At 42.7% G+C, this 53,542-nt stretch overlaps 1 protein-coding gene and 1 long non-coding RNA gene across 2 annotated transcripts; both read left to right on the top strand.

The window, feature by feature from the left end:
- Positions 1-11,378: 11,378 nt before the first annotated feature.
- On the top strand, positions 11,379-53,394 carry LOC127926394 (multidrug and toxin extrusion protein 1-like; the record flags this gene model as incomplete). The annotated part of the gene is made up of 6 exons (XM_052511778.1): positions 11,379-11,729; positions 11,980-12,081; positions 19,553-19,621; positions 20,307-20,455; positions 53,065-53,107; positions 53,315-53,394. Coding segments are annotated over exons 1-6 (638 nt in total), but the record flags the coding sequence as incomplete, so codon positions are not given.
- On the top strand, positions 15,756-16,352 carry LOC127926393 (uncharacterized). Its single transcript, XR_008124040.1, has 3 exons — positions 15,756-15,879; positions 16,012-16,231; positions 16,276-16,352. It is a non-coding gene; the product is annotated as an uncharacterized LOC127926393 (long non-coding RNA).
- Positions 53,395-53,542: the final 148 nt, after the last annotated feature.

The following is a 53,542-nucleotide window of genomic DNA, read 5'->3' as shown; positions in this document are numbered from 1 at the left end:
CCTACATATCTACCTTTACATAAAGCATTCCACCCTACATATCTACCTTTACATAAAGCATTCCACCCTACATATCTACCTTTACATAAAGCATTCCACCCTACATATCTACCTTTACATAAAGCATTCCACCCTACATATCTACCTTTACATAAAGCATTCCACCCCTATACATATCTACCTTTACATAAAGCATTCCACCCCTATACATATCTACCTTTACATAAAGCATTCCACCCTACATATCTACCTTTACATAAAGCATTCCACACCTATGCATATCTACCTTTACATAAAGCATTCCACCCTACATATCTACCTTTACATAAAGCATTCCACCCTACATATCTACCTTTACATAAAGCATTCCCCTACATATCTACCTTTACATAAAGCATTACCCTACATATCTACCTTTACATAAAGCATTCCACCCTACATATCTACCTTTACATAAAGCATTCCACCCTACATATCTACCTTTACATAAAGCATTCCACCCTATACATATCTACCTTTACATAAAGCATTCCACCCTACATATCTATATCATTCCACCCCTATACATACATAAAATGCATTCCACCCCCCTACATATCTACCTTTACATAAAGCACCCTAAAGCCTTTACATTTCCACCCTACATATCTACCTTTACATAAAGCATTCCACCCCTATACATATCTACCTTTACATAATGCATTCCACCCTACATATCATTCCACCCCTATTACTTTACATAAAGCATTCCACCCTATACATATCTACCTTTACATAAAGCATTCCACCCTACATATCTACCTTTACATAAAGCATTCCCCTACCCTGCCTTTGCATAAAGCATTCATCATATCTGCCTTTACATAAAGCATTCCACCCTACATATCTACCTTTACATAAAGCATTCCACCCCTATACATATCTACCTTACATAAAGCATTCCACCCCTATACAGATCTACCTTTACATAAAGCATTCCACCCCTATACATAATCTACCTTTACAAAGCATTCCACCCTATACATATCTACCTTCACCCACCATTTACATAATGCATTCCACCCCTATACAGATCTACCTTTACATAAAGCATTCCACACATATCCTACATAATGCATTCCACCTTTATCTGCCTTTGCATAAAGCATTCCACCCTACATATCTACCTTTACATAATGCATTCCACCCCTATACATATCTACCTTTACATAAAGCATTCCACTCTACATATCTACAGCTTTACATAAAGCATTCCACCCCTATACATATCTACCTTTACATAATGCATTCCACCCCTATACATATCTACCTTTACATAAAGCATTCCACCCTACATATCTACCTTTACATAAAGCATTCCACCCTACATATCTACCTTTACATAAAGCATTCCACCCCTCTATACATATCTACCTTTACATAAAGTTCCACCCTATATATCTACATTCCACCCTATACATATCTACCTTTACATAATGCATTCCACCCTATACATATCTACCTTTACATAAAGCATTCCACCCTACATATCTACCTTTACATAAAGCATTCCACCCCTACATATCTACCTTTACATAAAGCATTCCACCCTATACATATCTACCTTTACATAAAGCATTCCACCTACATATCTACCTTTACATAAAGCATTCCACCCTACATATCTACCTTTACATAAAGCATTCCACCCCTATACATATCTACCTTTACATAAAGCATTCCACCCTACATATCTACCTTTACATAATAAAGCATTCCACCCTACATATCTACCTTTACATAAAGCATTCCACCCCTATACATATCCACCTTTACATAAAGCATTCCACCCTATATATCTACCTTTACATAAAGCATTCTACCTTTACATAAAGCATTCCAGCCCTATACATATCTACCTTTACATAAAGCATTCCACCCCTATACATATCTACCTTTACATAAAGCATTCCACCCTACATATCTACCTTTACATAAAGCATTCCACCCTACATATCTACCTTTACATAAAGCATTCCACATATCTACCTTTACATAAGGCATATCTACCTTTACATAAAGCATTCCGCCCCTATCTACTAAAGCATTCCATATCTTTACATAAAGCATTCCACCCCTATCTACCATAAAGCATTCTACATATCTTTTACATAAAGCATTCCACCCCTATACATATCTACCTTTACATAATGCATTCCACCCTACATATCTACCTTTACATAAAGCATTCCACCCCTATATATATCTACCTTTACATAAAGCATTCCACCCCTATACATATCTACCTTTACATAAAGCATTCCACCCTACATATCTATCTACCTTTCACAAAAATGGATCGCTCCGACAGACAGTGAGTCACGTGGCCAACGACTTACTATATAAAGCAGGCAGACAGGCATCAAGGCATTCAGTTAATGTTCGATTGAATGATAGAATGGGTAAAACCAGTGACCAAAGCATTCAGTTAATGTTCGATTGAATGATAGAATGGGTAAAACCAGTGACCAAAGCATTCAGTTAATGTTCGATTGAATGATAGAATGGGTAAAACCAGTGACCAAAGCGACTTTGAGTATGGTATGATCGTCGGTGGGAGGCGCGTTGTTTTATTATCTCAGAAACAGCTTTTCACAAAGGACAGTGTCTAGGGTTTAGAATCTTGCAAGCTAACAGGCAAATAACTGTGCAGGACAACAGTGGTGAGAAGCAAGGCCTCTCGGAACGCACAACTCGTCGGTCATTGTCACAGATGTGCTATTGCAGTAGACAACCACTCCTATCATCTAAAAACAAGAATAAGTGGCTCCAGTTGGCACGAGAACACCAACACTGGACAATTGAGGAGTGGAGAAATGTTGCACGTTCTGACGAATCCTGGTTCCTGTTGCATCGTGCTGATGGCAGAGTTAGGATTTGTCAAAAGAAGCACGAGCCCCATCTTGCATGGTGTCAATGGTACAGGGTGGTGGCAGTGGTGTAATGGTGAGGGGAATGTTTTCCTGGCAAAAGTTCCATCCCTTGACAGCAATTAAGCACTGTTTCCATGTCTTGAAGAATTAATGCTGTTCTGGAGGTAAAGAGGGGTCTGACCCGGCACTAGGTGGATGTACCTGAGTGTATAAGTGTATAAGTGTATACAGTGTATAAATAAACAGTAAACATTTGGACACACCGACTCATTCAAGGGTTTTTCTTTATTTTTACTATTTTCTACATTGTAGAATAGTAGTGAAGACATCAAAACTATGAAATAACACACATGGAATCATGGTAGTAACCAAAACAAATTAAACAAATTAAAATACATTTTATATTCTTCAAAGTAGCCATCGTTTGTCTTGATGACAGGTTTGCACACTATTGGCATTCTCTCAACCAGCTTCACCTGGAATGCTTTTCCAACAGTCTTGAAGGAGTTCCCACATATGCTGAGCACTTGCTGACTGCTTTTCCTTCACTCTGCGGTCCAACTCATCCCATGACATCTCAATTGGGTTGAGGTTGGGTGATTGTGTAGGCCAGGTCATTTGATACAGCACTCCATCACTCTCCATCTTGGTCAAATAGCCCTTACACAGTCTGGAGATGTGTTTTGGGTCATTGTCCTGTTGAAAAACAAATGATAGTCCCACTAAGCGCAAACCAGATGGGATGGCGTATCGCTGCAGAATGCTGTGGCAGCCATGCTGGTTACATGTGCCTTGAAATCTAAATAAATCACCAACAGTGTCACCAGCAAAGCACTCCCACACCATCACACCTCCTCCTCCATGCTTCACGGTAAGACCCACACACCATCACACCTCCTCCTCCATGCTTCACGGTAAGACCCACACACCATCACACCTTCTCCTCCATACTTCACGGTAAGACCCACACACCATCACACCTCCTCCTCCATGCTTCACGGTAAGACCCACACACCATCACACCTCCTCCTCCATGCTTCACGGTAAGACCCACACACCATCACACCTCCTCCTCCATGCTTCACGGTAAGACCCACACACCATCACACCTCCTCCTCCATGCTTCACGGTGGGAAGTACACAAATCAAATCACATTTTATTGGTCACACACATGGTTATCAGATGTTATTGTGAGTGTAACAAAATGCTTGTGCTTCTAGTTCTGACAGTGCAGCAGTATCTAACATGGGTGGACATGGAGTAAAGGAAGGGAATGAGCACCCTTGTGGGGCCCCAGTGTTGAGGATCAGCAGGAGTGGAGATGTTGTTTCCTACCTTCACCACCTGGGGGTGGCCCATCAGGAAGCCCAGGTTAAGTTGCACAGGACGGGGTCAAGACCCAGCGACTCAAACTTAATGATGAGTTTGGTGGGTACTATGGTGTTGAATGCTGAGCTGTTGTCAATGAACAGCATTCTTACATAGGTATTCCTCTTGTCCAGATGGGATAGGGCAGTGTGCAGTGTGATGGCGATTTCATCGTCTGTGGACCCATTGGGGAAGTACGCAAATTGAAATTGGTCTAGGGTGACAGGTAAGGTGGAGGTGATATGATCCTTGACTAGTCTCTCAAAGCATTTCATGATGACAGAAGTGAGTGCTAAGGGGTGATAGTCATTTATTTTGGTTTCATTTGCCTTCTTGGCTACAGGAACAATGGTGGCCATCTTGAAGCATGTGGGGACAGCAGACTGGGATAGGGAGAGATTGAATATGTCCGTAAACACACCACCCAGCTGGTCTGCGCATGCTCTGAGAACGCGGCCAGACATGCCTTCTGGGCCGGCAGCCTTGTGAGGGTTAAATGTCTTACTCACATCGGCCAAAGAGAAGGAGAGGGGGGGGGGCAAAGTCCTTGGTAGCAGGCCGCGGCGGTGGCACTGTGTTATGAAAAAGTCCATTTACAATTTCACTTGTGTTTTATTCCTGGTCCCCCAAGCATAGCCTCCATGCTTTATTCCTGGTCCCCCAAGCATAGCCTCCGTGCTTTATTCCTGGTCCCCCAAACATATCCTCCGTGCTTTATTCCTGGTCCCCCAAGCATAGCCTCCGCCCTTTGTTCCTGGTCCCCCAAGCATAGCCTCCATGCTTTATTCCTGGTCCCCCAAGCATAGCCTCCGTCCTTTATTCCTGGTCCCTCAAGCATAGCCTCCGCCCTTTATTCCTGGTCCCCCAAGCATAGCCTCTGTCCTTTATTCCTGGTCCCCCAAGCATAGCCTCCGTCCTTTATTCCTGGTCCCCCAAGCATAGCCTCTGCCCTTTATTCCTGGTCCCCAAAGCATAGCCTCTGTCCTTTATTCCTGGTCCCCCAAGCATAGCCTCTGTCCTTTATTCCTGGTCCCCCAAGCATAGCCTCCGTCCTTTATTCCTGGTCCCCCAAGCATAGCCTCTGCCCTTTATTCCTGGTCCCCAAAGCATAGCCTCTGTCCTTTATTCCTGGTCCCCCAAGCATAGCCTCCATGCTTTATTCCTGGTCCCCCAAGCATAGCCTCCGCCCTTTATTCCTGGTCCCCCAAGCATAGCCTCCATGCTTTATTGCTGGTCCCCCAAGCATAGCCTCCGTGCTTTACTCCTGGTCCCCCAAGCATAGCCTCTGCCCTTTATTCCTGGTCCCCCAAGCATAGCCTCCGCCCTTTATTCCTGGTCCCCCAAGCATAGCCTCTGTCCTTTATTCCTGGTCCCCCAAGCATAGCCTCCGTCCTTTATTCCTGGTCGCCCAAGCATAGCCTCTGCCCTTTATTCCTGGTCCCCAAAGCATAGCCTCTGTCCTTTATTCCTGGTCCCCCAAGCATAGCCTCCATGCTTTATTCCTGGTACCCCAAGCATAGCCTCCGCCCTTTATTCCTGGTCCCCCAAGCATAGCCTCCATGCTTTATTCCTGGTCCCCCAAGCATAGCCTCCATGCTTTATTCCTGGTCCCCCAAGCATAGCCTCCGTGCTTTATTCCTGGTCAACCAAGCATAGCCTCTGCCCTTTATTCCTGGTCCCCAAAGCATAGCCTCTATGCTTTATTCCTGGTCCCCCAAGCATAGCCTCTGCCCTTTATTCCTGGTCCCCCAAGCATAGCCTTCGTTCTTCACCTGACTCCCAAGCATAGCCTCCGTTCTTCACCTGACTCCCAAGCATAGCCTCCGTGCTTCACCTGACTCCCAAGCATAGCCTCCATTCTTCACCTGACATCCCAAGCATAGCCTCCGTGCTTCACCTGACTCCCAAGCATAGCCTCCGTGCTTCACCTGACTCCCAAGCATAGCCTCCGTTCTTCACCTGATTCCCAAGCATAGCCTCCGTTCTTCACCTGACTCCCAAGCATAGCGTCCGTTCTTCACCTGACTCCTAAGCATAGCCACTGTTCTTCACCTGACTCCCAAGCATAGCCTCCGTGCTTCACCTGACTCCCAAGCATAGCCTCCGTGCTTCACCTGACTCCCAAGCATAGCCTCCGTGCTTCACCTGACTCCCAAGCATAGCCTCCGTGCTTCACCTGACTCCCAAGCATAGCCTCCGTTCTTCACCTGACTCCCAAGCATAGCCTCCGTTCTTCACCTGACTCCCAAGCATAGCCTCCGTGCTTCACCTGACTCCCAAGCATAGCCTCCGTGCTTCACCTGACTCCCAAGCATAGCCTCCGTTCTTCACCTGACTCCCAAGCATAGCCTCCGTTCTTCACCTGACTCCCAAGCATAGCCTCCGTGCTTCACCTGACTCCCAAGCATAGCCTCCGTTCTTCACCTGACTCCCAAGCATAGCCTCCGTTCTTCACCTGACTCCCAAGCATAGCCTCCGTGCTTCACCTGACTCCCAAGCATAGCCTTCGTGCTTCACCTGACTCCCAAGCATAGCCTCCGTTCTTCACCTGACTCCCAAGCATAGCCTCCGTGCTTCACCTGACTCCCAAGCATAGCCTCCGTGCTTCACCTGACTCCCAAGCATAGCCTCCGTTCTTCACCTGACTCCCAAGCATAGCCTCCGTTCTTCACCTGACTCCCAAGCATAGCCTCTGTGCTTCACCTGACTCCCAAGCATAGCCTCCGTTCTTCACCTGACTCCCAAGCATAGCCTCCGTGCTTCACCTGACTCCCAAGCATAGCCTCCGTGCTTCACCTGACTCCCAGTGCTCCTCTGGTTTGTATCTATGTATTTTATTGAACCGTTATTTAACTAGGCAAGTCAGTAGAGAAAACAAATATTATTTACAATGACGGCCTACAGCGGCCAAACCCGGACGACGCTGGGCCAAACCCGGACGACGCTGGGCCAAACCCGGACGACGCTGGGCCAAACCCGGACTACGCTGGGCCATACCCGGACGACGCTGGGCCAAACCCGGACGACGCTGGGCCAAACCCGGACGACGCTGGGCCAAACCCGGACGACGCTGGGCCAAACCCGGGACGCCGCTGGGCCAAACCCGGACGACGCTGGGCCAAACCCGGACGACGCTGGGCCAAACCCCGACGACGCTGGGCCAAACCCGGACGACGCTGGGCCAAACCCTGACGACGCTGGGCCAAACCCGGACGACGCTGGGCCAAACCCGGACGACGCTGGGCCATACCCGGACGACGCTGGGCCAAACCCGGACGACGCTGGGCCAAACCCGGACGACGCTGGGCCAAACCCGGACGTCGCTGGGCCAATTGTGCACCGCCCTATGGGACTCCCAATCACGGCCGGTTGTGATACAGCCTGGAATCGAACCCGTGTCTGTAGTGACGTGAGGAGCATACTCGGAAGCGCACTCAACAAAGAGCTGCAGTTAGGTTCAGAATGGGTGGCAAGGAATAAGTTAATCTTAAAAATTAAAAAAAACTAAAAGCATTGTATTTGGGACAAATCCTTTACTAAACCCTAAACCTTAACGAAATCTTGTAATGAATAATGTATAAATTGAGCAAGTTGAGATGACTAAACTGCTTGGAGTAACCCTGGATTGTAAACTGTCATGGTCAAAACATATTGATATAACAGTAGCTAATAGGGGGAGAAGTCTGTCTATAATAAAGCGCTACTCTGCCTTCTTAACACTATCAACAAGGCAGGTCCTACAGTCTCTAGTTTATACCTTCTTAACAACACTATCAACAAGGCAGGTCCAACAGGCTCTAGTGTCTACCTTCTTAAACAACACGATCAACAAGGCAGGTCCAACAAGCTCTAGTGTCTACCTTCTTTTAACAACAATATCAACAAGGCAGGTCCTACAGGCTCTAGTTTCTACCTTCTTAACAACACTATCAACAAGACAGGTCGTACAGTTCCTAGTTTCTACCTTCTTAACAACACTATCGACAAGACAGGTCGTACAGGCCCTAGTTTCTACCTTCTTAACAACACTATCAACAAGGCAGGTCCTACAGGCTCTAGTTTCTACCTTCTTAACAACACTATCAACAAGGCAGGTCCTATAGGCTCTAGTTTCTACCTTCTTAACAACACTATCAACAAGGCTGGTCCTACAGGCCCTAGTTTCTTCTACCTTCTTAACAACACTATCAACAAGGCAGGTCCTACAGGCCCTAGTTTCTACCTTCTTAACAACACTATCAACAAGGCAGGTCCTACAGGCCCTAGTTTCTACCTTCTTAACAACACTATCAACAAGGCAGGTCCTATAGGCTCTAGTTTCTACCTTCTTAACAGCACTATCAACAAGGCAGGTCCTATAGGCTCTAGTTTCTACCTTCTTAACAGCACTATCAACAAGGCAGGTCCTACAGGTCCTAGTTTCTACCTTCTTAATAACAACACTATCAACAAGGCTGGTCCTACAGGTCCTAGTTTCTACCTTCTTAACAACACTATCAACAAGGCAGGTCCTACAGGCCCTAGTTTCTAACTTCTTAACAACACTATCAACAAGGCAGGTCCCACAGGCTCTAGTTTATACCTTCTTAACAACACTATCAACAAGGCAGGTCCTACAGGCTCTAGTTTCTACCTTCTTAACAACACTATCAACAAGGCAGGTCCTACAGGTCATAGTTTCTACCTTCTTAACAACACTATCAACAAGGCAGGTCCTATAGGCTCTAGTTTCTACCTTCTTAACAACACGATCAACAAGACAGGTCCTAGTTTCTACCTTCTTAACAACACTATCAACAAGGCTGGTCCTACAGGCCCTAGTTTCTTCTACCTTCTTAACAACACTATCAACAAGGCAGGTCCTACAGGTCCTAGTTTCTACCTTCTTAATAACACTATCAACAAGGCAGGTCCTACAGGTCCTAGTTTCTACCTTCTTAACAACACTATCAACAAGGCAGGTCCTACAGGTCCTAGTTTCTACCTTCTTAACAACACTATCAACAAGGCAGGTCCTACAGGTCCTAGTTTCTACCTTCTTAATAACACTATCAACAAGGCAGGTCCTACAGGTCCTAGTTTCTACCTTCTTAATAACACTATCAACAAGGCAGGTCCTACAGGTCCTAGTTTCTACCTTCTTAATAACACTATCAACAAGGCAGGTCCTACAGGTCCTAGTTTCTACCTTCTTAATAACACTATCAACAAGGCAGGTCCTACAGGCCCTAGTTTCTACCTTCTTAACAACACTATCAACAAGGCAGGTCCTACAGGTCCTAGTTTCTACCTTCTTAATAACACTATCAACAAAGCAGGTCCTACAGGCGCTAGTTTTGTCGCACCTGGACTTCTGTTCAGGTGTTTGATCAGGTGCCACAAAGAGGGACCTCGGAAAATTACAATTGGCTCAGAACAGGGCCCTTAAATGTATGCGGAAAGCGAACAATAGTAATATGCAGTGGTGTAAAGTACTTAAGTAAAAATACTTTAAAGTACTACTTAAGTCGTTTTTAAGTGTATCTGCACTTTACTTTGGTATTTATATTTTTTCCTTTTCCTTCACTACATTTCTAAAGAAAATAATGTACTTCCTACTCCATACATTTCCCGAAAAGTACTCTTTACATTTTGACAGGTTAAAGGTCACACAAGAGAACATCTCTGGTCATCACTACTGCCTCTGATCTGGTGGACTCACTAAACAGAGACATCCCTGGTCATCCCTACTGCCTCTGATCTGGAGGACTCACTAAACAGAGAACATCCCTGGTCATCCCTACTGCCTCTGATCTGGAGGACTCACTAAACAGAGAACATCCCTGGTCATCCATACTGCCTCTGATCTGGTGGACTCACTAAACAGAGAATATCCCTGGTCATCCCTACTGCCTCTGATCTGGTGGATTCTCTAAACAGAGAACATCCCTGGTCATCCCTACTGCCTCTGATCTGGAGGACTCACTAAACAGAGAACATCACTGGTCATCCCTATTGCCTCTGATCTGGAGGACTCACTAAACAGAGAACATCCCTGGTCATCCCTACTGCCTCTGATCTGGAGGACTCAATAAACAGAGAACATCCCTGGTCATCCCTACTGCCTCTGATCTGGTGGATTCTCTAAACAGAGAACATCCCTGGTCATCCCTACTGCCTCTGATCTGGAGGACTCACTAAACAGAGAACATCACTGGTCATCCCTATTGCCTCTGATCTGGAGGACTCACTAAACAGAGAACATCCCTGGTCATCCCTACTGCCTCTGATCTGGTGGACTCACTAAACAGAGAACATCCCTGGTCATCCCTACTGCCTCTGATCTGGTGGATTCTCTAAACAGAGAACATCCCTGGTCATCCCTACTGCCTCTGATCTGGAGGACTCACTAAACAGAGAACATCCCTGGTCATCCCTACTGCCTCTGATCTGGTGGACTCACTAAACAGAGAACATCCCTGGTCATCCCTACTGCCTCTGATCTGGTGGATTCTCTAAACAGAGAACATCCCTGGTCATCCCTATTGCCTCTGATCTGGTGGACTCACTAAACACAAATGCTTCATATGCAAATTATGTCTGAGTGTTGGAGTGTGCCCCTGGCTATCTGTAAATAAAATAAAAACAAGGTTTGGTTCGTTTGCATAATATAAGGAAGTTAACATTATTTATATTTTTACTTTGATGCTTAAATATATTTAAAACCAAATACTTTTACTCAAGTAGTATTTTACTGGGTGACTTTCACTTTTACTTGAGTCATTTTGTATTAAGGTATCTTTACTTTTATTCAAGACTGACAATTGAGTACTTTTTCCACCACTGGTATTATGCATGTAAATCTGACAAGGCTCAAAGTGGATGAGAGATTGACTTCAGTACTACTCGTTTTTGCAAGAAGTGTTGACATGCTGAATGCACCGAGGCGTCTGTTTAAACTATTAACACACCGCTCAGACACCCATACATTCCCCACAAGCCATCCCACCAAAAGGTATCTTCAACAAGGATGTAGGCTCCTTACGCAATATCCTCGTGACGGGGTTAACCGTGACGAGAATACGCCCCAAACTCCAACACATGCGGCGGTCTCGAGCCCCTGCTGTAGCCGACTGAGCGCTCTACATTTTTCGTTAGTTACTCTACACTCAGACACGCCAAAGGAGCGTTCTGTATCAACAAGAGTTTCTGAAGTTGGTTGGGCAAACCTTACAGCCGCATATATCTCCTTTGCGCGCTCTCTCTTCCCCATTATGGATAATTCTAAATCAAATGCTGTCGCGGTTAACGTAGTGAACGGACATTCTAAAAGTGATGAAGCTTCGGTAACCGAATCCACCGTAGAGTCACCTGTGTTTTGCTGCGGCTGTCTGAGGCGGATCAGAGGCTGGATCCCCGTGCATTATAAAGAAGAGATTGGCCAAATTCTGAAACTAACGGGACCGGTGGTGAGACTGCAGGCTAAGAACGTTGTCTCTAATAATTACCGGGTGTTGCTGAAATGTCATTCCTTTAGTTCATACCAAAGTAACTGTTGCAGTGATTGGTCCGTTGTTATGGTGGTGATAATGTATTCTTTTTTCTGAATCTTGAGTTGTTCCATATATTTTCTTATAATATATACGAGTGTTGCTGAACTGCTATTCTTCTGCTCACATGAGGCATGATGATGGTGATAATTTCCTCTGTTCTCTCCAGGTTATATCCCAGCTGATGATCTTTCTGATCAGTTTTGTCAGCACCGTGTTCTGTGGTCACCTGGGGAAGACTGAGCTGGCTGGGGTGGCACTGGCTATAGCGGTGATACAATCTATCTATCTATCTATCTATCTATCTATCTATCTATCTATCTATCTATCTATCTATCTACCGTGGTAAGAACAAGGATGTGAACCCTTTGGAATTACCTGGATTTCTGCATAAATTGGTCAATCTGATCTTCCTCTAAGTTATAACAATAGACAAACACAGTCTGGTTAAACTAATAACACACATACAATTATACATTTTCATGTCTTTATTGAACAAACCATTTAAACAACTACCTAATACACACATAAAAAGGGGTGAATGAGAATATGTACATATAAATATATGGATGAGCGATGGCCGAGCGGCAGAGGCAAGGTGCAATAGATGGTATAAATCAAACAATCAATCCAATTTATTTATATAGCCCTTCTTACATCAGCTGATATCTCAAAGTGCTATACAGAAACCCAGCCTAAAACCACAAACAGCAAGCAATGCAGGCGTAGAAGCACGGCGGCAAGGAAAGACTCCCTAGAAAGGCCAAAACCTAGGAAGAAACCTAGAGAGGAACCAGGCTATGAGGGGTGGCCAGTCCTCTTCTGGACTGGGCGGGTGGAGATTATAACAGAACATGGCCAAGATGTTCAAATGTTCATAGATGACCAGCAGGGTCAAATAATAAAAATCACGAGGTGCAACAGGTCAGCACCTCAGCAGTAAATGTCAGTTAGCTTTTCATAGCCGATCATTCAGAGTATCTCTACCGCTCCTGCGGTCTCTCGAGAGTTGAAAACGGCAGGTCTGGGACAGGTAGCACTTCCGGTGAACAGGTCAGGGTTCATAGCCACAGGAGGAATAGTTGAAACTGGAGCAGCAGCATGAACAGGTGGACTAGGGACAGCAAGGAGTCATCAGGCATGGTCCTAGGGCTCATGTCCTCCGAGAGAAAGAAAGAAAGAGAGAGAAAGAGAGAGAGAACTGGAGAGAGCATAATTAAATTCACACAGGACACCGGATAAGACAGGAGAAGTAATCCAGATATAACAGATTGACCCTAGCCCCCCAGCACAAACTACTGCAGCATAAATACTGGAGGCTGAGACAGGATGGGTCGGGAAACACCATGGCCTCATCCAACGATACCCCCGGACATGGCTAAACAGGCAGGATATAACCCCACCCACTTTGCCAAAGCACAGCCCCCACACCACTAGAGGGATATCTTCAATCACCAACTTACCATCCTGAGACGAGGCTGAGTATAGTCCACAAAGATCTCCACCACGGCACAACCCAAGGGGTGGGGGGTTACGTCAGTTACTCAACTCACTCAAGCGACGCACCCCTCCTAGGGACGGCATGGAAGAGCACCAGTAAGCCAGTGACTCAGCCCCTGTAATAGGGTTAGAGGCAGAGAATCCCAGTGGAGAGAGGGGAACTGGCCAGGCAGAGGTTCGTTGCTCCAGTGCCTTTCCGTTCACCTTCACACTCCTGGGTCAGACTACACTCAATCATATGACCCACTGAAGAGATGAGTTTTCAGTAAAGATTTAAAGGTTGAGACAGTCTGCGTCTCTCACATGGGTAGGTAGACCATTCCATAAATTGGAGCACTATATGAGAAAGCCCTGCCTCCAGCTGTTTGCTTAGAAATTCTATGGACAATAAGGGGGCGTGCGTCTTGTGACCTTAGCGTACATGTAGGTATGTACGGCAGGACCAAATTGGAAAGGTAGGTAGGAGCAAGTCCATGTAATGCTTTGTAGTTTATCAGTAAAACCTTGAAATCAAGCCCTATCAGCAGGCCAGTGTGGAGAGACTAGCACTGGAGTAATATGATCACATTTTTTGGTTCTAGTCAAGATTCTAGCAGCCGTGTTAAGCACTAACTGAATTTTATTTAGTGCTTTATCCAGGTAGCTGGAAAGTTGAGCATTGCAGTAGCCTAATCTAGAAGTAAAAAAATGCATGGATTAATTTTTCTGCATCATTTATGGACAGATAGTTTCTGATTTTTGCAATGTTACGAAGATGGAAAAAAGTTGTCCTTTTAAGTCTTGATATCATTTACATTACATTTAAGTCATTTAGCAGACGCTCTTATCCAGAGCGACTTACAAATTGGTGCATACACCTTATGACAACCAGTGGAACAGCCACTTGCATCTAAATCTTGTTGGGGGGGGGTGAGAAGGATTACTTACCCTTACTTACCCTATCCTAGGTATTCCTTGAAGAGGTGGGGTTTCAGGTGTCTCCGGAAGGTGGTGATTGACTCCGCTGTCCTGGCGTCGTGAGGAGTTTGTTCCACCATTGGGGGCCAGAGCAGCGAACAGTTTTGACTGGGCTGAGCGGGAACTGTACTTCCTCAGTGGTAGGGAGGCGAGCAGGCCAGAGGTGGATGAACGCAGTGCCCTTGTTTGGGTGTAGGGCCTGATCAGAGCCTGGAGGTACTGAGGTGCCGTTCCCCTCACAGCTCCGTAGGCGAGCACCATGGTCTTGTAGCGGATGCGAGCTTCAACTGGAAGCCAGTGGAGAGAGCGGAGGAGCGGGGTGACGTTTGTTTGTCAAAAGAGAGATCAGGGTCCAGAGTAACGCCAAGTCCTTCACAGTTTTATTTGAGACGACTGAACAACCATTAAGATTAATTGTCAGATTCAACAGAAGATCTCTTTGTTTCTTGGGACCTAGAACAAGCATCTCTGTTTTGTCTGAGTTTAAAAGTAGAACATTTGCAGCCATCCACTTCCTTATGTCTGAAACACAGGCTTCCAGGGAGGGCAATTTTGGGGCTTCACCTTGTTTCATTGAAATGTACAGCTGTGTGTCGTCCGCATAGCAGTGAAAGTTGGTCTGGTGGCCTTGACCTAAAGCTGTTTCTCAGTCTCTCGGCTTTGATGGACCTGTACTGACCTCGCCTTCTGGATGGTAGCGGTGTGAACAGGCAGTGGTAGCGGTGTGAACAGGTAGTGGTAGCGGTGTGAACAGGCAGTGGTAGCGGTGTGAACAGGTAGTGGTAGCGGTGTGAACAGGCAGTGGTAGCGGTGTGAACAGGTAGTGGTAGCGGTGTGAACAGGTAGTGGTAGCGGTGTGAACAGGTAGTGGTAGCGGTGTGAACAGGCAGTGGTAGCGGTGTGAACAGGCAGTGGTAGCGGTGTAAACAGGCAGTGGTAGCGGTGTGAACAGGCAGTGGTAGCGGTGTGAACAGGCAGTGGTAGCGGTGTGAACAGGCAGTGGTAGCGGTGTGAACAGGTAGTGGTAGCGGTGTGAACAGGCAGTGGTAGCGGTGTGAACAGGCAGTGGTAGCGGTGTGAACAGGCAGTGGTAGCGGTGTGAACAGGCAGTGGTAGCGGTGTAAACAGGCAGTGGTAGCGGTGTGAACAGGCAGTGGTAGCGGTGTAAACAGGCAGTGGTAGCGGTGTGAACAGGCAGTGGTAGCAGTGTGAACAGGCAGTGGTAGCGGTGTGAACAGGCAGTGGTAGCGGTGTGAACAGGCAGTGGTAGCGGTGTGAACAGGTAGTGGTAGCGGTGTGAACAGGCAGTGGTAGCGGTGTGAACAGGCAGTGGTAGCGGTGTGAACAGGCAGTGGTAGCGGTGTGAACAGGCAGTGGTAGCGGTGTAAACAGGCAGTGGTAGCGGTGTGAACAGGCAGTGGTAGCGGTGTAAACAGGCAGTGGTAGCGGTGTGAACAGGCAGTGGTAGCGGTGTGAACAGGCAGTGGTAGCGGTGTGAACAGGCAGTGGTAGCGGTGTGAACAGGCAGTGGTAGCGGTGTGAACAGGCAGTGGTAGCGGTGTGAACAGGCAGTGGTAGCGGTGTGAACAGGCAGTGGTAGCGGTGTGAACAGGTAGTGGTAGCGGTGTGAACAGGCAGTGGTAGCGGTGTGAACAGGCAGTGGTAGCGGTGTAAACAGGTAGTGGTAGCGGTGTGAACAGGCAGTGGTAGCGGTGTGAACAGGCAGTGGTAGCGGTGTGAACAGGTAGTGGTAGCGGTGTGAACAGGCAGTGGTAGCGGTGTGAACAGGCAGTGGTAGCGGTGTGAACAGGCAGTGGTAGCGGTGTGAACAGGCAGTGGTAGCGGTGTGAACAGGCAGTGGTAGCGGTGTGAACAGGCAGTGGTAGCGGTGTGAACAGGTAGTGGTAGCGGTGTGAACAGGCAGTGGTAGCGGTGTGAACAGGCAGTGGTAGCGGTGTGAACAGGTAGTGGTAGCGGTGTGAACAGGCAGTGGTAGCGGTGTGAACAGGCAGTGGTAGCGGTGTGAACAGGCAGTGGTAGCGGTGTGAACAGGCAGTGGTAGCGGTGTGAACAGGTAGCGGTGTGAACAGGCAGTGGTAGCGGTGTGAAGTGTGAACAGGCAGTGGTAGCGGTGTGAACAGGCAGTGGTAGCGGTGTGAACAGGCAGTGGTAGCGGTGTGAACAGGTAGTGGTAGCGGTGTGAACAGACAGTGGTAGCGGTGAGAACAGGCAGTGGTAGCGGTGTGAACAGGTAGTGGTAGCGGTGTGAACAGGTAGTGGTAGCGGTGTGAACAGGCAGTGGTAGCGGTGTGAACAGGTAGTGGTAGCGGTGTGAACAGGCAGTGGTAGCGGTGTGAACAGGCAGTGGTAGCGGTGTGAACAGGCAGTGGTAGCGGTGTGAACAGGCAGTGGTAGCGGTGTGAACAGGCAGTGGTAGCGGTGTGAACAGGCAGTGGTAGCGGTGTGAACAGGCAGTGGTAGCGGTGTGAACAGGCAGTGGTAGCGGTGTGAACAGGCAGTGGTAGCGGTGTAAACAGGCAGTGGTAGCGGTGTGAACAGGCAGTGGTAGCGGTGTGAACAGGCAGTGGTAGCGGTGTGAACAGGCAGTGGTAGCGGTGTGAACAGGCAGTGGTAGCGGTGTAAACAGGCAGTGGTAGCGGTGTGAACAGGCAGTGGTAGCGGTGTGAACAGGCAGTGGTAGCGGTGTAAACAGACAGTGGTAGCGGTGAGAACAGGCAGTGGTAGCGGTGTGAACAGGCAGTGGTAGCGGTGTGAACAGGCAGTGGTAGCGGTGTGAACAGGCAGTGGTAGCGGTGTGAACAGGCAGTGGTAGCGGTGTGAACAGGCAGTGGTAGCGGTGTGAACAGGCAGTGGTAGTGGTGTGAACAGGCAGTGGTAGCGGTGTAAACAGGCAGTGGTAGCGGTGTGAACAGGCAGTGGTAGCGGTGTGAACAGGTAGTGGTAGCGGTGTGAACAGGTAGTGGTAGCGGTGTGAACAGGCAGTGGTAGCGGTGTAAACAGGCAGTGGTAGCGGTGTGAACAGGCAGTGGTAGCGGTGTGAACAGGTAGTGGTAGCGGTGTGGTAGTCGATGATATCAAGCTATCCAGGCCCTGATGCAGCAAAGACTGATGAACATCAAGGCTTTTAGGAATACTTTTGTAACCCTTTCCAGCTTTATGCAAGTCAACAATTCTTCATCTTAGGTCTTCTGAGATCTCATTTGTTCGAGGCATAGTTCACATCAGGCAATGTTTCATGTGAATAGTAAACTCACATTTTGTGAGTCTATTTTATATTGCAGTGCAGCTCTAACCAACATCTCCAATCTCATCTCATTGAATCCAGGATAGGTGACTCTTGACTCCAAATAGCCCAGGGGGTTTCACATACTATTTTCCAACCCACACTGTGAATGTTTAAATTATGTATTCAATATAGACAAGAAAAATGCAATAATTTGTGTGTCATTAGTTTAAGCACATTGTGTCTGTCTGTTGTTGTGACTTAGAGGAAGATCAGATAACCAGGTAATTCCAAAGGGTTCACATACTTTTTCTTACAACTCTATCCATCCATCTATCTTATCCATCCATCCATATTAACAAAAGTTGGGGTCACTTAGAAATGTCCTTGTTTTTGAAATAAACTTTTTTTTTGTCCATTAAAATAACATCAACTTGATCAGAAATACAGTGTAGACGTGGTTAATGTTGTAAATTACTATTGTGGCTGGAAACAGCTTTATGGAATATCTACATAGTCGAACAATAGTCAGCAACCATCACCCCTGTAACGGTTTTCTTGAGTTGACGGAGAGGCGGACCAAAATGCAGCGTGGTTTCTATTCATGGTTCTTTAATAAAGACTCTACACATGAACAAACTAACAAAACAATAAACGTGAAAAACCAAAACAGTCCTATCTGGTGCAAACAGAGACAGGAACAATCACCCACAAACACACAGTGAAACCCAGGCTACCTAAGTATGATTCTCAATCAGAGACAACTAATGACACCTGCCTCTGATTGAGAACCATACGAGGCCGAAACATAGAAATACCCAAATCATAGAAAAACAAACATAGACTGCCCACCCCAATTCACGCCCTGACCATACTAAATAATGACAAAACAAAGGATATAAAGGTCAGAACGTGACAACCCCTGTTTTCCAATGGCACATTGTGTTAGCTAATCCAAGTTTATAATTTTAAAAGGCTAATTGATTATTAGAAAACCCTTTTGCAATTATGTTAGAACAGCTGAAAACTGTTGTTTTGAAGAAGCAATAAAACTGGCCTTTTTTAGACAAGTTGAGAATCTGGAGCATCAGCATTTGATTGCAAAAGGGGTTTCTGTCTACACTGTATTCCTGATCAATTTGATGTTTTTTAATGGAACAAAAATGTGCTTTTCTTTCAAAACAAGGACATTTCCAAGTGACCACAAACATTTGAAAGGTAGTGTGTATGTATGGCAGGGTTGTCGCTGGCTATAGCTGTGAGGAAAGACAACCTTCACAATATAGTTCAACAGAATACAGGAATACAGAATACATAACCAAGCGGAGCAGGGATTATCTCTTGGGTTGCTCTTTGACAATAGTTGGTAATTAATAATAGGTCGATAGTAGTTAATATCTCACAAACAATAACATAGAAAAGGATGTCTCTTCAACCCAGATCTTAGTTAATATGCTTTATGTAAACGGGATGTATTTTAAATAACTTTCCTTAATTTATAAAATGAAAGTTAGGCTGTAGTTTTTCCAGTTATCTTCAGTGTAATTTTGTTAGTGTTCTCTGTATAGACTGAACATATCCACCAACCTGGTTCATATCCACCAAGTCTATACCTGGTTCATATCCACCAAGTCTACACCTGGTTCATATCCACCAAGTCTACACCTGGTTCATATCCACCAAGTCTACACCTGGTTCATATCCACCAAGTCTACACCTGGTTCATATCCACCAAGTCTACACCTGGTTCATATCCACCAAGTCTATACCTGGTTCATATCCACCAAGTCTACACCTGGTTCATATCCACCAAGTCTACACCTGGTTCATATCCACCAAGTCTATACCTGGTTCATATCCACCAAGTCTACACCTGGTTCATATCCACCAAGTCTATACCTGGTTCATATCCACCAAGTCTATACCTGGTTCATATCCACCAAGTCTACACCTGGTTCATATCCACCAAGTCTATACCTGGTTCATATCCACCAAGTCTATACCTGGTTCATATGTACCTGCCTGTTCTGATTGTCTCCAGGTGATCAATGTCACCGGCCTCTCCATTGGCTCTGGCCTGGCATCAGCCTGTGACACTCTCATATCTCAGGTACGTTTCCTGGACAGGTGTGCTCACCTGAATTGGTTTACTGTTGATGTCCTGTCTTTCTGTGGTCGTTGGTGGATTGGGATGGTCACCCTTATCAACGTGTGAATATATCAATCAAGGCCATCCAGTATTTGTCTTTATGGAAAAGTTTGGGAGCGTTAATCTTCTCGCTCTCTCTGTCTGTCCCCCTCTGTTTCTCTCTCTCTCTCTCTCTCTCTCTCTCTCTCTCTCTCTCTCTCTCTCTCTCTCTCTCTCTCTCTCTCTCTCTCTCTCTCTCTCGCTCCTCTCTGTCCCCCCCCCTCTGTTTCTCTCTCTCTCTCTCTCTCTCTCTCTCTCTCTCTCTCTCTCTCTGTCCCCCTCTCTCTCTCTCTCTCTCTCTCTCTCTCTCTCTCTCTCTCTCTCTCTCTCTCTCTCTCTCTCTCTCTCTCTCTCTCTCTCTCCTCTCTCTCTCTCTGTCCCCCTCTGTCTCTCTCTCTCTCTCTCTCTCTCTCTCTCTCTCTCTCTCTCTCTCTCTCTCTCTCTCTCTCTCTCTGTCTCTCTCTCTCTCTCTCTCTCTGTCTCTCTCTCTCTCTCTCTCTCTCTCTCTCTCTCTCTCTCTCTCTCTCTCTCTCTCTCTCTCTCTCTCTCGCTCTCTCTCTGTCCCCCCCCTCTTTCTCTCTCTCTCTCTCTCTCTCTGTGTGTGTAGACATTTGGCAGTGGTAATATGAATCGTGTTGGCATGATTCTACAAAGGGGAGTTCTGATTCTGCTCCTGGCCTGCTTCCCCTGCTGGGCTCTCCTCATCAACACTGAACCCATCCTATTGGCTGTTAAACAGAGCCCGGAGGTCGCCAGGTCAGACACAAACACACTCCCTCACCACACATACAAAATGTCACTGTGCTGTTCTAACTGAACCATCTGACTACATAATGTAACTGAACCATCTGACTACATAATGTGACAACCATCTGACTACATAACGTCACTGTACTAACTGAACCATCTGACTACATAACGTCACTGTACTAACTGAACCATCTGACTACATAATGTGACAACCATCTGACGACATAACGTCACTGTACTAACTGAACCATCTGACTACATAATGTCACTGTACTAACTGAACCATCTGACTACATAATGTCACTATGTTGTACTAACTGAACCATCTGACTACATAATGTCACTGTGCTGTACCAACTGAACCATCTGACTACATAACGTCACTGTGCTGTACTAACTGAACAATCTGACTACATTACGTCACTGTACGAACTGAACCATCTGGCTACATAATGACACTGTACTGTACTGACTGAACCATCTTACTACATTACGTCACTGTACTAACTGAACCATCTGACTACATTACGTCACTGTACTAACTGAACCATCTGACTACATAACGTCGCTGTACTAACTGAACCATCTGACTACATTACATCACTGTGCTTTACTAACTGAACCATCTGACTACATGATGTCACTGTGCTTTACTAACTGAACCATCTGACTACATGATGCCACTGTGCTGTACGAACTGAACCATCTGACTACATAATGTCACTGTGCTGTACTAACTGAACCATCTGACGACATAATGTCACTGTACTAACTGAACCATCTGACTACATGATGTTACTGTACTAACTGAACCATCTGACTACATAATGTCACTGTGCTGTACTAACTGAACCATCTGACTACATAATGTCACTGTGCTGTACTAACTGAACCATCTGACTATATAATGTCACTGTACAAACTGAACCATCTGACTACATAACGTCACTGTGCTGTACTAACTGAACCATCTGACTACATGATGTCACTATGCTGTACTAACTGAACCATCTGACTCCATAATGTCACTGTACAAACTGAACCATCTGACTACATGATGTCACTGTGCTGTACTAACTGAACCATCTGACTACATAACGTCACTGTGCTGTACTAACTGAACCATCTGACAACATAACGTCACTGTACTAACTGAACCATCTGACTACATAATGTCACTGTGCTGTACTAACTGAACCATCTGACTACATAATGTCACTGTACTAACTGAACCATCTGACTACATTATGTTACTGTACTAACTGAACCATCTGACTACATTATGTTACTGTACTAACAGAACCATCTGACTACATAATGTCACTGTGCTGTACTAACTGAACCATCTGACTACATAATGTCACTGTGCTGTACTAACTGAACCATCTGACTACATAATGTCACTGTGCTGTACTAACTGAACCATCTGACTACATTACGTCACTGTACAAACTGAACCATCTGACTACATAACGTCACTGTGCTTTACGAACTGAACCATCTGACTACATAATGTCACTGTGTTGTACTAACTGAACCATCTGACTACATGATGTCACTGTGCTGTACCAACTGAACCATCGGACTACATAACGTCACTGTACTAACTGAACCATCTGACTACATAATGTGACAACCTTCTGACGACATAACGTCACTGTACTAACTGAACCATCTGACTACATAATGTCACTGTACTAACTGAACCATCTGACTACAAAATGTCACTGTGCTGTACTAACTGAACCATCTGAATACATAATTTCACTGTGCTGTACTAACTGAACATTCTGACTACATTATGTCACTGAACCATCTGACTACATAACATCACTGTACTAACTGAACCATCTGACTACAAAATGTCACTGTGCTGTACTAACTGAACCATCTGACTACATAATGTCACTGTGCTGTACCAACCGAACCATCTGACTACATAACGTCACTGTGCTGTACTAACTGAACAATCTGACTACATTACGTCACTGTACGAACTGAACCATCTGGCTACATAATGACACTGTACTGTACTGACTGAACCATCTGACTACATTATGTCACTGTACTAACTGAACCATCTGACTACATTACGTCACTGTACTAACTGAACCATCTGACTACATAACGTCGCTGTACTAACTGAACCATCTGACTACATTACATCACTGTGCTTTACTAACTGAACCATCTGACTACTTGATGTCACTGTGCTTTACTAACTGAACCATCTGACTACATGATGTCACTGTGCTGTACTAACTGAACCATCTGACTACATAACGTCACTGTGCTGTACTAACTGGACCATCTGACTACATAATGTCACTGTGCTGTACTAACTGAACCATCTGACTACATAATGTCACTGTACTAACTGAACCATCTGACTACATAATGTCACTGTGCTGTACTAACTGAACCATCTGACTACATGATGTCACTGTGCTGTACTAACTGAACCATCTGACTCCATAATGTCACTGAACCATCTGACTACATAACGTCACTGTGCTGTACTAACTGAACCATCTGACTACATAACGTCACTGTGCTGTACTAACTGAACCATCTGACAACATAACATCACTGTACTAGCTGAACCATCTGACTACATAATGTGACAACCATCTGACTACATAACGTCACTGTACTAACTGAACCATCTGACTACATAACGTCACTGTACTAACTGAACCATCTGACTACATAATGTGACAACCATCTGACGACATAACGTCACTGTACTAACTGAACCATCTGACTACATAATGTCACTGTACTAACTGAACCATCTGACTACATAATGTCACTGTGCTGTACTAACTGAACCATCTGACTACATTATGTCACTGAACCATCTGACTACATAACGTCACTGTACTAACTGAACCATCTGACTACAAAATGTCACTGTGCTGTACAAACTGAACCATCTGACTACATAATGTCACTATGTTGTACTAACTGAACCATCTGACTACATAATGTCACTGTGCTGTACCAACTGAACCATCTGACTACATAACGTCACTGTGCTGTACTAACTGAACAATCTGACTACATTACGTCACTGTACGAACTGAACCATCTGGCTACATAATGACACTGTACTGTACTGACTGAACCATCTGACTACATTACGTCACTGTACTAACTGAACCATCTGACTACATTACGTCACTGTACTAACTGAACCATCTGACTACATAACGTCGCTGTACTAACTGAACCATCTGACTACATTACATCACTGTGCTTTACTAACTGAACCATCTGACTACATGATGTCACTGTGCTTTACTAACTGAACCATCTGACTACATGATGTCACTGTGCTGTACGAACTGAACCATCTGACTACATAATGTCACTGTGCTGTACTAACTGAACCATCTGACTACATAATGTCACTGTACAAACTGAACCATCTGACTACATAATGTGACAACCTTCTGACGACATAACGTCACTGTACTAACTGAACCATCTGACTACATAATGTCACTGTACTAACTGAACCATCTGACTACAAAATGTCACTGTGCTGTACTAACTGAACCATCTGACTACATAATTTCACTGTGCTGTACTAACTGAACCATCTGACTACATTATGTCACTGAACCATCTGACTACATAACGTCACTGTACTAACTGAACCATCTGACTACAAAATGTCACTGTGCTGTACTAACTGAACCATCTGACTACATAATTTCACTGTGCTGTACTAACTGAACATTCTGACGACATTATGTCACTGAACCATCTGACTACATAACATCACTGTACTAACTGAACCATCTGACTACAAAATGTCACTGTGCTGTACCAACCGAACCATCTGACTACATAACGTCACTGTGCTGTACTAACTGAACAATCTGACTACATTACGTCACTGTACGAACTGAACCATCTGGCTACATAATGACACTGTACTGTACTGACTGAACCATCTGACTACATTATGTCACTGTACTAACTGAACCATCTGACTACATTACGTCACTGTACTAACTGAACCATCTGACTACATAACGTCGCTGTACTAACTGAACCATCTGACTACATTACATCACTGTGCTTTACTAACTGAACCATCTGACTACATGATGTCACTGTGCTTTACTAACTGAACCATCTGACTACATGATGTCACTGTGCTGTACTAACTGAACCATCTGACTACATAATGTCACTGTGCTGTACTAACTGAACCATCTGACTACATGATGTCACTGTGCTGTACTAACTGAACCATCTGACTACATGATGTCACTGTGCTGTACTAACTGAACCATCTGACTCCATAATGTCACTGAACCATCTGACTACATAACGTCACTGTGCTGTACTAACTGAACCATCTGACTACATAACGTCACTGTGCTGTACTAACTGAACCATCTGACAACATAACATCACTGTACTAACTGAACCATCTGACTACATAATGTAACTGAACCATCTGACTACATAATGTGACAACCATCTGACTACATAACGTCACTGTACTAACTGAACCATCTGACTACATAACGTCACTGTACTAACTGAACCATCTGACTACATAATGTGACAACCATCTGACGACATAACGTCACTGTAACTGAAACTGAACCATCTGACTACATAATGTCACTGTGACTAACTGAACCATCTGACTACATAACGTCACTGTACTAACTGAACCATCTGACTACATAATGTCACTGTACTAACTGAACCATCTGACTACATAATGTCACTCTGTCACTGTCTGCTGTACTAACTGAACCATCTGACTACATTGTCACTGTGCCATCTGATACTAACTGAACCATCTGACTACATAACGTCACTGTACTGTACAACTGAACTGACTACATAATGTCACTGTGCTGTACTAACTGAACCATCTGACTACATAATGTCACTGTGCTGTACTAACTGAACCATCTGACTACATAATGTCACTGTGTTGTACTAACTGAACCATCTGACTACATAATGTCACTGTGCTGTACTAACTGAACCATCTGACTACATAACGTCACTGTGCTGTACTAACTGAACCATCTGACTACATAATCACTGTGCTGTACTAACTGAACCATCTGACTACATAATGTCACTGTGCTGTACTAACTGAACCATCTGACTACATAATGTCACTGTGCTGTACTAACTGAACCATCTGACTACATAATGTCACTGTGCTGTACTAACTGAACCATCTGACTACATAACGTCACTGTGCTGTACTGAACCATCTGACTACATAACGTCACTGTACTAACTGAACCATCTGACTACATAATGTCACTGTACTAACTGAACCATCTGACCATACATAACGTCATCTGTACTAACTGAACCATCTGACTACATTGTCACTGTGCAAACTGAACCATTTACTAATGTCACTGAACCATCTGACCATCTGACTACATAATGTCACTGTGCTGTACTAACTGAACCATCTGACTACATGATGTCACTGTGCTGTAAAAAAAAAAAAACATCTAACTGAAAACTGAACCATCTGACTCATAATGTCATAATGACTACATAACGTCACTGAACCATCTGACTACATAATGTCACTGTGCTGTACTAACTGAACCATCTGACTACATAACGAACCATCCATGACTACATAATGTCACTGTCACTGTGCTGTACTAACTGAACCATCTGACTACATTACGTCACTGTACTAACTGAACCATCTGACTACATAACGTCACTGTGCTGTACTGAACTGAACCATCTGACTACATAATGTCACTGTGTTGTACATAACGTCACTGAAATCCATCTGACTACATAACGTCACTGTGCTGTACTAACTGAACCATCTGACTACATAATGTCACTGTGCTGTACTTACTGGACCATCTGACTACATAACGTCACTGTGCTGTACTAACTGAACCATCTGACTACATAATGTCACTGTGCTGTACTGACTGAACCATCTGACTACATAACGTCACTGTGCTGTACCAACTGAACCATCTGACTACATACGTTACTGTACTGTACTAACTGAACCATCTGACTACATTACGTCACTGTGCTTTACTAACTGAACCATCTGATTTCATAATGTCACTGAACCATCTGACTACATAATGTCACTGTGCTGTACTAACTGAACCATCTGACTCCATAATGTCACTGTGCTGTACTAACTGAACCATCTGACTACATAACGTCACTGTGCTGTACTGACTGAACCATCTGACTACATAACGTCACTGTGCTGTACTGACTGAACCATCTGATTTCATAATGTCACTGAACCATCTGACTACATTACGTCACTGTACTGTACTAACTGAACCATCTGACTACATAATGTCACTGTGCTGTACTAACTGAACCATCTGACTACATAACGTCACTGTGCTGTACTGACTGAACCATCTGACTACATAACGTCACTGTGCTGTACTGACTGAACCATCTGACTACATAATGTCACTGTGCTGTACTAACTGAACCATCTGACTACATAACGTCACTGTGCTGTACTAACTGAACCATCTGACTACGTCACTGTGCTGTACTTACTGGACCATCTGACTACATAACGTCACTGTGCTTTACTAACTGAACCATCTGACTACATAATGTAACTGAACCATCTGACTACATAATGTCACTGTGCTTTACTAACTGAACCATCTGACTACATAACGTCACTGTGCTGTACTTACTGGACCATCTGACTACATAACGTCACTGTGCTTTACTAACTGAACCATCTGACTACATAATGTAACTAATATATATATAATATATATAATATATGCCATTTAGCGGACGCTTTTATCCAAAGCGACTTACAGTCATGTGTGCATACATTCTACGTATGGGTGGTCCCGGGAATTGAACCCACTACCCTGGCGTTACAAGCGCCATGCTCTACCAACTGAGCTACAGAAGGACCACGTCACTGTACTAACTGAACCATCTGACTACATAACGTCACTGTGCTTTACTAACTGAACCATCTGACTACATAATGTCACTGTGCTGTAAAAAAAAAAAAAAACATCTGGACCATCTGACTACATAACGTCACTGTGCTGTACTAACTGAACCATCTGACTACATAATGTCACTGTGCTGTACTAACTGAACCATCTGACTACATAATGTCACTGTGCTGTAAAAAAAAAAAAAAAAAACATCTGGACCATCTGACTACATAACGTCACTGTGCTGTACTAACTGAACCATCTGACTACATAATGTCACTGTGCTGTACTAACTGAACCATCTGACTACATAACGTCACTGTGCTGTACCAACTGAACCATCTGACTACATAACGTCACTGTACTAACTGAACCATCTGACTACATAATGTCACTGTGCTGTACTAACTGAACCATCTGACTACATAACGTCACTGTACTAACTGAACCATCTGACTACAAAATGTCACTGTGCTTTACTAACTGAACCATCTGACTTCATAATGTCACTGTGCTGTACTAACTGAACCATCTGACTACATAACGTCACTGTGCTGTACTAACTGAACCATCTGACTACATAATGTCACTGTGCTGTACTAACTGAACCATCTGACTACATAATGTCACTGTGCTGTACTAACTGAACCATCTGACTACATAATGTCACTGTGCTGTACTAACTGAACCATCTGACTACATAATGTCACTGTGCTGTACTAACTGAACCATCTGACTACATAACGTCACTGTGCTGTACCAACTGAACCATCTGACTACATAATGTCACTGTGCTGTACTAACTGAACCATCTGACTACATAATGTCACTGTGCTGTACTAACTGAACCATCTGACTACATAATGTCACTGTGCTGTACTAACTGAACCATCTGACTACATAATGTCACTGTGCTGTACTAACTGAACCATCTGACTACATAACGTCACTGTGCTGTACCAACTGAACCATCTGACTACATAACGTCACTGTACTAACTGAACCATCTGACTACATAATGTCACTGTGCTGTACTAACTGAACCATCTGACTACATAACGTCACTGTACTAACTGAACCATCTGACTACAAAATGTCACTGTGCTTTACTAACTGAACCATCTGACTTCATAATGTCACTGTGCTGTACTAACTGAACCATCTGACTCCATAATGTCACTGAACCATCTGACTACATAATGTCACTGTGCTGTACTAACTGAAACATCTGACTCCATAATGTCACTGAACCATCTGACTACATAATGTCACTGTGCTGTACTAACTGAACCATCTGACTACATAACGTCACTGTGCTGTACTAACTGAACCATCTGACTACATTACGTCACTGTACTAACTGAACCATCTGACTACATAACGTCACTGTGCTTTACGAACTGAACCATCTGACTACATAATGTAACTGAACCATCTGACTACGTAACGTCACTGTGCTTTACTAACTGAACCATCTGACTACATAATGTCACTGTGCTGTACTTACTGGACCATCTGACTACATAACGTCACTGTGCTGTACTAACTGAACCATCTGACTACATAATGTCACTGTGCTGTACTGACTGAACCATCTGACTACATTACGTCACTGTACTAACTGAACCATCTGACTACATTACGTTACTGTACTGTACAAACTGAACCATCTGACTACATTACGTCACTGTGCTTTACTAACTGAACCATCTGATTTCATAATGTCACTGAACCATCTGACTACATAATGTCACTGTGCTGTACTAACTGAACCATCTGACTCCATAATGTCACTGAACCATCTGACTACATAATGTCACTGTGCTGTACTAACTGAACCATCTGACTACATAATGTCACTGTGCTGTACTGACTGAACCATCTGACTACATTACGTCACTGTACTAACTGAACCATCTGACTACATTACGTCACTGTACTAACTGAACCATCTGACTACATAATGTCACTGTGCTGTACTAACTGAACCATCTGACTCCATAATGTCACTGAACCATCTGACTACATAATGTCACTGTGCTGTACTAACTGAACCATCTGACTCCATAATGTCACTGAACCATCTGACTACATAATGTCACTGTGCTGTACTAACTGAACCATCTGACAACATAATGTCACTGTACTAACTGAACCATCTGACTACATAATGTCACTGTGCTGTACTAACTGAACCATCTGACTACATAACGTCACTGTGCTGTACTAACTGAACCATCTGACTACATTACGTCACTGTACTAACTGAACCATCTGACTACATTACGTCACTGTACTGTACTAACTGAACCATCTGACTACATAATGTCACTGTGCTGTACTTACTGGACCATCTGACAACATAACATCACTGTGCTGTACTAACTGAACCATCTGACTACATAACGTCACTGTGCTGTACTAACTGAACCATCTGACTACATTACGTCACTGTACTAACTGAACCATCTGACTACATAATGACACTGTACTGTACTGACTGAACCATCTGACTACATTATGTCACTGTACTAACTGAACCATCTGACTACATTACGTGCTGTACTAACTGAACCATCTGACTACATAACGTGCTGTACTAACTGAACCATCTGACTACATTACATCACTGTGCTGTACTAACTGAACCATCTGACTACATGATGTCACTGTGCTTTACTAACTGAACCATCTGACTACATGATGTCACTGTGCTGTACTAACTGAACCATCTGACTACATAATGTCACTGTGCTGTACTAACTGAACCATCTGACTACATGATGTCACTGTGCTGTACTAACTGAACCATCTGACTACATGATGTCACTGTGCTGTACTAACTGAACCATCTGACTCCATAATGTCACTGAACCATCTGACTACATAACGTCACTGTGCTGTACTAACTGAACCATCTGACTACATAACGTCACTGTGCTGTACTAACTGAACCATCTGACAACATAACATCACTGTACTAACTGAACCATCTGACTACATAATGTAACTGAACCATCTGACTACATAATGTGACAACCATCTGACTACATAACGTCACTGTACTAACTGAACCATCTGACTACATAACGTCACTGTACTAACTGAACCATCTGACTACATAATGTGACAACCATCTGACGACATAACGTCACTGTACTAACTGAACCATCTGACTACATAATGTCACTGTACTAACTGAACCATCTGACTACATAATGTCACTGTGCTGTACTAACTGAACCATCTGACTACATTATGTCACTGAACCATCTGACTACATAACGTCACTGTACTGTAACTGAACCATCTGACTACAAAATGTCACTGTGCTGTACAAACTGAACCATCTGACTACATAATGCCACTATGTTGTACTAACTGAACCATCTGACTACATAATGTCACTGTGCTGTACCAACTGAACCATCTGACTACATAACGTCACTGTGCTGTACTAACTGAACAATCTGACTACATTACGTCACTGTACGAACTGAACCATCTGGCTACATAATGACACTGTACTGTACTGACTGAACCATCTGACTACATTACGTCACTGTACTAACTGAACCATCTGACTACATTACGTCACTGTACTAACTGAACCATCTGACTACATAACGTGCTGTACTAACTGAACCATCTGACTACATTACATCACTGTGCTTTACTAACTGAACCATCTGACTACATGATGTCACTGTGCTTTACTAACTGAACCATCTGACTACATGATGTCACTGTGCTGTACGAACTGAACCATCTGACTACATAATGTCACTGTGCTGTACTAACTGAACCATCTGACTACATAATGTCACTGTACTAACTGAACCATCTGACTACATTATGTTACTGTACTAACTGAACCATCTGACTACATAATGTCACTGTGCTGTACTAACTGAACCATCTGACTACATAATGTCACTGTGCTGTACTAACTGCACCATCTGACTACATAATGTCACTGTACAAACTGAACCATCTGACTACATAACGTCACTGTGCTGTACTAACTGAACCATCTGACTACATGATGTCACTGTGCTGTACTAACTGAACCATCTGACTACATTACGTCACTGTACTAACTGAACCATCTGACTACATAATGTCACTGTGCTGTACTAACTGAACCATCTGACTCCATAATGTCACTGAACCATCTGACTACATAATGTCACTGTGCTGTACTAACTGAACCATCTGACTCCATAATGTCACTGAACCATCTGACTACATAATGTCACTGTGCTGTACTAACTGAACCATCTGACAACATAATGTCACTGTACTAACTGAACCATCTGACTACATAATGTCACTGTGCTGTACTAACTGAACCATCTGACTACATAACGTCACTGTGCTGTACTAACTGAACCATCTGACTACATTACGTCACTGTACTAACTGAACCATCTGACTACATTACGTCACTGTACTGTACTAACTGAACCATCTGACTACATAATGTCACTGTGCTGTACTTACTGGACCATCTGACAACATAACATCACTGTGCTGTACTAACTGAACCATCTGACTACATAACGTCACTGTGCTGTACTAACTGAACAATCTGACTACATTACGTCACTGTACGAACTGAACCATCTGGCTACATAATGACACTGTACTGTACTGACTGAACCATCTGACTACATTATGTCACTGTACTAACTGAACCATCTGACTACATTACGTCACTGTACTAACTGAACCATCTGACTACATAACGTCGCTGTACTAACTGAACCATCTGACTACATTACATCACTGTGCTTTACTAACTGAACCATCTGACTACATGATGTCACTGTGCTTTACTAACTGAACCATCTGACTACATGATGTCACTGTGCTGTACTAACTGAACCATCTGACTACATAATGTCACTGTGCTGTACTAACTGAACCATCTGACTACATGATGTCACTGTGCTGTACTAACTGAACCATCTGACTACATGATGTCACTGTGCTGTACTAACTGAACCATCTGACTCCATAATGTCACTGAACCATCTGACTACATAACGTCACTGTGCTGTACTAACTGAACCATCTGACTACATAACGTCACTGTGCTGTACTAACTGAACCATCTGACAACATAACATCACTGTACTAACTGAACCATCTGACTACATAATGTAACTGAACCATCTGACTACATAATGTGACAACCATCTGACTACATAACGTCACTGTACTAACTGAACCATCTGACTACATAACGTCACTGTACTAACTGAACCATCTGACTACATAATGTGACAACCATCTGACGACATAACGTCACTGTACTAACTGAACCATCTGACTACATAATGTCACTGTACTAACTGAACCATCTGACTACATAATGTCACTGTGCTGTACTAACTGAACCATCTGACTACATTATGTCACTGAACCATCTGACTACATAACGTCACTGTACTGTACAAACTGAACCATCTGACTACAAAATGTCACTGTGCTGTACAAACTGAACCATCTGACTACATAATGCCACTATGTTGTACTAACTGAACCATCTGACTACATAATGTCACTGTGCTGTACCAACTGAACCATCTGACTACATAACGTCACTGTGCTGTACTAACTGAACAATCTGACTACATTACGTCACTGTACGAACTGAACCATCTGGCTACATAATGACACTGTACTGTACTGACTGAACCATCTGACTACATTACGTCACTGTACTAACTGAACCATCTGACTACATTACGTCACTGTACTAACTGAACCATCTGACTACATAACGTCGCTGTACTAACTGAACCATCTGACTACATTACATCACTGTGCTTTACTAACTGAACCATCTGACTACATGATGTCACTGTGCTTTACTAACTGAACCATCTGACTACATGATGTCACTGTGCTGTACGAACTGAACCATCTGACTACATAATGTCACTGTGCTGTACTAACTGAACCATCTGACTACATAATGTCACTGTACTAACTGAACCATCTGACTACATTATGTTACTGTACTAACTGAACCATCTGACTACATAATGTCACTGTGCTGTACTAACTGAACCATCTGACTACATAATGTCACTGTGCTGTACTAACTGAACCATCTGACTACATAATGTCACTGTACAAACTGAACCATCTGACTACATAACGTCACTGTGCTGTACTAACTGAACCATCTGACTACATGATGTCACTGTGCTGTACTAACTGAACCATCTGACTACATTACGTCACTGTACTAACTGAACCATCTGACTACATTACGTCACTGTACTGTACTAACTGAACCATCTGACTACATAATGTCACTGTGCTGTACTAACTGAACCATCTGACTACATAACGTCACTGTGCTGTACTGACTGAACCATCTGACTACATAACGTCACTGTGCTGTACTGACTGAACCATCTGACTACATAATGTCACTGTGCTGTACTAACTGAACCATCTGACTACATAACGTCACTGTGCTGTACTAACTGAACCATCTGACTACGTCACTGTGCTGTACTTACTGGACCATCTGACTACATAATGTAACTGAACCATCTGACTACATAATGTCACTGTGCTTTACTAACTGAACCATCTGACTACATAACGTCACTGTGCTGTACTTACTGGACCATCTGACTACATAACGTCACTGTGCTTTACTAACTGAACCATCTGACTACATAATGTAACTAATATATATATAATATATATAATATATGCCATTTAGCGGACGCTTTTATCCAAAGCGACTTACAGTCATGTGTGCATACATTCTACGTATGGGTGGTCCCAGGAATTGAACCCACTACCCTGGCGTTACAAGCGCCATGCTCTACCAACTGAGCTACAGAAGGACCACGTCACTGTACTAACTGAACCATCTGACTACATAACGTCACTGTGCTTTACTAACTGAACCATCTGACTACATAATGTCACTGTGCTGTAAAAAAAAAAAAAAAACATCTGGACCATCTGACTACATAACGTCACTGTGCTGTACTAACTGAACCATCTGACTACATAATGTCACTGTGCTGTACTAACTGAACCATCTGACTACATAATGTCACTGTGCTGTAAAAAAAAAAAAAAAAAAACATCTGGACCATCTGACTACATAACGTCACTGTGCTGTACTAACTGAACCATCTGACTACATAATGTCACTGTGCTGTACTAACTGAACCATCTGACTACATAACGTCACTGTGCTGTACCAACTGAACCATCTGACTACATAACGTCACTGTACTAACTGAACCATCTGACTACATAATGTCACTGTGCTGTACTAACTGAACCATCTGACTACATAACGTCACTGTACTAACTGAACCATCTGACTACAAAATGTCACTGTGCTTTACTAACTGAACCATCTGACTTCATAATGTCACTGTGCTGTACTAACTGAACCATCTGACTACATAACGTCACTGTGCTGTACTAACTGAACCATCTGACTACATAATGTCACTGTGCTGTACTAACTGAACCATCTGACTACATAACGTCACTGTGCTGTACTAACTGAACCATCTGACTACATAATGTCACTGTGAAGTACTAACTGAACCATCTGACTACATAATGTCACTGTGCTGTACTAACTGAACCATCTGACTACATAATGTCACTGTGCTGTACTAACTGAACCATCTGACTACATAACGTCACTGTGCTGTACCAACTGAACCATCTGACTACATAACGTCACTGTACTAACTGAACCATCTGACTACATAATGTCACTGTGCTGTACTAACTGAACCATCTGACTACATAACGTCACTGTACTAACTGAACCATCTGACTACAAAATGTCACTGTGCTTTACTAACTGAACCATCTGACTTCATAATGTCACTGTGCTGTACTAACTGAACCATCTGACTCCATAATGTCACTGAACCATCTGACTACATAATGTCACTGTGCTGTACTAACAAACATCTGACTCCATAATGTCACTGAACCATCTGACTACATAATGTCACTGTGCTGTACTAACTGAACCATCTGACTACATAACGTCACTGTGCTGTACTAACTGAACCATCTGACTACATTACGTCACTGTACTAACTGAACCATCTGACTACATAACGTCACTGTGCTTTACTAACTGAACCATCTGACTACATAATGTAACTGAACCATCTGACTGTGTGCTTTACTAACTGAACCATCTGACTACATAATGTCACTGTGCTGTAACTGGACCATCTGACTACATAACGTCACTGTGCTGTACTAACTGAACCATCTGACTACATAATGTCACTGTGCTGTACTGACTGAACCATCTGACTACATACGTCACTGTGTACTAACTGAACCATCTGACTACATTAACTGTACTGTACTAACTGAACCATCTGACTACATTACGTCACTGTGCACTAACTGTCTGACATAATGTCACTGAACCATCTGACTACATAATGTCACTGTGCTGTACTAACTGAACCATCTGACTCCATAATGTCACTGAACCATCTGACTACATAATGTCACTGTGCTGTACTAACTGAACCATCTGACTACATAATGTCACTGTGCTGTACTGACTGAACCATCTGACTACATTACGTCACTGTACTAACTGAACCATCTGACTACATAACTGTACTAACTGAACCATCTGACTACATAATGTCACTGTGCTGTACTAACTGAACCATCTGACTCCATAATGTCACTGAACCATCTGACTACATAATGTCACTGTGCTGTACTAACTGAACCATCTGACTCCATAATGTCACTGAACCATCTGACTACATAATGTCACTGTGCTGTACTAACTGAACCATCTGACAACATAATGTCACTGTACTAACTGAACCATCTGACTACATAATGTCACTGTGCTGTACTAACTGAACCATCTGACTACATAACGTCACTGTGCTGTACTAACTGAACCATCTGACTACATTACGTCACTGTACTAACTGAACCATCTGACTACATTACGTCACTGTACTGTACTAACTGAACCATCTGACTACATAATGTCACTGTGCTGTACTTACTGACCATCTGACAACATAACATCACTGTGCTGTACTAACTGAACCATCTGACAACATAACGTCACTGTGCTGTACTAACTGAACCATCTGACTACATAACGTCACTGTGCTTTACTAACTGAACCATCTGACTACATAATGTCACTGTGCTGTAAAAAAAAAAACATCTGGACCATCTGACTACATAACGTCACTGTGCTGTACTAACTGAACCATCTGACTACATAATGTCACTGTGCTGTACTAACTGAACCATCTGACTACATAATGTCACTGTGCTGTAAAAAAAAAAAAAAAACATCTGGACCATCTGACTACATAACGTCACTGTGCTGTACTAACTGAACCATCTGACTACATAATGTCACTGTGCTGTACTAACTGAACCATCTGACTACATAACGTACTGTGCTGTACCAACTGAACCATCTGACTACATAACGCCACTGTACTAACTGAACCATCTGACTACATAACGTCACTGTACTAACTGAACCATCTGACTACATAACGTCACTGTACTAACTGAACCATCTGACTACAAAATGTCACTGTGCTTTACTAACTGAACCATCTGACTTCATAATGTCACTGTGCTGTACTAACTGAACCATCTGACTACATAACGTCACTGTGCTGTACTAACTGAACCATCTGACTACATAATGTCACTGTGCTGTACTAACTGAACCATCTGACTACATAACGTCACTGTGCTGTACTAACTGAACCATCTGACTACATAATGTCACTGTGAAGTACTAACTGAACCATCTGACTACATAATGTCACTGTGCTGTACTAACTGAACCATCTGACTACATAATGTCACTGTGCTGTACTAACTGAACCATCTGACTACATAACGTCACTGTGCTGTACCAACTGAACCATCTGACTACATAACGTCACTGTACTAACTGAACCATCTGACTACATAATGTCACTGTGCTGTACTAACTGAACCATCTGACTACATAACGTCACTGTACTAACTGAACCATCTGACTACAAAATGTCACTGTGCTTTACTAACTGAACCATCTGACTTCATAATGTCACTGTGCTGTACTAACTGAACCATCTGACTCCATAATGTCACTGAACCATCTGACTACATAATGTCACTGTGCTGTACTAACTGAACATCATCTGTCACTGAACCATCTGACTACATAATGTCACTGTGCTTTACTAACTGAACCATCTGACTACATAACGTCACTGTGCTTTACTAACTGAACCATCTGACTACATAATGTAACTGAACCATCTGACTACATAATGTCACTGTGCTTTACTAACTGAACCATCTGACTACATAACGTCACTGTGCTGTACTTACTGAACCATCTGACTACATAACGTCACTGTGCTGTACTAACTGAACCATCTGACTACATAATGTAACATAATATATAATATATATAATATATGCCATTTAGTTTTATCAAAGCTGTCATGTGTGCATACATTCTACGTATGGGTGGTCCCAGGAATTGAACCCACTGGCGTTACACCATGCTGAGCTACAGAAGGACCACGTCACTGTACTAACTGAACCATCTGACTACATAACGTCACTGTGCTTACTAACTGAACCATCTGACTACATAATGTCACTGTGCTGTAAAAAAAAAAAACATCTGAACCATCTGACTACATAACGTCACTGTGCTGTACTAACTGAACCATCTGACTACATAATGTCACTGTGCTGTACTAACTGAACCATCTGACTACATAATGTCACTGTGCTGTAAAAAAAAAAAAAAAACATCTGGACCATCTGACTACATAACGTCACTGTGCTGTACTAACTGAACCATCTGACTACATAATGTCACTGTGCTGTACTAACTGAACCATCTGACTACATAACGTCACTGTGCTGTACCAACTGAACCATCTGACTACATAACGTCACTGTACTAACTGAACCATCTGACTACATAATGTCACTGTGCTGTACTAACTGAACCATCTGACTACATAACGTCACTGAACCATCTGACTACAAAATGTCACTGTGCTTTACTAACTGAACCATCTGACTTCATAATGTCACTGTGCTGTACTAACTGAACCATCTGACTACATAACGTCACTGTGCTGTACTAACTGAACCATCTGACTACATAACGTCACTGTGCTGTACTAACTGAACCATCTGACTACATAACGTCACTGTGCTGTACTAACTGAACCATCTGACTACATAATGTCACTGTGAAGTACTAACTGAACCATCTGACTACATAATGTCACTGTGCTGTACTAACTGAACCATCTGACTACATAATGTCACTGTGCTGTACTAACTGAACCATCTGACTACATAACGTCACTGTGCTGTACCAACTGAACCATCTGACTACATAACGTCACTGTACTAACTGAACCATCTGACTACATAATGTCACTGTGCTGTACTAACTGAACCATCTGACTACATAACGTCACTGTACTAACTGAACCATCTGACTACAAAATGTCACTGTGCTTTACTAACTGAACCATCTGACTTCATAATGTCACTGTGCTGTACTAACTGAACCATCTGACTCCATAATGTCACTGAACCATCTGACTACATAATGTCACTGTGCTGTACTAACTGAAACATCTGACTCCATAATGTCACTGAACCATCTGACTACATAATGTCACTGTGCTGTACTAACTGAACCATCTGACTACATAACGTCACTGTGCTGTACTAACTGAACCATCTGACTACATTACGTCACTGTACTAACTGAACCATCTGACTACATAACGTCACTGTGCTTTACGAACTGAACCATCTGACTACATAATGTAACTGAACCATCTGACTACGTAACGTCACTGTGCTTTACTAACTGAACCATCTGACTACATAATGTCACTGTGCTGTACTTACTGGACCATCTGACTACATAACGTCACTGTGCTGTACTAACTGAACCATCTGACTACATAATGTCACTGTGCTGTACTGACTGAACCATCTGACTACATTACGTCACTGTACTAACTGAACCATCTGACTACATTACGTTACTGTACTGTACTAACTGAACCATCTGACTACATTACGTCACTGTGCTTTACTAACTGAACCATCTGATTTCATAATGTCACTGAACCATCTGACTACATAATGTCACTGTGCTGTACTAACTGAACCATCTGACTCCATAATGTCACTGAACCATCTGACTACATAATGTCACTGTGCTGTACTAACTGAACCATCTGACTACATAATGTCACTGTGCTGTACTGACTGAACCATCTGACTACATTACGTCACTGTACTAACTGAACCATCTGACTACATTACGTCACTGTACTAACTGAACCATCTGACTACATAATGTCACTGTGCTGTACTAACTGAACCATCTGACTCCATAATGTCACTGAACCATCTGACTACATAATGTCACTGTGCTGTACTAACTGAACCATCTGACTCCATAATGTCACTGAACCATCTGACTACATAATGTCACTGTGCTGTACTAACTGAACCATCTGACAACATAATGTCACTGTACTAACTGAACCATCTGACTACATAATGTCACTGTGCTGTACTAACTGAACCATCTGACTACATAACGTCACTGTGCTGTACTAACTGAACCATCTGACTACATTACGTCACTGTACTAACTGAACCATCTGACTACATTACGTCACTGTACTGTACTAACTGAACCATCTGACTACATAATGTCACTGTGCTGTACTTACTGGACCATCTGACAACATAACATCACTGTGCTGTACTAACTGAACCATCTGACAACATAACGTCACTGTGCTGTACTAACTGAACCATCTGACTACATAACGTCACTGTGCTTTACTAACTGAACCATCTGACTACATAATGTCACTGTGCTGTAAAAAAAAAAAAAACATCTGGACCATCTGACTACATAACGTCACTGTGCTGTACTAACTGAACCATCTGACTACATAATGTCACTGTGCTGTACTAACTGAACCATCTGACTACATAATGTCACTGTGCTGTAAAAAAAAAAAAAAACATCTGGACCATCTGACTACATAACGTCACTGTGCTGTACTAACTGAACCATCTGACTACATAATGTCACTGTGCTGTACTAACTGAACCATCTGACTACATAACGTCACTGTGCTGTACCAACTGAACCATCTGACTACATAACGTCACTGTACTAACTGAACCATCTGACTACATAACGTCACTGTGAACCATGACTACAAAATGTCAACTGAACCATCTGACTACATAATGTCACTGTGCTGTACTAACTGAACCATCTGACTACATAACGTCACTGTGCTGTACTAACTGAACCATCTGACTACATAATGTCACTGTGCTGTACTAACTGAACCATCTGACTACATAACGTCACTGTGCTGTACTAACTGAACCATCTGACTACATAATGTCACTGTGAAGTACTAACTGAACCATCTGACTACATAATGTCACTGTGCTGTACTAACTGAACCATCTGACTACATAATGTCACTGTGCTGTACTAACTGAACCATCTGACTACATAACGTCACTGTGCTGTACCAACTGAACCATCTGACTACATAACGTCACTGTACTAACTGAACCATCTGACTACATAATGTCACTGTGCTGTACTAACTGAACCATCTGACTACATAACGTCACTGTACTAACTGAACCATCTGACTACAAAATGTCACTGTGCTTTACTAACTGAACCATCTGACTTCATAATGTCACTGTGCTGTACTAACTGAACCATCTGACTCATAATGTCACTGAACCATCTGACTACATAATGTCACTGTGCTGTACTAACTGAAACATCTGACTCCATAATGTCACTGAACCATCTGACTACATAATGTCACTGTGCTGTACTAACTGAACCATCTGACTACATAACGTCACTGTGCTGTACTAACTGAACCATCTGACTACATTACGTCACTGTACTAACTGAACCATCATGACTACATAACGTCACTGTGCTTACGAACTGAACCATCTGACTACATAATGTAACTGAACCATCTGACTACGTAACGTCACTGTGCTTTACTAACTGAACCATCTGACTACATAATGTCACTGTGCTGTACTAACTGGACCATCTGACTACATAACGTCCACTGTGCTGTACTAACTGAACCATCTGACTACATAATGTCACTGTGCTGTACTGACTGAACCATCTGACTACATTACGTCACTGTACTAACTGAACCATCTGACTACATTACGTTACTGTACTGTACTAACTGAACCATCTGACTACATTACGTCACTGTGCTTTACTAACTGAACCATCTGATTTCATAATGTCACTAACCATCTGACTCATAATGTCACTGTGCTGTACTAACTGAACCATCTGACTCCATAATGTCACTGAACCATCTGACTACATAATGTCACTGTGCTGTACTAACTGAACCATCTGACTACATAATGTCACTGTGCTGTACTACTGAACCATCTGACTACATTACGTCACTGTACTAACTGAACCATCTGACTACATTACGTCACTGTACTAACTGAACCATCTGACTACATAATGTCACTGTGCTGTACTAACTGAACCATCTGACTCCATAATGTCACTGAACCATCTGACTACATAATGTCACTGTGCTGTACTAACTGAACCATCTGACTCCATAATGTCACTGAACCATCTGACTACATAATGTCACTGTGCTGTACTAACTGAACCATCTGACAACATAATGTCACTGTACTAACTGAACCATCTGACTACATAATGTCACTGTGCTGTACTAACTGAACCATCTGACTACATAACGTCACTGTGCTGTACTAACTGAACCATCTGACTACATTACGTCACGTACTAACTGAACCATCTGACTACATTACGTCACTGTACTGTACTAACTGAACCATCTGACTACATAATGTCACTGTGCTGTACTTACTGGACCATCTGACAACATAACATCACTGTGCTGTACAACTGAACCATCTGACTACATAACGTCACTGTGCTGTACTAACTGAACCATCTGACTACATAACGTCACTGTACTGTAACTGAACCATCTGACTACATACTGTACTGTACTGAACCATCTGACTACATAACTGTACTAACTGAACCATCTGACTACATAATGTCACTGTACTAACTGAACCATCTGACTACATAACGTCACTGTACTAACTGAACCATCTGACTACATAACGTCACTGTGCTGTACTAACTGAACCATCTGACTACATAACATCACTGTGCTGTACTAACTGAACCATCTGACTACATAACGTCACTGTGCTGTACTAACTGAACCATCTGACTACATAATGTCACTGTGCTGTACTAACTGAACCATCTGACTACATAATGTCTGACCATGTGCTGCTTTTACTAACTGAACCATCTGACTACATAATGTCACTGTGCTGTACTAACTGGACCATCTGACTACATAACGTCACTGTGCTGTACTAACAACCATCTGACTACATAACGTCACTGTGCTGTACTAACTGAACCATCTGACTACATAATGTCACTGTGCTGTACTAACTGAACCATCTGACTACATAACGTCACTGTGCTGTACTAACTGAACCATCTGACTACATAACGTCACTGTACTAACTGAACCATCTGACTACATAATGTCACTGTGCTGTACTAACTGAACCATCTGACTACATAACGTCACTGTACTAACTGAACCATCTGACTACATAATGTCACTGTGCTGTACTAACTGAACCATCTGACTACATAATCTGTCACATAATGTCACTGTACTAACTGAACCATCTGACTACATAATGTCACTGTGCTGTACTAACTGAACCATCTGACTACATAATGTCACTGTGCTGTACTAACTGAACCATCTGACTACATAATGTCACTGAACCATCTGACTACATAATGTCACTGTGCTGTACTAAACTGAACCATCTGACTACATAATGTCACTGTGCTGAACCATCTGACTACATAATGTCACTGTGCTGTACTAACTGAACCATCTGACTACATAACGTCATGCCAACGTCACTGTACTAACTGAACCATCTGACTACATAATGTCACTGTGCTGTACCTGAACCATCTGACTACATAACGTCACTGTGCTGTACTAACTGAACCATCTGACTACATAATGTCACTGTGCTGTACTAACTGAACCATCTGACTACATAACGTCACTGTGCTGTACTAACTGAACCATCTGACTACATAACGTCACTGTGCTGTACACTGTCTGACTGTCACTGTACTAACTGAACCATCTGACTACATAATGTCACTGTGCTGTACTAACTGAACCATCTGACACTAACGTGCTGTACTAACTGAACCATCTGACTACATAATGTCACTGAACCATCTGACTGTCACTGTGCTGTACTAACTGAACCATCTGACTCATAATGTCTACTGAACCATCTGACTACATAATGTCACTGTGCTGTACTAACTGAACCATCTGACTACATAATGTCACTGTGCTGTACTAACTGAACCATCTGACTAACATCTGAACATAATGTCACTGTGCTGTACTAACTGAAACCATCTGACTACATAACGTCACTGTGCTGTACTAACTGAACCATCTGACTACATAATGTGCTGTAACTGAACCATCTGACTACATAATGTCACTGTGAACCATCTGACTACATAACGTCACTGTGCTTTTACCTGAACCATCTGACTACATAATGTAACTGAACCATCTGACTACATAATGTCACTGTGCTGTACTAACTGAACCATCTGACTACATAATGTCACTGTGCTGTACTTACTGGACCATCTGACTACATAACGTCACTGTGCTGTACTAACTGAACCATCTGACTACATAATGTCACTGTGCTGTACTGACTGAACCATCTGACTACATTACGTCACTGTACTAACCCATCTGACTACATTACGTTACTGTACTGTACTAACTGAACCATCTGACTACATTACGTCACTGTGCTTTACTAACTGAACCATCTGATTTCATAATGTCACTGAACCATCTGACTACATATGTCACTGTGCTGTACTAACTGAACCATCTGACTCCATAATGTCACTGAACCATCTGACTACATAATGTCACTGTGCTGTACTAACTGAACCATCTGACTACATAATGTCACTGTGCTGTACTGACTGAACCATCTGACTACATTACGTCACTGTACTAACTGAACCATCTGACTACATTACGTCACTGTACTAACTGAACCATCTGACTACATAATGTCACTGTGCTGTACTGAACCATCTGACTCCATAATGTCACTGAACCATCTGACTACATAATGTCACTGTGCTGTACTAACTGTCTGACTCCAACTGAACCATCTGACTACATAATGTCACTGTGCTGTACTAACTGAACCATCTGACTACATAATGTCACTGTACTAACTGAACCATCTGACTACATAATGTCACTGTGCTGTACTAACTGAACCATCTGACTACATAACGTCACTAACTGAACCATCTGACTACATTACTGTACTAACTGAACCATCTGACTACATTACGTCACTGTACTGTCACTGTCTGACTACATAATGTCACTAACTGGACCATCTGACAACATAACATCACTGTGCTGTACTAACTGAACCATCTGACAACATAACGTCACTGTGCTGTACTAACTGAACCATCTGACTACATAACGTCACTGTGCTGTACTAACTGAACCATCTGACTACATAACGTCACTGTGCTGTACTAACTGAACCATCTGACTACATAACGTCACTGTACTAACTGAACCATCTGACTACATAATGTCACTGTGCTGTACTAACTGAACCATCTGACTACATAACGTCACTGTGCTGTACTAACTGAACCATCTGACAACATAACGTCACTGTGCTGTACTAACTGAACCATCTGACTACATAACGTCACTGTGCTGTACTAACTGAACCATCTGACTACATAACGTCACTGTGCTGTACTTACTGTACCATCTGACTACATAACGTTACTGTGCTGTACTAACTGAACCATCTGACTACATAATGTCACTGTGCTGTACTAACTGAACCATCTGACTAATAATGTCACTGAACCATCTGACTACATAATGTCACTGTGCTGTACTAACTGAACCATCTGACTACATAAACTGTCACTGTCTGACTACATTCACTGTGCTGTACTAACTGAACCATCTGACTTCATAATGTCACTGTGCTGTACTAACTGAACCATCTGACTACATAATGTCACTGTGCTGTAACTGAACCATCTGACTACATAATGTCACTGTGCTGTACTAACTGAACCATCTGACTACATAACGTCACTGTGCTGTACCAACTGAACCATCTGACTACATAACGTCACTGTACTAACTGAACCATACTACATAATGTCACTGTGCTGCTGAACCATACTAACTGAACCATCTGACTACAAAATGTCACTCACTAACTGAACCATCTGACTTCATAATGTCACTGTGCTGTACTAACTGAACCATCTGACTCCATAATGTCACTGAACCATCTGACTACATAATGTCACTGTGCTGTACTAACTGAACCATCTGACTCCATAATGTCACTGTACTAACTGAACCATCTGACTACATAATGTCACTGTGCTGTAACTGAACCATCTGACTCCATAATGTAACTGAACCATCTGACTACGTAACGTCACTGTGCTTTACTAACTGAACCATCTGACTCCATAACGTCACTGTGCTGTACTTACTGACCATCTGACTACATAATGTCACTGTGCTGTACTAACTGAACCATCTGACTGTCACTGTGCTGTACTGGACCATCTGACTACATAACGTCACTGTGCTGTACTAACTGAACCATCTGACTACATAATGTCACTGTGCTGTACTGACTGAACCATCTGACTACATACGTCACTGTACTAACTGAACCATCTGTGCTGTACTGTACTAACTGAACCATCTGACTACACATAACGAACCATCTGATTTCTAATGTCACTGAACCATGCATAATGTACTAACTGAACCATCTGACTCATAATGTCTAACCATCTGAACGTCACTGTGCTGTACTAACTGAACCATCTGAACATAATGTGCTGTACTGACTGAACCATCTGACTACTGTACTAACTGAACCATCTGACTACATACGTCACTGTACTAACTGAACCATCTGACTACATAATGTCACTGTGCTGTACTAACTGAACCATCTGACTCCATAATGTCACTGAACCATCTGACTACATAATGTCACTGTGCTGTACTAACTGAACCATCTGACTCCATAATGTCACTGAACCATCTGACTACATAATGTCACTGTGCTGTACTAACTGGAACCATCTGACAACATAATGTCACTGTACTAACTGAACCATCTGACTACATAATGTCACTGTGCTGTACTAACTGAACCATCTGACTACATAACGTCACTGTGCTGTACTAACTGAACCATCTGACTACATTACGACTGTACTAACTGAACCATCTGACTACATTACTCACTGTACTGCACTGAACCATCTGACTACATAATGTCACTGTGCTGTACTTACTGTGAACATAACATCACTGTGCTGTACTAACTGAACCATCTGACAACATAACGTCACTGTGCTGTACTAACTGAACCATCTGACTACATAACGTCACTGTGCTGTACTAACTGAACCATCTGACTACATAACGTCACTGTGCTGTACTAACTGAACCATCTGAACATAACGCCACTCTAACTGAACCATCTGACTACATAATGTCACTGTGCTGTACTAACTGAACCATCTGACTACATAACGTCACTGTGCTGTACTAACTGAACCATCTGACAACATAACGTCACTGTGCTGTACTAACTGAACCATCTGACTACATAACGTCACTGTGCTGTACTAACTGAACCATCTGACTACATAACGTCACTGTGCTGTACTTACTGGACCATCTGACTACATAATGTAACTGAACCATCTGACTACATAACGTCACTGTGCTTTACTAACTGAACCATCTGACTACATAACGTCACTGTGCTGTACTAACTGAACCATCTGACTACATAATGTAACTGAACCATCTGACTACATAACGTCACTGTGCTTTACTAACTGAACCATCTGACTACATAATGTCACTGTGCTGTACTTACTGGACCATCTGACTACATAACGTCACTGTGCTGTACTAACTGAACCATCTGACCACATAATGTCACTGTGCTGTACTAACTGAACCATCTGACTACATAATGTCACTGTGCTGTACTAACTGAACCATCTGACTACATAATGTCACTGTGCTGTACTAACTGAACCATCTGACTACATAACGTCACTGTGCTGTACCAACTGAACCATCTGACTACATAACGTCACTGTACTAACTGAACCATCTGACTACATAATGTCACTGTGCTGTACTAACTGAACCATCTGACTACATAACGTCACTGTACTAACTGAACCATCTGACTACAAAATGTCACTGTGCTTTACTAACTGAACCATCTGACTTCATAATGTCACTGTGCTGTACTAACTGAACCATCTGACTCCATAATGTCACTGAACCATCTGACTACATAATGTCACTGTGCTGTACTAACTGAACCATCTGACTCCATAATGTCACTGAACCATCTGACTACATAATGTCACTGTGCTGTACTAACTGAACCATCTGACTCCATAATGTCACTGAACCATCTGACTACATAATGTCACTGTGCTGTACTAACTGAACCATCTGACTCCATAATGTCACTGAACCATCTGACTACATAATGTCACTGTGCTGTACTAACTGAACCATCTGACTACATAACGTCACTGTGCTGTACTAACTGAACCATCTGACTCCATAATGTCACTGAACCATCTGACTACATAATGTCACTGTGCTGTACTAACTGAACCATCTGACTACATAACGTCACTGTGCTGTACTAACTGAACCATCTGACTACATTACGTCACTGTACTAACTGAACCATCTGACTACATTACGTCACTGTACTGTACTAACTGAACCATCTGACTACATAACGTCACTGTGCTTTACGAACTGAACCATCTGACTACATAATGTAACTGAACCATCTGACTACATTACGTCACTGTACTGTACTAACTGAACCATCTGACTACATAACGTCACTGTGCTTTACGAACTGAACCATCTGACTACATAATGTAACTGAACCATCTGACTACATTACGTCACTGTGCTTTACTAACTGAACCATCTGACTACATAATGTCACTGTGCTGTACTTACTGGACCATCTGACTACATAACGTCACTGTGCTGTACTAACTGAACCATCTGACTACATAATGTCACTGTGCTGTACTAACTGAACCATCTGACTACATAATGTCACTGTGCTGTACTAACTGAACCATCTGACTACATAACGTCACTGTGCTGTACTAACTGAACCATCTGACTACATAATGTCACTGTGCTGTACCAACTGAACCATCTGACTACATAACGTCATTGTGCTGTACTAACTGAACCATCTGACTACATAATGTCACTGTGCTGTACTAACTGAACCATCTGACTACATAATGTCAATGTGCTGTACTAACTGAACCATCTGACTACATAACGTCACTGTGCTGTACCAACTGAACCATCTGACTACATAACGTCACTGTGCTGTACTAACTGAACCATCTGACTACATAATGTCACTGTGCTGTACTAACTGAACCATCTGACTACATAATGTCACTGTGCTGTACTAACTGAACCATCTGAATACATAACGTCACTGTGCTGTACCAACTGAACCATCTGACTACATAACGTCACTGTACTAACTGAACCATCTGACTACATAATGTCACTGTGCTGTACTAACTGAACCATCTGACTACATAACGTCACTGTACTAACTGAACCATCTGACTACAAAATGTCACTGTGCTTTACTAACTGAACCATCTGACTACATAATGTCACTGGGCTGTACTAACTGAACCATCTGACTACATAATGTCACTGTACTAACTGAACCATCTGACTACATAACGTCACTGTGCTGTACTAACTGAACCATCTGAATACATAATGTCACTGAACCATCTGACTACATACTGTCACTGTACTAACTGAACCATCTGACTACATAATGACACTGTGCTGTACTAACTGAACCATCTGACTACATAATGTCACTGAACCATCTGACTACATAATGTCACTGTGCTTTACTAACTGAACCATCTGACTACATAACGTCACTGTGCTTTACTAACTGAACCATCTGACTACATAATGTCATTGTGCTGTACTTACTGGACCATCTGACTACATAACGTCACTGTGCTGTACCAACTGAACCATCTGACTACATAATGTAACTGTGCTGTACTAACTGAACCATCTGACTACATAATGTCACTGTGCTGTACTGACTTAACCATCTGACTACATAATGTAACTGAACCATCTGACTACATAATGTCACTGTGCTGTACTAACTGAACCATCTGACTGCATAATGTCACTGTGCTGTACTAACTGAACCATCTGACTCCATAATGTCACTGTGCTGTACTAACTGAACCATCTGACTACATAATGTCACTGAACCATCTGACTACATAATGTCACTGTGCTGTACTAACTGAACCATCTGACTACATAATGGCCACTGTGCTGTACTAACTGAACCATCAGACTACATAATGTCACTGTGCTGTACTAACTGAACCATCTGACTACATAATGTCACTGTACTAACTGAACCATCTGACTACAAAATGTCACTGTGCTTTACTAACTGAACCATCTGACTTCATAATGTCACTGTGCTGTACTAACTGAACCATCTGACTCCATAATGTCACTGAACCATCTGACTACATAATGTCACTGTGCTGTACTAACTGAACCATCTGACTCCATAATGTCACTGAACCATCTGACTACATAATGTCACTGTGCTGTACTAACTGAACCATCTGACTACATAACGTCACTGTGCTGTACTAACTGAACCATCTGACTACATTACGTCACTGTACTAACTGAACCATCTGACTACATAATGTCACTGTGCTGTACTAACTCAACCATCTGACTACATAACGTCACTGTGCTTTACTAACTGAACCATCTGACTACATAATGTCACTGTGCTGTACTAACTGAACCATCTGACTACATAATGTCACTGTGCTGTACTAACTGAACCATCTGACTACATAACGTCACTGTGCTGTACCAACTGAACCATCTGACTACATAATGTCACTGTGCTGTACTTACTGGACCATCTGACTACATAACGTCACTGTGCTGTACTAACTGAACCATCTGACTACATAACGTCACTGTGCTGTACTAACTGAACCATCTGACTACATAATGTCACTGTGCTGTACTAACTGAACCATCTGACTACATAACGTCACTGTGCTGTACCAACTGAACCATCTGACTACATAACGTCACTGTGCTGTACCAACTGAACCATCTGACTACATAACGTCACTGTGCTGTACTAACTGAACCATCTGACTACATAATGTCACTGTGCTGTACTAACTGAACCATCTGACTACATAATGTCACTGTGCTGTACTAACTGAACCATCTGAATACATAACGTCACTGTGCTGTACCAACTGAACCATCTGACTACATAACGTCACTGTACTAACTGAACCATCTGACTACATAATGTCACTGTGCTGTACTAACTGAACCATCTGACTACATAATGTCACTGTGCTGTACTAACTGAACCATCTGACTACATAATGTCACTGTGCTGTACTAACTGAACCATCTGACTACATAATGTCACTGTGCTGTACTAACTGAACCATCTGACTACATAATGTCACTGTGCTGTACTAACTGAACCATCTGACTACATAACGTCACTGTACTAACTGAACCATCTGACTACATAATGTCACTGTGCTGTACTAACTGAACCATCTGACTACAAAATGTCACTGTGCTTTACTAACTGAACCATCTGACTACATAATGTCACTGTGCTGTACTAACTGAACCATCTGAATACATAATGTCACTGAACCATCTGACTACATAATGTCACTGTACTAACTGAACCATCTGACTACATAATGACACTGTGCTGTACTAACTGAACCATCTGACTACATAATGTCACTGAACCATCTGACTACATAATGTCACTGTGCTTTACTAACTGAACCATCTGACTACATAACGTCACTGTGCTTTACTAACTGAACCATCTGACTACATAATGTCATTGTGCTGTACTTACTGGACCATCTGACTACATAACGTCACTGTGCTGTACCAACTGAACCATCTGACAACATAACGTCACTGTGCTGTACTAACTGAACCATCTGACTACATTACGTCACTGTGCTTTACTAACTGAACCATCTGACTACATAATGTCACTGTGCTGTACTAACTGAACCATCTGACTACATAATGTCACTGTGCTGTACTAACTGAACCATCTGACTACATAATGTAACTGTGCTGTACTAACTGAACCATCTGACTACATTACGTCACTGTGCTTTACTAACTGAACCATCTGACTACATAATGTCACTGTGCTGTACTAACTGAACCATCTGACTACATAATGTCACTGTGCTGTACTAACTGAACCATCTGACTACATAATGTCACTGTGCTGTACTAACTGAACCATCTGACTACATAACGTCACTGTACTAACTGAACCATCTGACTACATAATGTCACTGTGCTGTACTAACTGAACCATCTGACTACAAAATGTCACTGTGCTTTACTAACTGAACCATCTGACTACATAATGTCACTGTGCTGTACTAACTGAACCATCTGAATACATAATGTCACTGAACCATCTGACTACATAATGTCACTGTACCTAACTGAACCATCTGACTACATAATGACACTGTGCTGTACTAACTGAACCATCTGACTACAATGTCACTGAACCATCTGACTACATAATGTCACTGTGCTTTACTAACTGAACCATCTGACTACATAACGTCACTGTGCTTTACTAACTGAACCATCTGACTACATAATGTCATTGTGCTGTACTTACTGGACCATCTGACTACATAACGTCACTGTGCTGTACCAACTGAACCATCTGACAACATAACGTCACTGTGCTGTACTAACTGAACCATCTGACTACATTACGTCACTGTGCTTTACTAACTGAACCATCTGACTACATAATGTCACTGTGCTGTACTAACTGAACCATCTGACTACATAATGTCACTGTGCTGTACTAACTGAACCATCTGACTACATAATGTAACTGTGCTGTACTAACTGAACCATCTGACTACATTACGTCACTGTGCTTTACTAACTGAACCATCTGACTACATAATGTCACTGTGCTGTACTAACTGAACCATCTGACTACATAATGTCACTGTGCTGTACTAACTGAACCATCTGACTACATAATGTCACTGTGCTGTACTAACTGAACCATCTGACTACTTAGAGCATACAGCATCATGATTCATTGTGATTCAACGTGATTCAACATCTTGTGTCCCAGGCTCTCCCAGCTGTATGTGATGATCTTCATGCCAGCCTTGCCGGTGAGTTCTCTGTGACATTTCTGGTGTCTTGCTGCTCTCCTCTGTCTGCTCTCTCTCTCTCTCTCTCTCTCTCTCTCTCTCTCTCCTCTCTCTCTCTCTCTCTCTCTCTCTCTCTCTCTCTCTCTCTGTCTCTCTCTACATGCCTTCTCTCTTTTCTCTTTCTATTCACTCTCTCTTCTCATCTCAGACTCCTCTCTGTCTCTGCAGGCTGCCTTCATGTTCCTGCTGCAGGGGAAATATCTGCAGAATCAGGTGCAGTGTATTACAGCCCCATCATCAGATGACAGGTCTTTAGATAATGTATTGATCAGGAGGACATGTCTTTAGATAATGTGTTGATTCAGGATTGTCTTTATATAATGTATTGATCAGGAGGATATGTCTTTAGATAATGACATTACATTCAGGAGGACATGTCTTTAGATAATGCATTGA

This window comes from Oncorhynchus keta, unplaced genomic scaffold, assembly GCF_023373465.1.
Source record: "Oncorhynchus keta strain PuntledgeMale-10-30-2019 unplaced genomic scaffold, Oket_V2 Un_contig_7503_pilon_pilon, whole genome shotgun sequence".
Lineage (NCBI taxonomy): Eukaryota > Metazoa > Chordata > Actinopteri > Salmoniformes > Salmonidae > Oncorhynchus > Oncorhynchus keta.
Note: the sequence above shows the minus strand (reverse complement) of the source record. Positions and strands in the feature narration are given on the sequence as shown.